The 51915-nt window shown below is 29.1% G+C and overlaps 6 protein-coding genes across 11 annotated transcripts; 3 read left to right on the top strand and 3 right to left on the bottom strand.

Annotated features, from left to right (window-relative positions):
• Nucleotides 1-7081: 7081 nt before the first annotated feature.
• On the top strand, nt 7082-10178 carry LOC113846124 (3-ketoacyl-CoA synthase 11). Its single transcript, XM_027474060.1, has 2 exons — nt 7082-7653; nt 8289-10178. Exon 2 carries the CDS (start codon nt 8294-8296, stop codon nt 9824-9826), a length of 1533 nt encoding a protein of 510 aa, XP_027329861.1. The 5' UTR covers nt 7082-7653; nt 8289-8293; the 3' UTR covers nt 9827-10178.
• Nucleotides 10179-12586: 2408 nt separating this feature from the next.
• On the bottom strand, nt 12587-13498 carry LOC113846125 (probable histone H2A variant 3). Of its 2 annotated transcripts, none has more exons than XM_027474062.1 (2): nt 13066-13498; nt 12587-13024 (listed from the first exon to the last, which is right to left on the bottom strand). In XM_027474062.1, the coding sequence occupies exons 1-2, from the start codon at nt 13099-13101 to the stop codon at nt 12689-12691; spliced, it is 372 nt and encodes a 123-aa protein (XP_027329863.1). In that variant the 5' UTR covers nt 13102-13498; the 3' UTR covers nt 12587-12688. The 2 variants fall into 2 exon arrangements, with proteins under 2 accessions (XP_027329863.1, XP_027329862.1); XM_027474061.1 differs by having other exon boundaries at nt 12587-12985; nt 13304-13498.
• Nucleotides 13499-14347: 849 nt separating this feature from the next.
• Nucleotides 14348-18963, bottom strand: LOC113846325 (serine-threonine kinase receptor-associated protein-like). The gene is made up of 7 exons (XM_027474436.1): nt 18437-18963; nt 17928-18063; nt 17425-17506; nt 15415-15590; nt 15131-15268; nt 14905-15044; nt 14348-14827 (listed from the first exon to the last, which is right to left on the bottom strand). Exons 1-7 carry the CDS (start codon nt 18552-18554, stop codon nt 14565-14567), a joined length of 1053 nt encoding a protein of 350 aa, XP_027330237.1. The 5' UTR covers nt 18555-18963; the 3' UTR covers nt 14348-14564.
• An 8616-nt stretch (nt 18964-27579) lies between these two features.
• LOC113848393 (putative EG45-like domain containing protein 1) lies at nt 27580-28044 on the top strand. Its single transcript, XM_027477879.1, has 2 exons — nt 27580-27915; nt 28032-28044. Exons 1-2 carry the CDS (start codon nt 27581-27583, stop codon nt 28036-28038), a joined length of 342 nt encoding a protein of 113 aa, XP_027333680.1. The 5' UTR covers nt 27580; the 3' UTR covers nt 28039-28044.
• A 6535-nt stretch (nt 28045-34579) lies between these two features.
• Nucleotides 34580-38683, top strand: LOC113847300. 5 transcript variants are annotated; one of them, XM_027476310.1, is made up of 7 exons: nt 34580-34742; nt 34859-35103; nt 36504-36589; nt 36683-36829; nt 37171-37294; nt 37926-38212; nt 38368-38683. In XM_027476310.1, exons 2-7 carry the CDS (start codon nt 34917-34919, stop codon nt 38458-38460), a joined length of 924 nt encoding a protein of 307 aa, XP_027332111.1. In that variant the 5' UTR covers nt 34580-34742; nt 34859-34916; the 3' UTR covers nt 38461-38683. The 5 variants fall into 5 exon arrangements, with proteins under 5 accessions (XP_027332111.1, XP_027332112.1, XP_027332114.1 ...); XM_027476311.1 differs by having other exon boundaries at nt 34908-35103; nt 38368-38584; XM_027476313.1 differs by having other exon boundaries at nt 34891-35103; nt 38368-38584.
• Nucleotides 38684-39210: 527 nt separating this feature from the next.
• LOC113847281 (potassium channel AKT1) lies at nt 39211-45612 on the bottom strand. The gene is made up of 11 exons (XM_027476279.1): nt 45280-45612; nt 43965-44330; nt 43817-43874; nt 43406-43723; nt 43076-43321; nt 42874-42972; nt 42716-42748; nt 42439-42624; nt 41768-41962; nt 41592-41667; nt 39211-40243 (listed from the first exon to the last, which is right to left on the bottom strand). Exons 1-11 carry the CDS (start codon nt 45441-45443, stop codon nt 39312-39314), a joined length of 2673 nt encoding a protein of 890 aa, XP_027332080.1. The 5' UTR covers nt 45444-45612; the 3' UTR covers nt 39211-39311.
• Nucleotides 45613-51915: the final 6303 nt, after the last annotated feature.

Here is a 51915-nt window from a genome sequence, read left to right as displayed (position 1 = left end):
ATATAAGTAGTTATAGATTTCATTTATTTTACATAACATATTAACAATTAATGAATCTTTAATATTCCTCTTGGAAAAATATACGAGTAAATGATTAATAATGCGATCAAATGAAAACAATATTAAAGTAATATAACTGATATAATTATACATAGTTAATTTTTTTATTTACAAAATATAATAGAAAAATACAAGAAATATTCTAATTAACTCATATATATATATATAAGAAATGAGGAACTAAAATTTGGATGCAAACAAGTAAATTCTGTGAATAGATCCTGTACAGCCAACGAAAAAAAATAACCATATTTACACCAATCTAAACAAACAGACAAAAAAACACTAATTTGCGAAAGCATTTATACAGTCCATCATATAATTAATTTATTAGCTTATATATCCACCCTGCATATGAGAAAATTAAAAATTAAAAGGTGAGAAACCTTATGTCCATAATGCATGCTAGGTATATTTTTGTTAGATCTATGAAAGCACGACACTGATCATTTCAGTTTAAAATATTTTTTATACGTATATTAACTATTTGATGAAAACATAAGCAGTTACACATACATGATGTGTACCAATTATTTGTAATTTTGCTCATATATGTACTAACTATAATGGTACAAGTTTAGTACAAGTAACACCAAAATGATCCACTAATAAATAAGCTAATAAAATTAGTTTCAATGTTGCATTCGGGCACACTAAATACTAAGAAAATAACTAGGAATATTAACCCGCTCTCAGAAAACGTCATCATATATGTTTCGTTTTCCTCTATCAGCTATATCCTTCTAAACAAGCTAGGGATTTTCCGCATATCGGCAACTTAGGTGATGACAACGTGCAAGCGTGATCACCAACATCTATTATCTTCTAAGCAGCAGGAGCATAATCGTAGCCACCATCATCGTCATCGTCATCGTCCCCATCTCCTTCGAACAAGGTCATTATGGGTTGGCAAGCCCACCATTCTTGATCATGGTAAGTGATACCTTCGTTTTGCCAAATTGAGTGAACCTGCAGCACCATTTTGCACTTCCTACAAAAAAAGAAAATAGAAGCAAAGGGATGGTTCTGGATAGGAATGATATTAATGTACCAGAAATATGAAATCAACTGCTTAGTTACTTGAGGAATGAAAGGGCTGAGGTTGAAGTAATATATAGAGTGGTCGAAAGCTTTTAAGGTTAAGGTTAATTGCTTTAAGAATTATTATATGGCCAAGATTCACTTACTTAAAAAAAATAGTGTTTACTTTATTTAATAATTTATTATAGAATGTAAATTTAACAATTTAACTATTTAATTGTATGATATTATTTAAATAATAATACATACAAAAGTCTAAATAATTTAAATATTATAAGTATATTTTCTTATAATTGATATTTATTTGAATTTAGAAAAAATAATTGAAAAGTATTCATAATTTTTTAAAATTATATAAAATTTATAAATTTAATTACTCAATCGTAAGATTTAATTTAACAGTTAAACCAATAAAAATAATGTATTAAAAAAATTTTAAATGCAAAACATTTATTAAAACTCACTTTGGAAATAAGTAGATATTTATTCCATCATTTTTAATATTTTATTTTTTACATTACTTATTTTAAGTTATCCTTTAGATAGAAATAGAGTTATAAAGGAGATGAATAAGAATAAGAATTGTCTTGGTTAAATGGTTTTGGATGGAAGTGATAGCCACGTGGAGAAATGTGCCCCAACGTTGATGAGTGCGAGTTAGACACGAGAGAATAAATCCTAGGTGGAGGCCTTGGTGGCAGCTTTTGAAACACTCACTAAATCTCACAAAGCTAACAAACATATCGAATCTATGAGAGCCAGTGGGAAAAGAAGCGTAGCATAAAGGATTAAGGTCCCTAACCCTAACGCAAAGAAGCTGACATTTTATTTAACCAATTAGTTGTGTATTTGGTCCCCTTCTACCATATTTTTTTGAGAGTCTAGTTATTGCTATATTTTTTCTTACTCTTAACTTTTTTATTCATATTTTTAATAGTAATCATTAATAGAACTGTTAATTAATGATCAATTATTAGTTTTTGTGTTAAAGTAACAAAACTACACTTAGACTTTGTTTTGTAAAACTTATGGATGATAAGTTAGCTGAAAGCTTGTAATTAGTCAATAAAATTAGTTGTACATTTAATGACTAAAAATGAAATGTTACTAATTTTATGTTAGACGATTAAGGATATAAATAGAAAATATATTAAAAAAGTATTTTTAATAAGGTGAGTATTATTTAAGATGATTTTTCATGAGCTATTTTAAAATAAAAGTTTAAACTTTCTTTTAAAAATTACAAGCTTCTTTTTTTTATTAAATAATTTTATCGGCTCATTGATTAAAAAAATCATCTAAATCAGTTATAAACTTATGTTACCAAATATATTTTTAATATAAATTTATACCCATTATACAAAAAATTTTATTTTTGAAGTATTACAAAAATCTTTCTCATATTTTATAAACACTCTATAATTAAACTCATGTTATAATAAAATATAACTATTCCTCCATTTCCTACAAACTTGAAACCTCGAGTGCTTCTTCTCTAAAAAACATAAGCCCCAAATCAACAAATTGTCTCCGTCTTAAACCTAAGATGGGTCGTTTCTTTTCAATCTACAATTATCCAAAGGTCCAACTTGGAGCATTTTTATGGTATGACACGATGCTAGAGTTCGTTCATTGATATCTAATATATATGCATGGTGATTATTCAACAATCAACAACAGCTCAATCCACAATCTATGTAGACTCGTGTGTGTTTTGGATGCTTGTTTGTTTTTTGTATAATGAATAATTATGCATTGACTCTATTATCTTGGATGCGAGGTGGGTGAAGAAAAGAGAGATAAAAACAAGGGAGAGATAAATAAGAAGAGATGTAACTAATGATGTGATTAAAAAATAATTTAAAAAATATAAAAGCAACAAAAAATATGTAAGAAAAAATGAGTGTAAGGTGCTGTGTTTTTATTATTATTATTATTAAGATAGTTGTATTTGTAGGGTGTTAATTTATTTAGAAAAAGATAAAATCAAACTTAAGAATTTTGTAAACACATACAAATTATAAACTTTACAAATTAGAATAAGTTTGTATAATTTGGACTAATAATTTTGATTGGACCAATATTAATACAACTAAAAAAATACCTACATGTTATACTATAATACATGTATATAGTTATCATCTCATGTGAGATATGAGTCATAAAATTATTTGAAGTAAAAATTGTGTCGATAATTTTTTTATATAATTTCTTTTTATTAGTATAAAATTTTATAGAAAGCATAAATTACATGGGATAAAGGATGTATCAAATAAAATAAAAACCTTTCATCTTATATATAAAACTAAAAAAATTTGGAGAACGTAACTATGCTTCAAGGATTATCAATCTTTCTAACTGTTAATTTATTGGGTGTAATGGTCATTCAGTATGCGTTAAAAAAATATAATGTGGGATTTGGAGTCTCCAACGTTTTTTTTTTTTCTTGAATTTAATATTTCATATTTTTCAAATGTTATGATTAATCTAGCACTTGAAAAAAAAATCAGTATAAAAAAATTATCTCACAAATTAAAAATATTTTTTATTTTTTTTAAATTGAAAAACTCTCTTATCTAATTTTTTAAAAATTTGAAGACAAATTATTTTTAATTCATGAAGGAAGTTTTATACATTTTTATATTATTTTTATAACAAAATTTCTATAAATTCATCCAGGGCTTTGTTCTCTTTTCAAAATCTGTGCAGACTAAATAAATTAAATTATTTTAATATTTCTTAATAAAAATTTACTTACTCAAAATTACCAATCAAAATGTCGCATTTTAGCTAAATATTTTTAAAAATATAAATTTTTCTCTTTTAAATTTTAATCTTATATCTTTATATATATATATATATATATATATATATATATATATATATATATATTACTTTTAAATCGTTCAAATCACTTCATAACCTAAATTTACCGTAAACTCTCAATTGTTTTAGTAAATATTAAAATTTTGAAAATTTTATGAAGAGAAATATACCGAAAAATACTGATAAATGAAATTATCGATAGATTAAATTTAAATAAAATAATATTAAAAGACTAAAAACCACACATAAATAACACCCTATATATTTTTTTTAATTTTAGTAATTAATTTTTTAGAATTTAATGTACTTTTTATCTCTAGTCGTTATATAGTTAATTAAAAAGGTGTTACATGTTAATTTTTTATACTATTAGTAAAAGAAATAAAAAATTTAAAATTTAAAAATAAATAAAGACTAAAACAATAATTATGAATGACTAAAATCAAAGTCTAACAAAAATATATAAAGTAAAAAATACTTAAGACACAAATTAATCAAACCAAAAAGTAATATTAGCTAACTTTTCAATAAAAAAAATTAATTTTTATATGTATTAATTATTAATTATTTATATATTTTAACAAGGCTTATTTGTATAAATTTTAATTTAAAATATTTTAAAACAAAATTATGACATTATATCTATATTTTATCGTTTGATTTATGTATTTTTTCCGTTCATGTTTCTACCAATATTTGTTTTTTCTTTTATTTTTACAAATACATATTATGGTAGATAATTCAGCTTGATACATAGCTATATTTCAAATATGAGTTTCTCTCTTAACGGGAAATTGAGATCCTAATCTATGGAGTCGTAGTGAAGAAAAAAACAAGAAGAAAATAATTAATAATTAATATTTAAATTTTTATAAAAAAATATTTCTTAAATTTTTATTATACCCCTTATCAACTACATTAACTAGCATGAGTCAGAAAAAAAATAGATACTTTAACAAACACACTTTCCAATCAAATAATTAATATTTTATTTTGAGTCCTACTGACAAGTGCCGTCGAGACAGTAGATAACAAATTAAAAATAATGGTAGAATATATTAAAAATTATAGATAAAAGTATATTAGAAATTAATTTCAATAAATTAATAAATAAATACCAATATCTGATAGTATTGAAGCCAACGATGTGCTTCTCTTCGATTGTTCGCTGTTCCCATCTTAATTAAACAGCGCTATGAAATCTTTCATTAAGAAAAATAATTCATTTTGTTTTTTTATGTCTATTTGTTTTCGCTATTCAATGTTATTTATATTTTAAAGATAAAAATATTTAATATTTATTTTATAAAATAAGAAGAAAATATTTTCATTATCTTAAGTATATAATAATTAAAGAAAAGAAAGATTAGAATTATCTTGATCTGTCTCGATCACATGGACGTGTAAAAGGGAGATCCATGTGAGGAGCCGTTAATGAATATGATTACGATAAATGTTTCTTCATCAAATGTCAATGTCACATGTGCACACTAATTCAGACTCACATTCATAGGGGGCCTTGCCACTCTACAACACGTGGACCAAAACCTTTAATGAGTTGTGTCTCTGTTTTTTTAAGAGTTAATGAGCTGTGTTTTTAGAGCTAAAAATGCTACACTTAATTAAAATATCTGCACTTACAATTATATAATAAAATAAGGTAATAATTAATATTTGTAAATCAAAATTATCTGATTAATTTTAGGAATAGGATCGCCACTGAGGCGTGAAAGTCATCACGACGTCGTTTTAGAACCGTATGTTTTGTCCTGAAATTAAATCAAACGACGACGCGAAACGGACCCCAAGAAAATCGGACGGTGGAGAATGGCGGCAGAAAAGAAGCAACAGTCCTCGTGACGCAAATGGTCAAAACGCGCCTTCGCCGCCTTCAACCCAAACAAATACAAATACAGTATCGGTCCAATGGGATATAAATTAGTAGAATGAAATGACGTAAAAACTATACGTATGAATTATAAAGCATTTATGATTAGTAAATAAATTAGTAGAAAGTTTTAACAATATTAAATTAAATAATATGTACTTAACTATACGAAATATTATTGTTTTTTCATGGAAAAATCTTCGTGCAAATAGACCAAGTGATTGCGTAATTCTATAATCCTACGGAACTAGACTACGAGTTTAAATTTCCCCTTTTTCTAAAGATTTTTTAAAAATAGTCACAAATCAATCAAATGTTTAAGTTTCTGTTTTCAAAAACAGTTTTTTTTTAAATAAAATACAATATAACATATGTTAAATTTTAGTCTCTTGTTGTTTTTAAATTTTGTTTTCGGTGAATATTTAAAAAATAGAAACGACCCCTTTTAATGTTACAGCATATCATAAATCGACAAATAATAAGCCAAGAGTATTTGTAAGTAAAAAATAATTTACTAATAACAAATTATAATTAGGATAAACATAGGTAAAGTTTGAGTAAAACAGGTAGAAACCATTTTTATACCTATGTTTTCTAAAAATATAATTTAAATTTTTATATAAGTTTTGTGACAAGTACTATATCAATTGAAATACCTTTTTTTTATATTTTTTATGAATAGTAAAATATAAATTTTAGTATAAAGTAAAATAAAATCAAGTATAAAATCGTAAAAAATATCTAAATTTAAATAAATACAATAAAATGAATTATTGATAAGATTTATTTCATATTAATTTATATAGTATATATAATTTTATTTAAAATTATAATGTTTTATAAAAAAATTTAATTTGTACAATATTTACATAATAAACATTTATGTATAATAAATTTTTTATTAAAAATTTAATGTCTTGATACTATAAATAATATAATTTTTAATAAAAAATATTATATAAATTTGTACTATATGTAATATTTAAAGGTTAGACAAATCGATTATAGATACAAGCAATTAATATTAATTAAATTTTATTTTAAAAATATTTATTACATCTTTTATGTTTAAAATTAAATTTAAACATTAAATGAATAAAACTGTCAATTTAATTACTTCACATAATTATTCTTTACATATAAAAATTAGTTACCTATTTTGTATGAGTATGAAGAATACAGGGAGAAGAAAAAAACTGAACTAACCTCGGAGTCTTCTGAATCTGTATTTATTTATTTTTATAGATCATGTTGGTCCTGAGAAGTAACCCATGTCTGCGACTCGGTTCATTCTCTCCCTTTTAATTTGGTTTTTGGTTGCATCTCTCAGCTCTCACGTTCCCACGCTTCTTATGTTACTGCTACTGTTAACAGTGAACATGTTCTCTCCATGCTTGTCGTGATTCCCTTCCCCTTTCGCCTCCATTATCACTCACAGTGTTCTTTTAAACCTCAGAATCTCTCTCCTTCGTTCAAATATTAAAATCTACAGTAGTTTTTTTTAAAATGGTAGGAATATTTTTTTTTTATTAGTTAAAATGTATTAAAATTATAAAAATAAAATAATAAAAAGACAGATAAATTTGATATTTTTAAATCAAATATAATTAATGATAAAAATATATTTAAAAAAAGTGATAAACAATGCATTGTTTATAGTTTTTTGCTTAAATTCTAATTCTTCCCTGTAATCTCTGTCTCTGTCTCTCTCTACATATGTATATTTAACAACTACAATTATTCCAGCTCCCTTACCTGTTTTTCCTTCTTCTCTCTACCATCAACATCTCTCTCCTTTCGTGCTACATTCCTGCGATCTGCTGGCTTTGGTTGTCAAGGTACGATTTTGGGAACTGGGTTTTGTTTCTTTACGAGATTGAGCTCTTCCCATCTTCGCAAATTTTCTTCTTTTACTCATAATGTTCATGCTTCGCTTTTTATGACTTCCTTTTTGCTCTATGTTTTTCTCACATCATACTGTTGGAGAAATTGAATGTTTGGTTTCAATGAGCGCCTTTTTACTTTTTTCAAATCGCATCTGATTATAATTTCCACGAGCATGAATGATGAAATGAATAGGTATGATTACAAATTCTTAACTGAGTTTGTTGTGCAGAAAGAATAATATAGAAGGATGTGTTTAATATAGCTGTTTTGCCTTCTGTTCATGCTGTGTGGCCTTCTGAATTTCACTAACCTGTTCTCTATGCACAGACTATTTTCACTTCCACCTGATTTGGGAGTTCAGTGATCACTTAGTGCATCGAAATTGGAGAGAAAGCATGCTTTATTTTGTATGTTATTATTTTTAATGTACATTAGTAGAAATTCTTACTAAAAAGGATATTTTGGAGGCACTTTGTTGCCATTCTAAGAAGACTGCCATAAAGATGTGTTTATGTTGAATGTCTTTTGTTATCATCTTTTGGTTAAAGCAAGTTATCTAACCAAAGTAGATTCAACTTTCGAACAGCCAAAATGGCAGATGCAAATCCGGATACACCCTTGATGGCATCATCATCGCGGAGTCTTCCCGATTTCAAGAAGTCTGTTAAATTGAAGTATGTTAAGCTTGGTTATCATTACCTCATCACCCATGGAATGTACCTCTTCCTTTCCCCCCTAGTGGTGCTGACTGCTGCACAGCTTTCCACCTTCTCCCTGCAGGATTTGTATGATCTTTGGGAGCATCTACAATACAACTTGATATCTGTTGTCATTTGCTCAACTCTCCTTGTTTTTCTATCCACCCTTTACTTTCTAACTCGTCCTCGACCGGTGTATCTTGTCAATTTCTCCTGTTACAAGCCTGAAGAATCCCGGAAATGCACGAAAAGGATTTTTATCGATCATTCCCGGTTGACCGGTTCTTTCACAGAGGAAAATCTTGAATTCCAGCGAAAGATCCTTGAGAGATCTGGCCTTGGGGACTCTACTTACCTTCCAGAGGCTGTCCTCAACATTCCTCCCAACCCTTCGATGAAAGAAGCAAGAAAAGAAGCCGAGACTGTGATGTTTGGTGCCATTGATGAGCTATTAGATAAGACCTCTGTAAAGCCTAAAGACATCGGAATTCTGATTGTAAATTGTAGCCTGTTCAACCCAACTCCATCGCTTTCTGCAATGATTGTTAATCATTACAAGCTTCGGGGGAATATAAAGAGCTACAACCTAGGTGGGATGGGTTGCAGTGCAGGGCTGATCTCAATTGATCTTGCTAAAGATCTTCTCCAGGCCAATCCCAACTCATATGCTTTGGTCATTAGCATGGAGAATATTACATTGAATTGGTATTTTGGAAATGATCGGTCAAAGCTTGTTTCCAATTGTTTATTTCGTATGGGAGGAGCTGCAGTTCTGCTTTCTAATAAAAGATCTGACAGAAGAAGATCCAAATACCGATTGGTCACCTCTGTGCGCACTAATAAGGCTGCTGATGACAAGTGCTTTAGCTGTGTTACCCAAGAAGAAGATGACAATGGCAAAATTGGTGTTACTTTGTCAAAAGATCTGATGGCAGTTGCAGGTGATGCTTTAAAAACCAATATCACTACACTGGGTCCTCTTGTACTTCCAACGTCCGAACAGCTGCTATTCTTCGTCACGTTAGTTGGGAAGAAACTTTTCAAGATGAAGATCAAACCTTATATTCCAGATTTCAAGCTAGCTTTTGAACATTTTTGCATTCATGCTGGAGGCAGAGCTGTTTTGGATGAACTAGAGAAAAACTTGCAGCTATCTCCTTGGCATATGGAGCCATCAAGGATGACACTTTATCGATTTGGAAACACCTCTAGCAGTTCGCTGTGGTATGAGCTGGCTTACACAGAAGCCAAAGGCAGGATCAAAAAGGGAGATAGAACATGGCAAATAGCGTTCGGTTCTGGATTCAAGTGTAACAGTGCAGTGTGGAAGGCTCTCAGGACCATCAATCCTGCTAAGGAGAAGAGTCCTTGGATGGAAGAGATTGACCAGTTTCCGGTGGATGTTCCTAGGGTATCTGCCATCTAAAACAATGACATTTATGTATTTGTGTATCACTATCAGCATTAGATGGTAGCTTTTGGACTAGTGAAATACTCTTACTAAGTTATCGTAATACATTACTGTTTTCAGAGTATTTTAGGAATTTTATTATGCTATGCTACGTACTAGTAGGTCTAACTTGGGGTAGATTTTGTTAAATCCAATTTAATCATGGACTGGTGCTTGAGCTTTTGGTTGCTATGAGATGTGTTTCTCAGGAATGTATTTATTGATTGCTCTGTGGATTGTGTGATAGTAAATGCTTAGGGCATCTGAAATGTAATTCCCAATCTCAACCGTGGCTTGTCCAGTGAAATCAAAATTAAACAATTCCATTTCAATTCTTTTGTGTGTTCATGCTGAAAACAAAATTCCATGGTAGTTTGTATCAGCATATATGCACACTATTCATGAGCCAGCTGAGGTGCTTGTGTTCTGCATGAGGTGCTTTTGTTCTCCTCTTCCTCTAGCAGTATGCTTTTATGTGTGAAAACAACGATAATGTCCATTCCTTTCTTTTTCCAACAGCTATTCTTTATTTCTCAAGCAGAGGAGCAATTCAATGATTTTTTCCTCTGCTTTGACTTGTTTGTTTGTTGTAATCCCAACTTGAGGGAACCTGTCTCTTACGAAGCACCAATTCAAGCAAAATAAAAATACATAAACTTAGAAAAAGAAGTACCCCTGTTTCTGAGGTGTCTGGTATTCCTGCTAAAATGTTGCTCGATATTTTAATCTGCATTTCAAAAGTTTAATTCATCTTCAATAATTATTTTTTTTAATTTTTAGGAGATAAGATTATGTCTTATTCCAATCTATTTTTTAGACAAATTAACATAATTTATTAGAGGTTTTACTTCATCAAAATTTCATCTACTACTATAATCCACTAGTCCCCCTTTTATACTCTCTATATACACTCCTTCCATCTTCCTCACACTGTATGTAACTGGGTTGACAAGTTTTATTTGTTAGTTCAGTCATTTGAGTTAAATTTGGATAATGTTCATTTTGCATTATTAAGATGTATTATTTTATAATAAATAAATCTTTAGGTAGTTTTATCACACGCCCATTTTATCAATTTTGTTTTTATTTTAATTATAATTATTATAACAGTTGTTTGGGTGAAAGCCGAAGAAACCCGGGTCCTCGATCACTAGAACAGATCCTTATCACGTTGAAATAGAAAAAAAAAAACAAAACAAAACAAAACACAGAACTAAATGAAAATTACTAACAGTGTTTTTATTTTTCAAAAGGTATCTTATTAAGGCTAAAAGAAAAAGCTTCATAATTTCACTTTCTTCTGATTTTTACAAAATTTAAAAGGAAAATGAAATTAAAAAATTTACATCCCTGTTATATTTGAACAATATAACAAAAATTAGTGAATACATATATATCTTTTAAAAAGAAAAATAACAGGCAATTTTTTGTGTTGTTTCTGAATTAAAACTATTATCTTGGTAAATATACAAACTTTAATAACGCAAAATAACAGAAAAAATTAAATTTGATTAGAAATCAGTAGAAAAAACAGTATTGCATCTGAATTTTGTAAAAATAATATTAAGTGTGAATGGCCTTCTTTGTTGGAGTGCAACACGCAATCAAGTCCTTATCCTTCGATCATCAACATGCCCACGGCAGTTTTAATAATACTATCATGACTATCATTTTCATTATCATTATGGGGTCAACGACGATGTTGGTATACATATCTATCAGTACTGTATGTCAAAGGAAAGGGATTGATTAATTTCTCGTTTTGAAATTTAGAACCATAAAAATACGGATTCGCATCCTAAGAATAATGATTAAAGAATCAAGAAAAAGTAATGAATGAAAAAGTATAATATTTAATATCCTAGAAACTTAAAAAACTTATCCGTTAATATCTTGAGCAAATATACCCCTCTACAAAGGCACTCGAAAACATTTGCCTAAAATTATTTATAAAACTGAACAAAAGAATATTAAGAAATTATATAACAAATCTCTTATTTAGAAAAAATAATCTCAAATAAGAAAATATTTATTTAAAATAAAAATATTTCTTATTTCCTTGAAACTCCTACATCCAAACCCTAAGGGCTAATAAATACTTTACAGTTCTTGTCCTCTTGAATAAGGGAGGGTGGGGAGGGGACGAGAAATGTTCATGTTAGACACGGAAAATATGGGGACATTAAATATAAGAATCCCCTTGCTTTCCCTTAGAGGAAGTGTTTTTTCATTCTGCAGCGTCTGTAATCAGTAATACCAAGTGGAACCCACAAAAGTTTAAAGTTGGTCATCTACATGAAGAAAAATCTTACACCAGATGCAAGATGTCTCCAATAAATAATCTCAACCACTGCCCACTTTTGATAAGTATCAACCCATAACAAGCACAAGCTTGAAGGGAAAGGAATTCCAGTCCAAGGCGAGATATGCTATGATTCTTTTCTTAACATCCAATTTTCCAACATATGAAAACGATGAAATAGCATTTCCAGTAGGACAAAATTTCAATACATTAGGTGCCTCGAGTGCTGTCTTCCAATTAAGATTGAAGTTTTACTTCAGAAATGTGTGTCGACCTTTATTAAACAGAATACTAAAATAAAACTCTAATTCTAATATGAGAACAGTATAAAAAGTTCCTAAATTACCGCACTTAAATTTTGTCCTTCTCAATATTGATGAAAACATTATGATCCCCAATTAAGATTAGTACCATATTAAGAACATGAATAGGAGGTCCTAGAGTTTTAAAAAGAGAATCTAATAAATTCACAATTAGTAGAGACAATAAATTTGCATGAAGCAGCGATAGTATAATCCATTAGTAAGTAATCTCATCTACTCCTTGGAAGACTTGTTGATGAGTGATTTGTGAATATGAGGAATTACACCTCCTCCAGCAATGGTTCCTTTGATGAGAGTATCAAGCTCTTCATCACCCCGAATTGCAAGTTGTAAATGCCTGGGAGTAATGCGTTTAACCTTGAGATCCTTACTAGCATTCCCAGCAAGCTCCAATACTTCAGCAGTCAGATACTCCAAGATCGCGGCGGAGTAGACAGCAGCGGTGGCCCCCACTCTGCCATTCGAGGTGGTTCTCGACTTCAAAAGCCGGTGGATCCGCCCAACTGGGAACTGCACATTACGTACATTTACAAGACGAGAAAATGCAGCTTGCAAACCAATTGCCTAAGGCTATCCATAGTTGATGCAGCATTCATAGAAAATTTGCCCAATTCAATTGACAACATTCACAAAAACGAGAAAATGGGGGAAAATAGACAATGTTACATATTGAGATTTTGAAATTTCAAAAAACTTTGATGATTAATAAAATAGCGATATGATTAATGGTACAACAGCAAGATGGAAAGTAGATTTGAACAAAAGTAAAAAATGAAAATGGAAATTAGAAATGTGGGGAATGAGATGATTATGAATACAGAATGGAACCTGAAGACCGGCACGAGAAGAGCGAGAAATGGGTTTTTTCTTGTCTTTGTCTTTGTTGATGTTGGCAGTGGCAGAGGTTATCAACCCCTTCGCTCCTTTCCCCGACATCTTCTCTATCAACTCAATCTGCATCTCATTCAATTCAATTCCTTATTTAATGCCTTTGCCACTCCACCACCCTTTTACTTCTTTAAATTACATACATACCCCTACGTATTCCATTCTCAACCCCACCCTATATTGCAGTTAACCCCTTCCCCACTCTCTTCTCTTCCCTTCTATTTCTTTTATCCATTTTTCTTGCAACTTTGCGTAAGATAATAAATTATAAATAATATTTTTATTCAATATTATAAAATTTATTGCAATTAAATATATTATTAAATTTTATAATTTTCAATACAAATTTATTTCATATATATTTTAATCCTGTACAGTATTAAATATGTTAAAAATTATTCCTTTTTTTTCCAACAATTTTGGTTATATCGTTTCAAAATATTACTTATTTTACTGTAATTTATAATTGCGTCAAGGATAATTTGTAAACACTGTCATCATGTTGCGAAAAAAAGACGCATTTGTTTTTCAAATACAAAAATGCTTCCAAATTCTTGACAGCAACTTATCCAAATAGTCTAACCCCCAAGTGGGGATCTATTCATACCCTTTTTAGGGGCTAAGCACTTGAAGCAGATAAGCCCTTCGATTACTTCGGTAAATATATCAATCGCTTATTTCTAATGTCAATCTATTCATAATGACGCAACATTTTCTCATTATTTTGGAGATTATTAGAAAATTGTTTAGTCAATGGGTATCTGTTTTCGAGTAATTGAACGTGTATAAACGTTAGATTTTAACATAAATTATGTTTGTAAACTTGTCATAAAAGCGTGAACATAATTAGAGGGAGATCAATGTTATCAGTGCATACAACACCACTCCCTGCACAGTCCAATTCTATGTTAATTAAATATTAGATAAGATATAACCCCAATAAAAAAAGAGCTGCTTCAATGGACGCGATTCTTGAACAAGTATACCAAGTCATTTCCTATATTCCATAAACTCCCATGTCAGAGTTGAAATGAAAGCAAACGCAGAACTTATTTCAGCTAGCTGTAACAAGCCCGTTCAATTCAGTAAATCTCCAACACAAACTAAAATTTACAAAATTTAGTTTACTAATCACGTACATAAGCAGGCACTTGATCTAGTTAATTCTAACACTGCCAGACAAAATGCACGACTATTAGCATTATTCCTCCCCTGCCTCATTCTTTTCTTTAGATTTCCCCTCATCTGCTATATGAAATCCCTCGATCTTGCGTGAAACCTCATCTGCAGTTACCTTCACCTTTTCAATTGATCCATTTGCAGACAAAGCCTCCGACTCCTCATTAGTCAATGGGCCAGTCTGCCATATTCTGATGGTTCCATCCTCAGATCCCGAGGCATATGATTCTCCTCCAGGAGAAAAACGGACACAGTGGACAGGACCATGGTGGCCCTTGTTGCATGCTGCAACACAGATAGATCATCAAAACATGTACACACACAACACAAGAAGATGAAAGAACTGGTGGTCAATAGCTCACCAATCTCATTGCCTGTATGGAAATCAAAAACATGAACCCACATATCTTCTCCCCCAGCAATGAACTTGTTCCCATACTTAGGCTCCAATGAAGCTGATTCCACAGTACAGGGCATATCATAGCTCTTCACCAATCCATAGCTGGAAAAGAAAAGGTAAACTAACATCATGATCCATATAAAAGCAGATTTGGGTGAAGAAATAGACCCACAAGTCTTGGTACTTACTAATTTGCATCCCAAAACTTTACAGTAGAACCATCAGCAGTTGTAATATAACGGCCATCCTGACTCACTTCAGCACTTGTCACAGATGACTTAGTTTCAAGTGTCTGAACTATTTTACCACTTCTTACATCCCACAACCTGTGAATTATCAACTAGACTCAGTGCAATATACAGTATCCAACGTTGATATATATATTTATAAATATAGAAACTAGAAAGCTAACAAACAAAATTTACAACCCCAGACAAGCTTTCAGCAACTAACAGCTGAATGGAGGATATACCTGACACCTCCCATATCAGTACAAGAACTCAATATTGTCTGGTCACTATGAAGCCATGCAACAGTTCTGACTGAACCAGGGGATTTATCCACTTCTCTGGGTGGGGCATCAGGCCGATTCATATCATAGATTCGGAGAATTTTCTCAACTCCCCCAGTGAGCAAAAGGTGAGTATCCTGCCCCCAGGTATAAAAAAATCAATGCATACGAAAACATAAGCATTTGTAGGCTAAATCCATATAAAGAACAAGCATCAATCACATCCCCAAATTTCAACATCCCCTACAATAAAGATGGGGTTAAGAAACAATATTTGCCAGACATGTATTAACATTTTCTACTGCATAGTATGATATTGTTTTTATTTTTTGAAGAAATGGTATTGCAGTAAAAGTAACATTTAAGTACTGAAATGCAATATAAAGTGAGAAGAAGAATAAATTTGGAGTTAGGAAAATTCTAAAATAAATAAACATAAAAACTTTTCTCAATGAATTAGACAAAAATTTTCCAAGTTAAAAAACTATAATATCCATCAAAAGTTTTAAAACAAAGCACATAGATGCTTAAAACAAAGGATAAAAGTCACGACACCAGGCCAGCTAATTGAAATATTGGCATTAGGATTTAAAAAATTCTAGGCAGGTGTCCGTGTTGATACTTCTAAAGTTCTTATTCCTCCACCATCACCACCACACCTCAATTGCCGGTCTCCCATATCTGTCCACCTGGACAGATCATGAAAGTTGTTACCTCTTTCAGAAGCCATCTTAATGGATCTCTCCGCCAATAAGAATCATGCCACACCCACCCATAACTGCCTCCCTCTTACATCAGTATTTTTCCAACTTGAAAATGAAACAAAATAGAAATTCCTAAAATCCTAGCACGATTGGGGTGATTCAGCATGCAATTCCAGCAACAAAACATATCTCCGCGCAATAGATTGAGTATTCGCACCAAATTGCAGGAATTGAATCACAATTCATGCGATTTCAAATTTCCAACTACCATGGTTCATTTATTTTGTGCCTCATACTAGGTTCTGAATAGAATGTGACAGGACTGCAATATCAGTGTCGCAGAACAGGAGAAAGTTAGCCGCTATTCTGAGTTCATCAAGTTGAATTTTAGTGTTGCAGCCTCAATAATTGAACGCACACAACTAGGTCGCTATTCATAAACCAAGCAAAAATCAAATATGCCCCACAGTTGAAATGTTGTAGAGAGGAAAATTTGGGGGGCATTGGGAGGGGGTCTGGTCAAAATAAACAGGTTTACAAAGGATCTGGGGGAAAACCCATCATGCCTCTTCTCATCTACAAGTGGTCTCTTCTCTCATATTGTTACTGTGACCCATCAACCCATTGCTCTCCAACAACTTTCCAGCCACAGCCGGGTGTCTTCTGGTGAGTCCACAATCTGTCCACCGACTCTGTCACCTAATTCCTGAAGGTTGTAGTCCTCTCATTATCCTCATCTTTTTTTTCTTCTCTATTTCTGTATTTTTTGTTGATTTCTAACTTTCTATTCCAATTATTTAAGTTTGTCTGAGTTCTCTTGCTGTTCTAATTTTTTCGTTCTCTCCGGTCTGAGTTTATATTGTGTCATCTAACTTTGTTCTTCTAATTGGTTTAACTTTTATTTGATCTTTAATATTTTGTCACTCTGTGTAAGAGTTAGAGACTTAAACTTGTTTGTTTCCTTCACTTTCGTTGCTATTTAGTGATTTGCTTTGCTTGGACCTGTAATTTTCTATTGTTAATTATGAATATGTAATGAATTTAAAGTATTGTTTTAAATTTCTAGCCTCTATAAGCATCTAGTATAAATTATGCAATCTGTATAAAAAATTTCAAAATATTAGCCGTCTTGCTATATTGCTACGCATTATAGCATTTAAGGTTGGTTGCTATGCACCGCTATCCACTATTTATTTCCCTTCTCCAAAACGGATATAAACAGGAATCATAAAAGCAATCAGTATGAAAATAACATTGCCAAATCTACCTCAGAAAAAGCACATGCTCGAACAATGTGCTTATGCTCAAAAGAGTGTAATTCATCTCCTGTTAAAGCATCCCACACTTTCCTGCACATTAAACCAAAGATGACCAGTAAACTTTTAATAAAAAAATTACAATCTCTAAAGTATAATTCATTGCATTGCTTGCAGGGTATAAATTGATCATGATACACAACAGAAATTTGAAAGAAAAAAAAAAACACATTACCAGGAAAATCCAGCTGCCAACACAACTGAATACTAATCAACATTTAACACATGAAAACTTCAAACCTATGATCATGTTCCTAACATAATACTAAACCGATAACATTATCTGATCACAAAGTATGTGTACGAGGACACAAGCAAGAAGGGAAACAAGTTTATAAGAGCACGCAGTACTATGAGCTCAAAGGAATGGTAAGATCCCCATGCACATTGAATCAACTTCACAGTGTTTCTGTTAAGGGCAGGCGATAGGTCGCTGAGAGCTAAAATAACATACGTCGAGAAATCAGCAGAAGCAGTTGCAGCACGCAAGGCATTAGTATCCAAGCAGCAACTCCACACAGCACCTTTGTGACCTTCAAATGTTCCAATCCAGTCTCCAGTTTCCCCATTTCTGAGCATAGGACTAGAATCTGAACACCAATCAAAATTCACACATCATCTTCCACTACACTCATGAATCAAATCAATGAAACAAACTCAGAATGCCGGCGCACAAATCCATGATATTAACCGCGTCTTACAGCATCTATAAAATTCTGAAATGCCTTTTTTATATATAGAGAGAGAGAGCTAAAATAATAACACGCAATCCAACAAGATACGTTATCCACTTATACGTTGATATGCATTTTGGAATCAAAATCCCACCAGGCACCAAAATAATTATAGATCCATAAAATTTAAAAAAAAGACGATGACTGTTCGCAATTCAGACATGAACACATTGAATAGCCCGAATTAAAATCTAAAAAAAGGTAAATATGATGATGAGAGAGAGCGTACCCTTGCTTGCACTGATGAGGAAGAAACCATCAGGCGTAACAGGACTGTAGAAGAGATCGACCACGGGCCGAGAGTGGCCGTGGCACACAAGAGGAACTGCCACCCTTTTCTTCTCCATTCTCCCAAACTATTATCAAAACCTAGTTTTATGGCTAAGATAAACCCAAAAAATTAAGGGAAATTAATGTGATTTTTTTTTAATCAAGTATGAAAATATTATATTAGAGAAACCCTAAATCTATTGTTTCAGAACGATCCCTATCGTGTTTGTGGTGTATTGATTAAAGAGATAAAATGAGTGTATCGTAAATGAGCGAAACTATAGAGTGAACAGAAAAATTGGACAGCAGAGAAGGCTCCTAAACCTAACCCTGTGTAGTGAGGAATATGGATCGAAAGAAAAGAAGGTAACGATGATAATAATTAATATAATATTATTAAATTGGAAAAGAAGAGGAAGAGGAAGAGAGAAGGAAATGAGGATAGGCACGAAGCATGGATACGTTGGCTTTGGATCTGCCCTTTTGTACTGTGTCTGTGATTTCTCGGATGGAGATGGAGATGGAGATGGTGGATTGTGGACCCCACCAAATACAATTTCTTTTTTCCCTTTCCTTTTATTTCTTATGTAGGTTTTGTTTGGGCCAAACTTTCTTATGCAGTTAAGGGATTTGGACATGAATTTACGGATGGGCCTCCACCCAAAATCACTGTTTTAGACTACGGCTTTGAAAAATTATTATTATTTATATAAAAAAATCACGAATACTTAATTGAATTTATTTTTTTACTCCTTTCTTTTTTTAATACCTTCTTAATAATTTTTGTAATTTTTTATTAAAATATATTTTATTATAACTTAAACCAATAAACTTTTTCATTTTCATTCCAAAACTTAAAAAATCCTTCCTCTCTCTGAAACTTTACTATTTCAACTATTGTAACTTTTTAATTATAATTTGTGTATTATTGAAAATTTAGTTTATAACAAAATATGTTCTTATCCATCTTTATTTTTTTATTTTTTATTCTTTCAAAAATTAAGTTTAAATTTAAGTTTTACATTTTTAAAAATAAATTTATATATTTAGAAAAATAATTTTAATAATTATTAATCATTTTCAAAAATAAGTTTATAAAATTAAGATTATATATTCTAGTAGCAGGTCTCCACATGTTAAAAAATTTAATTTTAGGAATGTAGAATTATAATTCAATAACTTAATTTTTAAAAGTGTAGAATTTTAATTTTAGAAATTTATGAAAATAGTAGATAATTCCAGAATTAATTCTTAGAGACATAAAAAAATATTTTTGAAATAATTTTTGAAAAATGTGTATAATTATATTTCATTATCATTTAAAACATTATTATGTTATACTTTCTTTTTATTTTGAAATGTGTTAAAGTTTAAACCAATAATTATAAGTCATTGCTTTGATTGAGTACATTACATTGTCCTGACTCGTGTGGTTTATATCTTTATCCCTTTTTCTTTTGTACTTCCATAGTTGCATGCTTTGACTGCCTACACATTATCAATACATTTTTAGTCCTCCATAACTCATGGCTTTAATTGAGTACAATACACATGTCTAAAATTGTTTAGAATCAGTTGGTAATGAACTAGAGAAAAATAGTTGTAAGATATGTCTGAATAACCAATTAAGCGATTCTCTTTTAGGTGATCGTTTGAGGAAGAGATTATGCTATTTAATCTGAAGTTTTAATTTACTTTGAAGCTGTATAACAGTTAACAATTATTCTATATATCACACGCCATAATTAAAAAACGAAAAATGAAATATAATAAAGGGCTAAAATGTAAGGTGAAAGCGGTAAAAAAATGTAAATAGTTAAAACATATAAATTATATTAGTAGGTTTTCTCTTGAACGTGTGCATAATTTTACTTGCTCTTGTTCATAATGTTACAGCTAAGGTGAAAATTACGTACAACAACTCCTAATGCATGCAAATATTGGCTAACAAAGGAAACTGCATCAGCAACGTGTTTCAGAGAGAGTTGCTCTAATTAAGGTAATTGCAGCTTGGACAATAACAGGTCAATGCCTAACAATTGACTTGCTTGCAGACTCAATACAAAATGGCCTTTTAAACCCAAAATTCAAAGGCACATTTGTGTGATTAATGGTGTAATCCTTTTGTGGACCAACAAAAATGCTGTAATCCTTTTTCTTTGTTATAGAAATGAAAAATTACTGAGACACACAATTCACATTTTTCTTAAACAATGATCAAAATTTAATGTAAAATTATATTTCAACTACATTTTGAGTTTAAAGTTAATGTAACCAAATTTTAAAATAAATCACCCATAATTAAGATTAAAAAATATACTATTAATATTATACTTCTGTTGTTTCCTTTTGATTGATCTTTGTAATAATTGTTTTTTCATTTGATTTTCATTGTAAATAGGAAAATAATAATTTAAAAAAAATCTTTAATAATTAATTTTTTTATCAATGTGAGATAAATCAATTAATATAAAAGATAAGAGGTGTAATAAAAAAGAATTAATAACTTTATGAATTTTTTTAAAATTATATCATAATTTTATATGACTAATAAAGGAAATAATAAAAATGGGTGTGGACGAGAGTAGAAGTGAAATTTTCTTCGAGATGCATTGATGCACCCTATTCTTAAAATGCAGCATAGAATCCACCCTAATGCAACACACGATGCGTCTTAACACTTCAAAAATGCCCATACATACAATACAAGTGATGAAAAATGATATATACTTTCTTCTATTTAACACTTTTTAAAAGTTATTTAAATACTTCACGATACTTAATCCACTTACTTCCTTTAATACTATTTCAGTATTTTTCTAGTTATACTTTATTTTTTATGTTGAAAGGGGTAAAAAGCCCAAAACTTAGGCAAAATGCTTAGAAAAACTCCAAGAACTAGTATCCATATTAAGAAAGGGCAAAAGGGAGAACCTTAAACTGAAATAGAGGAAATAGGAGTTCTAGGCTTAATTTGGCTTTAAAAAATCAGCACAAAACTTGGCTTTTCTACAAAAAAATAAAAAATAAATAAATAAAAAACAAAATTGACAAAGCAAATAAAAGAGAATAGCATATGAGAAGGGGAATGGACATTTAACATAAAAGTGATGAGTTCTTTGAAATCACTCTCAATCAAAATTACATGGAAGAAGAAATTGTCAACTATATTCCTTACAAAATGTCTCAAAGTTCAGTAAAAATTGAGAAATAAGAATTCAAATTGCTATAAAAATTAAGTTATAAATCTATTATAATTGTCACGAATTAATTCATCACAAGCAGTCATTTCATTAAATCTAAACACAACTTTATCCACATTTAATTTGATCTGATTAATAGGAAGAGTCCACTTAATCATCCTTGGATCATTAACTAAATCAGGGTAAAACATAGAATCATTCTTAACACAACAAGAGAAATAATCAGTATTATATAAAACTTTTTGAACTAAATAACTAGGCAAAATATAAATTTTTTAAGATATAAAATAATTTTTATCATTCTAAAAATGTCAAATAACAGTGTCAATAATAGTAGATTAGTTATAAAAGTATATAATACAAGATTTAGATAAACAAGATGACAACTAAAAAGATATACCAAAGCTGAAAAATAACACCCACTAATTAACTATGATAAAATTCTCCCAAATCCTCCTAGCATAAAAGCAATGTCTTAACACATGCATAATAATTTTAAGCTCATCCCCACGTCTAGAGCAAGTAGGAAAAATTATCATACTTCTATTGAATCTCTCCTCATTGATGAATAATCTCTTGTGAATAAATTTTTAGAGAAAAAAAATTAACTTTAGGAGGACCATTTCAATTCTAAATGGTTTTAAACATATCATTACTTACACTCTTAGTAAAAATAACATTATTTAATAAAAAAAATTAACTAATTTCAAAATAAATATATTATGATTAGACAAATTACATAAAATAAAATAGAGCCTCTAAATTTAACAGGAGGTCAATGAAGGCTATTAGTTTGCAATTTGATTAGAAAAAAAGGAAATAATTATATCTTAGTCCCAATTTGATAAATAGAAATATTAATTAAAAAATATAATTATAATTAATAAAATACTAAAAAAATCATATATAACAAAAAAGTTTACATTATAGTTAAAAAAATATATACTATAATTTTTTTTATAAATAAGAGATATAATTAATGAAAAAAATTATAAGGATCAACTAATTAAGTTTTAAGTCAAAACGATAAAAATTACATACTTATATTACTATAAAAAATTAAAAAAATACTCATATAATAAAATATATGTGTAAATTCATCTTTTAGAGTATAGGGTTTTGATGCTAATTTCGTATTCCAAAGTTTGATACAGTCGAGTATTTTGTTATTTAACTCATGCTCACTTTGAAATTATTAAATTCTTTCTTCTGAGATAACTTAAGTTTTTGTATTGTCTCTTAAAATTCAATTATTATTATTTTAATGAATTATAATGATAAATAATAAATTATTATATTAAATTATAAGTTATTATGTAAATAAATTTTAAAAGTGAAAAAAACTCTTATGTAGCATAAAATATACAATAAAAAGAAATCGTTTGATTTGTTGATAAACAAACATCACGTTAACTAAATCACTTTAAAGTTTGTGTATTTTTTTTCCCAGTCGAAACACTTTGTCGTTATCATATCCTTAATGCAATGATGCGGCACTTGTTGAGGATTATTACATTACGGCGTGGATTGCGGATAGAATTTATCGGTGCGTGCCTGCATGGTGTCCTACAGGTTACACATAATTCAAAAATAGTTTTTCAGTACCACATTCAAAAAGAGTTTAGTGATACATTATTTTTTCCTGTTTCAAATAAGTGTTTTATTATTCTATAAAAATATAATAAACAATAATATGATATCAATGTTTTAAATTTTATTTCGTGATTTTGTAAGAATGATTAAGCATAATTGTGCTGCATTCCATTTTTAGTCGATTAATCGTCATATATATAAGAATATCTTTTTACATTACGTATATTGTTTTGAAATTTTATTCTTATATTAAAATATTTTTAATTAATAATTATTTTTACAATTCAGTACTTTAAACTTTAAAAATTATCTAAATCAATCATTAATTATATATTTTAATTATTATAAATTTGACTTCATTAAATTTTTAGTCTCTATTTATTTATTTAATTATTTATTTTAAACTTTTTAAAATGAATCTTCCATAATAGTTTTACTAGATAGTGCATTTATAAATTTTAAAAACATTTTAAATAAATTTTTTATAATTAAAATTGTTAAATCTATTAAATATTTATTTTTTTAATGTATATTTTTCATCTTCTTTTTAATAATGTAATTATGAGTTTTTCTCTCTTACCATTTTTCCTTCTCTTTTTTTTGAATATAAAATTTTTCTCGTTGTGATAGCAACTAGACATATAATTTTATTTTTGTTTAAGTAAAAATGATAAAAAAAATTTTCTATGCAAAATTCACTTGCACGTTTCTTATAAAAAAGAGAAGAGACTAGGTGTGGGGGAAAAAGAAGATGGAGTGTGTGGGTAATATTCGAGCAGGGGTGAAGGATTTAGATATCCAGAAAAGATGAGAGACAAGTAAGGGATAAAGTGAAAATGAAAAGAAAAAAAATGATAATTAAGTATGAAGGTAGAGTGAAAAGAAGAAAGAGTTAGGAGGAAAAAAAAAATTAAATATAGGAAGAAGAGGAGAGTCGAATATATAAGTTAAAAAAGTATGTTAAATATGAAGGAAAAGAAAAATAAAAAATTAAAAAAGTAAATAAACGCAAAATTTGCATTAAAAATCATTTTTAAATAAAATTTATGTAAAAATAAAATTGAATTTTCAGTTTCTAAAATAGCTAAAGAGAATTTGGATTCTTTCTTATTCTTATGCTAATAAATAATATTTTCAATAATAAATATCTAGTTAACTGATAATGTTCCTATTTTTTTTTATATTTTCAATACTTGTAAAGATGTAAGATGATGAACATATATTTCTTTTTTTTTTTAAATTTAACAACACATAGTTGATTGTAAAAGACACTATCAAATTGATTATTTTATGAGAACATATGACATATTGGACCCATAGTTATTCCTTGAATTTAGATTAAAAATAAAATAAAATAAGTTTAACGTTACGAAAAAAGAAGAAAAGAAGATGAAAGAAGAAATAAAGAAAAATGATTGAAGTTGCAAATTTAAAAAATAAGATCAATGGTATAAATAGTTACAAATTTAAGAAATAAGATCAACAGTATAAATGATAAAAATATAATTTTTTATCATAATTAACATGTTTCATGAAAAAATATCTATTTAAAAAGCTTTTACAAGTTATAGAATAAAAAAATTGAAAGAAAATTAAAATTTCTTTTAAAAATGAAGAATAAAAAGACTAATTTTACTTATTTAAAAATATTTAAATTTAACATTTTTTATTAGTTTGAATGATTTAGTTGAGAATAAACTTTAATTAATTATTATAACTATTTTTAAGCTTAACTTCAATAATTTGTGCTAACTTTTAATGTGATTTTTTTATTGCATGAATTAATAAAAAATAATATTAATTAAACAATAAAAATAAAATCAATAATAAATTCAATCAATCTATAAATGTCAGGCACAATTGTAGTTAAAGTGAATTGAATTACACGACACTCCAAGTCAACGTGGTGGTTAACAGTGGGTCACTGGATGGTGATGACGAGAAACTTAATACAAAACTTAATTTTCTTCACCGGTGAACATATCTGACTCCCAACGCGTCGGACCTTTCTAAATTGATAATTAAACATTGACTTCGACCGGAACTCTGAACGCAAAAAATCAACGGCGACAAAAATTAACAAAAGTTTTTACCCAGTGATTGGCTCACCGGAAAGACGAGGGCAAAGTTTTTTTTTAGGGATAGAAGAGAATGTTTAAAATTTAATTTTAATTCATTTTTAAAAGTTAATTTTTAAAAAATTACTAAAATTTTATAAAGAGTATATTTGAGGTTCTTTATAAAAATAATAAAAAATCTCACATTTATTTTCTTTTTGAAAAATTTTGAAATATGTAATTATTTCTAACACAGTCATGTTTAAATTATTGTGGGGACGTGCCTACTTAAAAATGAAATATAAATTATCTGAACGAAATTCACATTAATTTAAAAAGGATATTTTACAACAACTTTAAACATTATATAATTTTAAATAATAATAAAATGCATTAAATAAATCTTAAATAATATGATAATTATAATTATTTGATAAAATTATTTATATAATTAATTGAAACATGTTAGTGACAAAAAATAACACATATATTGATATAATATTAAGATTCAATATCTTTTTATTTATTATGAACCTTTTAAATAGTAATATTTTTTATTTAATATCAACCAATTGTTTAAATGGGAAGCGAGAAAAAATTGAACAAGGTGACAGTGTTATGTAAGAAATAAAGTGAGTAAGAATTATTTTATATAACTGTAAATTATTTAAAAAATATCACAAAAAATTAGTAACTACCTTCCAATAAGCTAAATGTTACATACAGTAACTCTTTATAAATTCACTTCTAATTTTTTTTTTATGAAACAATTTTATTAATTTATTAATACTAAAAAAGTTACAAACTCTTAAATAATCATAAATTTTATCATCAAATACATTTTTAATAAAAAAAAATTAAAATTTTTATATGATATATATATATATATATATATATCAAAATATGATTTTTGTGTGGTAATTTTTAATAAAATACGAAAAATTGTTGGTGATTTTTTAATAAAATAAGTTAATTTTATGAAATTCAAGTAATCTTTAAGTTTCATATTTTTGTAATTTTCTTCAAAATTTAATATTTAAAATAATTTCTCAAATTTGGACTATCGTATATTCCCTCCTCTTTTAGTTGTTTTGAAACCAAACAATAAAGTTTAAAAAGTTTTTCCTTCCATACCTTTTTCTTTATTTCCTTTTAGCTAAATTCATCGTTATTCTCCCATCAAGTTTTTTTTATACGTTAATTTTATCTTTGTCATTTATTTATTTATCTCATTCTATCACATGTGAACACATCTTTTAATTTTTTCACCTTTTTTCATATTTTACACTAAATACTTGTATAATTATAGCACAACTACTTTTTAATTTATACATCATATCAGATAAAATAACATTTTTCACTCAAGGTAGCAAATATATATGATCTAAATTTTTTTTATTCATAATGGGAATTGAACAGATCATCTAGTTTCATTTTAACTTAAGTCAAAATAGATTAATTTAAATAAAAATGCAAAAAAATAATTTTTAATACAAAATTAGCTTAAGAAAATTATGTTGACTTAAAAGAATTTTGTATATTTGAGCATATAGAGGTTAGATATAAAGAAAAGAGAAAACTAAAAATAAATAAAGATAATAAGAGCTTAGTGATATAAGAATGATAGTGGAAGAAGAGAAAAACTAAGAAATGAATATAAAAGAAAGACAAGGAGAGATAGATGAGATAAGGTAAGAAAGGAGTTTAGCATAGAATGGAGAGAAGAGAAAGTTGAGAAAAAAAGAGATAAATTAAATATAAAATAAGGAAAAAAGTTAAATATAGAAATTAAAGAGGATTAAATATAAAAGTTCAATGAGTGTTAAGAATAAAGAAAGAAAAAAAAGAAGATTAAAAAAGAAAATGTAAATTTGTTTTTAAGTAAAAAATAAATAAATAGGTTGATCTAATTTTATATTTTTTATATTTTTTTTATTTTAATTTAAATAAAAATGTAACTGGATTGAGTAGGGAAAAATTAGATACAAATATATATATGCCAAGTTCACTATATCTGTATCATTGCATCTTAATTATCTTATCCACGACCATCCACAAGCCATCGATAATGTCAGCAGCAGTTAACCTATCTTTCTTCATTCTTTCCATAGTTTTGCTGCCCCCCTCCAACGCCGACGTTGGCACCGCTTCTCATTACTCTCCTCCATATTTACGTAAGTGCGCGCATATACTTATCATCAAATATCCAATGTATAATAATTAATTAGCTATTAAGTAAATGTTAATTAAATGGGTGCATGCTGTATATTAATATGTATGATAGCATCGGGGTGTTACGGCAGCGAAGCGTCGCAGTTTCCGTCAAGTAATCTGTTTGCGGCGGCGGGGGATGGAATATGGGATAACGGAGCGGCGTGTGGGAGGCAGTATATGGTGAGATGCATAAGTGCAGAGCAACCCAAAACTTGCGTTCCTGACCAAAGCATTCAGATCAAGATCGTTGATTACGCCGACACTGCGGTGTCGCCATCCTCAGCTGGCGGCACCACCATCGTTCTCTCCGACAAGGCTTTCGGGACTATTGCCAATACTTCTGCCACCTTGATCAATATTGAGTTCCAGCAGTAAAGTCTATTCTAAATTCCTCTTTTTTTAAAAAAAAATTATTTGGGCAAGAATTAATTACATTTTACAACAATCGAACATAAATGTTTGTTTGTTGTTGTATCTTTGCGTGCAGGGTGTGATATACAGCGTATGTATGTGGTTAATTGGTACATGCTATATTGGGAGATTCATTAAAGAGAAGAATGTTCTTCTGGAAGTTACCTTCAATTTTTTTAAGTTATGATTCTAAATCCACTCACAGACGTAACGAAATTTTTATTTTTGAGTTTGGAGTGCGGAATTCAATTATTTTTGTTGTTCTAAGAAAGTGGGTGTGCAGATTCCTGGTTTTGCTTTACTTTATTGGGGGATTTTCTTTCAGGCTGCAGTATTTTGGCTGTTTGTAATGGAATCGATGGGCGTGTTTGGGGATAAGCAAGCTACGTGCGAAATTTCCGCGATACTTTCTGGCTTTGAATGGTTCTTTGGCCATTTTTTTGAATGAGTTATAATGTTATTATTTTTCTATTTTTCTCATCATGAATATAAAGAGATTATACAATCTTATTATAAAGAGCAAATTCTCTTCGATAATGCCCTGACTACAGGCTAATGTCGCGTTAGTTGCAGGGCAATTGTAATAATTGCAGGAAAAGCACTTCCCTCCCTTTCATTTTTCTCCGAATTTGAAATAAATAAGACAAAATACTTGATTTGACCTGAGAGCTTTTGTTCAACTTGTTTTGTTTTTTCAAAATCAACGAGTCTTTATTCTCATAAGAAACACTTGTAATTTAAGTCTCGTCATCTTTTCCCTCTCTCCAGATTAAAAAAGTATGCTAACTCAGTAACTGGCTAGCAACCCCCATCCAATATCTTCTCCTACATTAAAAGGCTTTGGATTTTGCTCCTTTTACTTGAGTCTTAGACGGCAACAAATTAGACAACTTTTACTTAGGTTTTCCTCGTTCGGCCCTTTTTAATCATAGAGCTTTCAAGTGTTAGGTTACTAGTCTTTCATTTGATCAATAATGCCGTGAGGTCATATGGACTCTAATACCATATTTAATCACAGTCTTGCCATGTAAGGAAGGTTAGTTTGTTACTCTCTCAAAAAAAAAAAAAAAAACTTAAAATATTTGAACTTATGCTCCTCCTATTTTATTCTTTTTACTTCTCTAAAGAGTGTAACTCATATTTTTTTCCAACATTGAGATGAGGTAAGTTTAGTTATTGTTGTATTTTCATGTAAGTTAAGTTGTGTTTGCAAGGAAGAAAAGTGTTAGAAACACATTTTTTAGTAAATTCTTTTTAATACACTTATTGTTATTAATTTATTAAAAACTATGAAAGAATGAGAAAGAAATATTAAATTAGAAATAAGAATATTAAATCAAGAATGAACTTCTATATTTTTGTGATTTTTAATATGCCACTATCTAAGAGTGTGTTAAAAAGAATGTGTTAGAGAGTATTTTGTTAACCTTTTTTCTATGACAAATGTTGACTTGGGCATTAGGTTTCACTAGCTTGATTGTAATGAGTATTTAATTTATTATGGATTTTATCAACCTTAGTTCTAAAAATTGAGTTTAAATATTTAAAAATAAAAATATTTTATGAATTTTTTATTATATTAAAATTACAAAAATATACTAAATACTTTTTAAAAATAAAATTTATTATCATTAATTGTTCACCTACACTTTTAAAAGCTAAGATTAACATTTTCATTTTTTTTAATTACATAAGTTTGTTGCAACATTCAAGTAATCTTGTTTCTTAAGAGGAAAAAAAAAAGTTGATAATGAGTAGAACTAACAAAATAGGTTGACCTGATGGATTGAGCTAAAAAAAAAAACCCATTAATGAGTAAGCTTGCGCTCTACAAATAAAATTTGAAATTACTTCGAGCCATTTTGGCCTAGTCTAGATAAGCACATTATTCAGTAGGACTTTAATCAGGTTAACTCATATGAGTTTGGACAGTTCGCATATATATATATATAATATACAATTGAATACTATTTTGTAAAAAAATTGATGAGGTATCAGCACCTTATGAAAAGCTTCTCCAACACTCTTTTTTATCCCTTTTTATTTTTAGAAACTTTATTCTACTTCATATTTTAAATTTCAAATTTCAAATTATAAAAAAATAATAATTACATCCTGATAATGTCATTATTACTTGTCATTCTCTATATTGGCATGTTATCTTGATAAGATGTATTGAAACTCATTTCAATAACTTATAGAGGAAAGAAAACCCAATGTAACACCCAAAAAAATAAATAAAACTTACCACCAAATAGTCTATTGAAAATTTGAAATAAGTTTTATGTGCTATGTGGTATTGAAGCTTTTTCTGCCTATCACTATAAACTTTTGCAAGTGAATAGAAGAAGAGGTAACCAATGAGTTTTATTTCTTCTATCATCATGTTTGGTTATCCTTTATTTTATTACTTCTTCATATTTGGTTTACCCTTCTTCATATTGTTTTTACATATTAGGTTCTATTAAAGGATTTTATTATGTACTTTCCTTTCAACATTTTCTTACCTTTTGCTTTCGTAAAGAATCTTTCAAATAAAATCACAAGGTAACATTATGTATGATTCTTATATTCTTTTCCTAAAGTATAAATTTGAAATCAATTTTATGTACTTTGCAGTCTTAAAGCACTTCTGCCTACTATTACAAACATTTGCAGGTGAATAAAAGAAAAGTTAAACAATAAAGTAATGTATCATTTGCATTTTGCTTTATATGTCTTTATATTTTATTTTTCCTTCTTCATATTGTTTAAAATCAGTTTGATGTGTCTGATTTCATTGCTTTTTCTTTCACATTTACAAACTTTGCAGATAAATAGAAGAAATATTAACCAATATAAGTTAGGTGTAATTTATATTTTATTTTATTTTATGTATTCATTATGTATAAGAATCATACATAATGTTTAACATTATGTATGATTCTTATATTCTTTTCCTAAAGTATAAATTTGAAATCAATTTTATGTACTTTGCAATCTTAAAGCACTTCTGCCTACTATTACAAACATTTGCAGGTGAATAAAAGAAAAGTTAAACAATAAAGTAATGTATCATTTGCATTTTGCTTTATGTGTCTTTATATTTTATTTTTCCTTCTTCATATTGTTTAAAATCATTTTGGTGTGTCTGACTTCATTGCTTTTTCTTTCACATTTACAAAGCTTACAGATAAATAGAAGAAATATTAACCAATATAAGTTAGGTGTAATATATATATATATATATATTTTTTTATTTTATGTATTCATGTTTAGTTTATTCTTATTCACATTGTAAATGTATAAACACCATAAAAAATAAATTCTCTCAGCACTAGCAGTAACCTCTCTCGACTCTCTTTTTTATTAGTTTTGTATACTTTGTGACTCCGCTATTCTGCATCATTGACGATAAATCTTGCATTTGAATAGAAGAAAAACTTAATAAAGCAAACTCATGTATCATCTCCATTTTTTTTCTTACACCTTCACGTATAGTTCATACTTCTTATTCCTCTTTCAATTTTTATTACTTTTTTTTTTATATTATTTATAGAGCATTATCATTCTTTTCTATTTTGATTGCTTACACACTATTTTTATGCATTTTTTCATTGCTTGGCAAGAATAAGCTTAAGTATCATCTCCACTTTGGTTCACCCTTCTTTCTTTTTATTATTATACTTTTTTATATTTTGATTGCTTACACACCTTTAATATGTTTTCTTTTTCTTTTTTGTCTATGTTCTTCACTTTCTGCCTATAATAGTATGTTGTTATAAAAACAAAGTTATTTTATTGTTGTTGAGTAGTGTAAATTTAAATTCAAGATTTATCATTATTTCTTTAGATTTTTATTTTTTTAAATGATTTTATAATGGATATTTTGTTCAACGCTTTCTTGCCATTGTATTTTACAAAGGATCCTTCGGATGCATTCAAACTATTAAATAAAATTATAATGTTTTGTGTATTTAACGAGTTTGACAAGGTAATATTGAAAATGGAATTAATTATTTCTTTGTTATAGCATATGTTTTATATACTAATATATGAAGTGATTACTATACATGTTTTTGAAATATTAATTAAAAAAATTATTTTATATTATTTAAATAGAAATCAGTAAATGATTGATAAAGTTAAAATAGAAATTAAGACTTTTTATTCTGAGAACGTTTCCATTCAATTGCATTAACTCATTATCATACTACTATAAGTCAATTGGTATTTTTAGATTGTTAGACATCTATGTTTTTGTTTGAATATGCAGTTATATTTTTTTGATGTTATAGAATATATCAAAAGAGATGATTGCAACGTTTGTAAATGGTGAGAACGGAGTTTAGAAGTTACGCAATCCGAATCAAATAGCAGTTGTGTACAAATTTCTAATTTACTGTAAATCTAATATCAAATTTGGAAGTGGATAGAAATAATTTTGCATGTTGAACAAATTTAAAAAAAGAGATAAATATATTTTTGTATTTGATGATTCAAACATGCAACTTTAGATGTTTCTTTTCAAAATCTTAGTTTACAACTCATGTAAATATTATGATGATTGTAATTTTTTTGTTCGATATTGTTCTTAAATAAATTCTATATACATTTAATTTGTATCAATATTAACTAGAATGAATTTTTTTATATATAGTTTAATGAATATTATTATTGTTAATAATCTCTTTTATACAAAATAAGATCTTAATAAATTTATTATAAAAATTTACATTACTCAAACAAACAAATGCACATATGAAGAAATATAGCGAAAAAAAATTATATTAATATAAATATTTATTTGATAAAATTAACATAATATATATAATATATATATTTTAATAAAGTTGATGACAAAAAGTGAATATTTTTATTTTAATCAAAGTTTTATTTATTATTTTTATATTGTTGAATTAGGCTAATAAAAAAATATTAACAATATTAAATTTAATTATAAACTATAACTTACTACACACTAAAACAAAAGTATTTAATAAACATCAATTAATTTTTAATTATATTTAATTTTATATTTTTTATTCATTTATTTTAAATTTTTATCTAATGATTAAATTAAAAATTAATATTTATAAAAAATATTAAACAAAGTAACTTTCGCAGTTAATTCCACTCTGCATGTGTTTGCATGCATGCTCGTAAGGAGCTGTGTGAATTTTAATAAGAATCAACAAACTTGAAAGATTAATAATATATATAATACACAATTTCCACAACATACAATGCTCGATTATCACTAATAAAGTGGTTATACTTACCTTTTTTTTCCTGTTTTGCCCTGGATAGAGGGAATTGCTTAAATACAAAATTTGATGTTGTTATAATTGCTTAAATCCGACGAAAATACTAGAGGTATTTTTTGAAGAACCACTCTAACAATTAAGTTAAACATGTTTTGAGAAATGAAGTTCTAAGTATAGTTCAAAGGGTGTAATCTACTTGAGGTCTTGATGCCTTTTTCCTTATATAGGCATTGATTTTCTCGAGTCTTAATTTTTTTTTTTTTATCATTGCATAAATATTAAGTGGTTAAACTCTTTGATAATTAGAGGTTATGAAAAAACTTGCTTATAGAGTATCATCTAAGATAAGTTTCAGTAATTTGTGGCATTAACAAAGTAGTCTTAATATAGTTGCGGTTGTTTGTGACCTTGACAAAATAATATTGAGAGTTTATGTTAGTTTAGTTTTTTTTAAGGTATATTTGAGAGGAGTTTAGAAGAGAATAGTAAAGAAGACATATTTTTTATTCTTAAATTAAAATAATCATATATCACTTATGATTATATATATATGTGTGATCAATACATAAAATTTATATCAATTTATATTTTTTATTTTAAAAACATATGAATTTAAAATATATTTATTTAAAATATAAAATTTATTTTTTCCTTTTCTTCCCTCTAAAAAAAAATTTGGGATGTGAGAAAAGAAATGGAGCTTCAAGTTCAAACTTTAGAGGCCATTATTCTGCCTTCATTCATCGTTGGGGCTAGCTTGTGCCTCATTGGGTGTTGCTCCTTTTACTTGAGTCTTAGAGGCCAACAAATTAGATAACTTTTTGCTTAGGTCTCTTTTTACCTTTTTCCCAATTAAAATTTTACTTGTCTTCTTTTTTATCGTTGAACTTTCAAGTGTTGGGCTATTAATCTTTCCTTGGATCAATAATGGGCCATGAGGTCATATGGGCTCTGATAGCATGTTTAATTTTATGAATGAGCTTAATCATAATCATGCCCTGTAAGGAAGGTTGTTGATTTTCTAATTGTAAGATTACGTTTAAGTTTGTTACTCTCTAGAAAAATTAAAATTATTTGAACTTATGCACCTATTATTTATATTATTTTTACTTCTCTAATTTACTTTTTGGACTAATTTTAGTTTGAGTTTGACAAAAAAGAGTTAAACATAACTGTTTTAATTGATTATCTTTTCCATTAAAATCTGATCAGACCCACCTAAAAGCATTCCTAATACTGCTTAAAATATTTTAAAGTAATATTTCTAATTTGATTTGGGTCCAATCCAAATAATATATCTTAAATAAAAAGACAACAAAGTCAAACGTCAAGACAAGAAGTAGGTCTGCGATTACCATCGTCTGGTTTCTATTTACAACGTAAAATTAAAGAATGAAACGGCAAAAAAAATCCAAAACAGTACTTTGAAACCCTTCCATTTATTATCACAGAGAACAGCATATTGTTGTTATCGATATTCTTAAGAAATCAAAGTATAGCTGATTCACCAAGGACCCCTCTGAATTTCGTTGTAACCTCAGGTACATTATTTCAAATTAATTCCATTGACCCTTTTAATTATCAATGTCTGATTCGACTTTCAAGGATTAAAATTGAATTAAAAGCCAAAATCTTATGATACCCTTGTTGGGTTCAGTAATATTGTGTTAGGGTTTTCAATTCTCAAAGCTTCCTCGATCGAACAGTGGCAATCAATGAAAGGGGAAGTACAGCTTCAGCCTCCACAGGTTCTGCAAAACCCTAGTGATTCCGATCCTTTACTTCATCACCAGGAGGAGGACGAGTCGCCGGGAAGCTCTGGTGAGATTAAGGATGAGGAAGACGTTGAGGCTGGTTCACTCCCTTGTTGTCGAATTTGCCTCGAAAGCGATTCCGACCCTGGTGAAATTTCCTGCAAAAGCTTTCAAATTTATGCCAATTTTTCTCATTTTCGGTTCTTATTGTCAACTTGTCAATCATTGGTATTTCACTCGTAGAAAGAGTTAGTCTCCCCATGTGAAATTTTATTTCCCTGTATAATGGAGTAAGAACTTAATTAGACAGAGTTTGGTTTGAAGCATGGGTTTTGGAGAGTGCAAATAGAGTACTTAAGATTTTAACCAGTGTATCACTTTAGTATCAAAGTTGGTGACATTTTGATCAAATATTGTAGTTTTTATCTTTTTTTTTTTTTTTTTCTTTCACAGATTGTATAGAAGAAAGTAAGAGTGACAGAAATGAGAATGCTAAGGTGGGTGAGTAAACACATGAGAAAAGACAGTCTATAAAATGATAGTATACGAGAAAATAATGATAGTATACGAAAAAATATTGGAATAACACCAATAGTGAAAAAATGACTGAAACTCATTTAAAGTGGTTTGGTTATGTGCAAAAAAAATCTTTGGAGGTATCAGTAAGGAGAGTAGATTGCATGACACTTAGTTTGGTAAAGAGGGATTGAAGGAGGCCCAAAATAACCTTAGACAAAATTATTAAAAGAGACCTTTTGATTAACTAGATTTCTGAATATTTAGTTTTTGATCGAGTTAAATGGTGTTGTGTGATTCATGTAGACAACCTAACTTAGTGAGATAAGGTTTGATTGTTGTTGTACCGATTGTATTTGTGGATCCCTGTCGTGCATTTTGTAAGGGTGGTTTTGAAGTTGTAGAGCAATCAATCCCATAGCATGTAGTTTTGAAGTTACATTAAGTTGATCCTTCCTACATGCTATGGTTTTGATTGTTCTCTAAAATAGAGAATCAATGTAATGTAACTTCACCTTCGATTTTATTTTGCTAATGGAAACTGAAATTGGAAAATTTAGCTCTTCTAGTATGCTAAGGGTGTACTTTTGATAATGCAATGGTTGAAAATATTTTTGATTTAATTATTGTTGGTTAAGGAAATGGAACTCTCGGTATTTAATGTCATTTAATAATTTAAAAATTGTGCAGTTGAATGCATGCATTTATCTACCATTCCCCCATATACTGAATGTTTTAAACTTTTCATTGCATAAATTTAATATAGAACACAACATTTTCTACGCTGAAATTTCTCATTTCAGCACTAAAATTATCATCAGTTGTATTCAGTAAAAGCAATGGTAATAGATAAATTAATGATTAAGTTTTTTTCTCATTTGGGACCTGGGCAAATCCTGTACTATGATGCTGAGCCTGTTCAATTCATCAGATAAATGCCACATGACACATGATGTTAGCTAACAACAATATGGATGTTAATATTTGGGTGATGGCAGTTTTCCTAAAGCTAATTGTTTTTTGATTTTGTAGAGGATGAATTGATATCTCCATGCATGTGCAAAGGGACCCAGCAGTTTGTCCATCGTTCATGCCTTGATCACTGGCGCTCAGTAAAGGTATAAATTTTAATTCTGGTATTGATGTATAATATTTACTGCAAGTATTAACTGGTTGAGATAAAATAATTTGGTGAACTGTGTGCTTTGTAGGAAGGGTTTGCCTTCTCACACTGCACCACCTGCAAAGCGCAATTTCATCTTAGAGTTGAATTGTTTGAGGACAACTCTTGGCGAAAAGTAAAGTTCAGACTTTTTGTGGCAAGGGATGTTTTCCTTGTTTTTCTGGCTGTACAAACTGTGAGCATTCTTAACTCTCTTCCTTATCCTTTCATATTGAATGATTATGCTTTCATTGCTTTTATAAAGGTATTGCAAAGAGGATGTTATTTGTTATAGAAGCTTTTCATTTTCAATTCATTCATATGAGTGGTATATAGTCTATTCATTCAATCCTACATCTGTTATCATGATGAAATGTTGTATCAAATAATCTTCTGTCAGAAAGAATATTTTTAATAGCACTTTTAGTTTCATTTTATTTAAAAAAAGTGTTCTGAAAATTGATTCTGGGATGGATCTGTCTATTCATTTGGCATATATTTATGAAGTGATCTAAGCTATGTTCTGTTACTTGCCAGCTGATTGCTGCTATTGGTGGCTTTGCTTACATCATGGACAAAGATGGGAGCTTCAGGAACTCCTTCGATGATGGTTGGGATAGGATACTGTCAAAACATCCTATACCATTTTATTATTGTATTGGTAAGCTTTCATGTTTACAGTAGTTATTTTCTTTTTAGCAATAAATAGCTGAAATTCCTGTGTGTTTGTCCTTTCTTTTGTCTTTGCCATGAAATTTTCCGGATGTAGGGTATTGTATTTCTCCATATCATCTAAGACATTTGTAATATGCTTTGATATTTGCCTCATCCTTAATGTTTTATTGTTAATCCTCAAAAATATCACAAAGAGATTATTATTGTTCATCATATATCTGAGTGGAGTCTAGGTCCTCTCATGTTACATTATGGCCTTGTTGGAGAAAGAAAGACACATAACCAAACATCTAAGTTTGATTCTAATTAGAGTTAAGGACAAGAAAAATCAATAACATGAGAGAATTTAAATCTCTTAGAAAAAATCATTAATATGAGAATATAAAAATCCATTAGTGTTTTATAGTTTTTAGGAGGGGAAAAAGGAATTACTTATTCTCTTAATCTTTTTTTTTTGGCATTGTTTCTTAAACAGTTAACCTTGTAATATCTAATCAAATTTCATTCATTGGATCCATTTTGACACTTAATTAATCATTGGTGGTAATAATTGTATGAAAGCTGAAGCTTTTACTTCCTGTTCATCAGTCCTTTGATGGTTTATATTTTTATATCAGGAGTGCTGGCCTTCTTTGTACTTATTGGATTTTTTGGTCTCATACTGCATTGCTCCTCCCTCAATACCAATGACCCCAGAATGGCTGGTTGTCAGAACTGTTGTTATGGATGGGGCATCTTGGATTGCTTTCCTGCATCAATGGAGGCATGCTTTGCCCTCGTGGTTGTTTTTGTTGTCATCTTTGCAATTCTTGGTATCGCTTATGGTTTTCTTGCCGCCACCATGGCCATTCAAAGAATTTGGCAGAGGCACTACCATATCCTCACCAAGAGGGAGCTTACAAAGGTAGTACTACCCTTGTGCTATATTGAATGCTCATGTTGCTTTATCTTCCACAAAATAAAATCAATCGTCAGTAAGGATTTTCATGTTTCATATATTTGATACTTTATTTCTATCCCGCACATTCATGTTGCTTTATGGATCATAAATATTTACAGGAATACATAGTAGAGGATCTTCGTGGCTGCTATTTTCCACCAAAGTTGGACCCAGAACATGAAAGTCGCTTGAAAATGCTCAAGCTTTTGTGATTCACAGACCACGTATCTGTAAAAATATGTAATTTAATGAATTAAATATTGAGTTGTCGCCTTATTTAACACTTACAATCTCAGCAACCTTGTTGCTTTATATCGTCGCCTTCTTTTCTTTAAATCAAAAATCTGGACTTACCAGATTCTGTATACTGCAAATCTGACTCTTAAAAAACTAGTGAAAATATATGCAGTCAGTTGTCCATGCACAGATTTACCTTTATTTTATCCGTTGCAATTATGAGAGTGCCTAGGCCCAAAATTTTAAATCTATTAGTCTTTTGTTACCTGCTAATGAATGGATAAGAGAAATATCTAGCTGTGTGCACTATTTCCCTTTAGTTTGTGATTGAGGAGGAGATGGCTAAAAGTGTACTGAATTACAATGTACTTCTCTTCCTGTTCTACCCCCTTTAACGATTAACAGAAGTGGGCCTTGTTGCGAGACGAGTATGAGTACACAATCTCGAACCTGCATGATCTTATTACAGCATTGCTAAATAGGACGAAATTTTCAGCACGAAAAAATACACAAATTACGTGGAACAATTTTATTAGATAAACAGTAAGTTATAGAATGGACAAAAAGAGGAGGAATTGGTGGAAGTTATTGTTGGATTCTTCGCATAACTCATTCGTCCGAATTCGTTTTTAATTATTTATGATTTTTTATTTGATTATTCCATGTGACAAAGAACAGCCCCTTTAATGCAATGCGAGTAAAAAGTGAAAACTATTTTCATTTTGCATTCAAACAAAAGTAACCAGCACAAGATTTACAATTGAGAACAGATGAGATGGGTAAACGAAAAATAATGACCAAGACGTTTGTTATGTGCATGCTATTGCTATAGAGGCACACCACTGGTGGGTTCTGCTGGAGAACCGGAGTCCGGCATCCCACTAAGACTAACAAAAACAAGATGGTCACCATCTCTAATTACCTCTATATCTTCAATTTCAGCTCCATCTTTGGTAACGACCTTAGCAGGACTAATACCAAATTTCTTGGCTCCAATATCAAGTAACTCTTTAAAGCTTGCAGGTAGCAAAACAAGCTTTCCAGCAACCTCACCCTTTTCAGGGCAACTAATTGCAACTCTACTAAAGGGGCAAACTGTACTCTTCATACCATTCCTAGCATTGTTATTATTGTCAACAGAGAAAAGCATGTCCTTTTCCCCTTTGGATTTTGTTGACATTATCCCAAAGAGTGAGTTATGGAAGTTGTTGCCCCTACGCCTTGGACGGTTTTGGCTCCAAGATCCATCAGTGCCATGAAATGAAGGCATTGTTGGCTCACTTGTGAATCTACCAAGGTACCTTAACTTATTCTGAGAATGTTTCTCAGGAATGGAAACAAGATGCTGAGGCTGAGGCTGAGACTGAGACCGAGGCTTAGGCTCCCCAATGGACTCAAAAAGGGCTTTGATTTCTACATGTCCTTGTTGATCTGCTAAATCTCTTGGGGTCCAACCATGCATGTCTGGTTTGTCAATACTAGCCCCGTGATCCAACAGCAATTTCACAATTTCAACGTTGTCTTCCGACACTGCCACGTGCAACGCTGTGGTCCCGTTGGTGCTGTTTGGGAGGGTGATGTCTCCTCCGTAGCGCGTTATTTCTTTGAGCAAGTTGATACTGTTCTGCTCTGCCGCACTGCATGCATATTGACCCACGTCACCGATTTGCAACTTTGCGCCATTCTCTACCAACACATTGCAGACTGATTCATGTCCACCTGCTATTGCTTCCCATAGTGCTACATTGCCATCCGAATCTGCAGCCACATTAACGGTATGCAATTTTGGTCTTTTCTTTTTCCATATCGTTTGAAGCAAATTGTTCGTTTATGTTTTATATAATAATAAATGAAAAAATTAAATTTTTATCACTTTTTTTTATAATAAATGTATTTTTTAATAAAAATTTGCTATTTTTAAGTGTTTACTCTCAATCCTAACAATTAAAATGAACAAAATTCATAGATGAAATATTAAAAACTAAATGTCAAACTATATATTACTAACATTACTTATAATCAGAAGGATATCTTGACGAATTTAGCATGTTATCATATTCAGAACCAGATCTACTTAGACGGTGACTTCTATAATCTTTTGTTGACAAGGAAAGAAAACCATGTACAAACGTACACCGCCCACAAACACAATAACTACATTATTAATTCATTTTTTTATTAAAGAAAAGAGGCACGGATAGGTCTGGATTAGGTAAACAATATGGTTATTATAACATGTTGATCTACAATTAGTAGGTTGCTCACTACGAGAGATTTTATGCCTATAATAGGAAGGAGGAGACTCACGGAAAATGGAGACTAGACTCTACCCTACTATTAAGAAACGAATAACATCATTTTCTATTATTACATTTCAACTACTTTCTTATATTTATTTTTAATTCCACTTGTCTTGCTAAGGGCCACTGTTGAAGGGCAATCAACACACACACACACACACACACAAAAAGCACAGTGGGAATGTCAGAGTAAGGATCATTACTTTAATTAAATAATATAATAATGTCATTAATTCATAATATTTTGGATTGAAACCCATAACACACTATGTCTATAGAAAAGTCAACGATATATAAACTTAGACCCTTGAGTCCTCATCAGCGACAGCATGATTTGTTTAATTAAATAAGAAGATTTGTTGATATCCTAATTGAGAAAAATTAAGTTAGCGTTTATTAAAAAATGGATCACAGATATAGTTGACCACGTAAGCCTATAGCACAAACAAAAAAGATAGGCAAATAAGTCATTGCTCTTTCATTATTATTATTTAAGTAACGACTTAAGTCTCGAGCCCTGGGATTAACGTCCTAATCTGGTAGACTTCAAAATAATTGAGAAGAACACAGATGCTTACTAATAATTATGAAATCCTGTGTTAACAGTAATTGTTATGCCTAAGTCTTCATCTTCCACAGTTCTTCAAATTGGTATTGCCCTGTATACATTATTTTCTAAAACTATCTTTTATCGGTTGATTTTATAATATTATATAATAGCGTAACCAAAAGAATTTTGAGGAAATAAAAGAAGAAAAGCATGGATTAAAAGATAAAGAACTAGCTAAGAGGCAAGATATATATACCTCTGATATTAGGATGTGCCCCATATTCTAACAGAAGTAAAACACAGTTTTCTCTTCCTTTACATGCTGCTATATGCTGATTTTGCAAGAAGAAAAAATCAGCTCCAAAGATTAGGAAAAAAAATAGATTGCTAAAAACAAGAACAAAACTTACAAAAGTATAATTATTCACCCACCAAAGCTGTCCTTCCATTGTTGTCGGATTCATTTGGATCCAAGCCCTGTTTCAGCAATTGATGTAACAACAAATCATCTCCTCTTACTGCCGCAAAGCATAGACTTACAGGTAGATCCATCCTACCACGAGCTATCATGTTCTCAGTTTCAACCAAAACTCCCTCCATGATTGGATTGTTGAGATCTTTCAAATGCTGCTCATCATAACAAGTCCACATAGATAAATCACTGTGTGCTGGAAATGTGAATGATCTTTTTCTGATACGTTTTCCAAAATGTACTTTTATTATTTTATTTTCTTGTGTTTGAGTAAACATCTAAAACAAAAAGCTGAAACAATTGGCCAAGTTGTTGTCCTTGTGAACAAAGGTCTTTTTCATAACATGGTGTTGTTCAATGAAAGAAATATCTCATTTCAAAAGAATCACATAAGAACTAATTGTTAACATGCAATGAATGGTCATACTATTGCTCTTTTTTTAACCTTAACCTTTAAAATTGAGTCTAAGCATTCAAACTTAGTAAACTTTATTGGAAAAGAAAATGTTTATTACATAAGGCATACAAAAATATAAGAAGTACTTCTTTCTCCAATAACATATTACTCTTTGATATATCTAAACTTATCTCTAGAAAATGAGATTAACTGAATCGATAATATTATGCATACCTGGAGGAGATTATTCATGATTATGGTTCCATCTCCTACATTGGCCTGAACAATATTCAAGAACGTAGTACGGTTCAGCCTCAGCAACTGACTTAATCGCTTTGTTCGAACTGTGAAAAGTTGTGGCTTATAACAAAGCACACCAATCTCACCACAAAGATCGCCAGTTTTTGCCTCTCCAACAACCTGGATCAGTTATCAACATTCAGATTCAGTTTCATATTTTATATTCCAGAACTTATTCTTATCATGCATTAATAAAAAAAAAGAAGCTTGCCTGCTCAACTCCATTTTTACGAACTAGTAGTTCCTGTAAGGGCATTAGAAACCACATTTTGTAAGATTGCCTCAAGGGAAAAAAGCTCATCTTCACAATCACGTGATGTGAATTTGAAAACCAGATTTAGAATTCACATAAATAAGTCAGATAATTACCACAGCACCAGTAACTAGTATATAGAAGTCAGTGGGGGCTTCATTTTGCAATATGACATCTTCTTTGGGTGGAAAATACTCCGCTTTCATCTCTGACACCTTTTATAGTTGGGTCAAACAAAATATAAGCCCTCGATGCAAATTAAAGATTAAAATAAACATGTAACTATCAATTACAATTTTATACAAAATTTGCAATTACCAATTGAAATAGCAAGTCATTAGAAACCCCATGAAACAAGTAGACCCTATCCATTAGAGAGTAAAAAAGATAATGTGAAATGCTTGATCTGATGGCTTTAGGAAGAGAATCAAGTGTCTCCTGCTGTTGCAACCCTTCTGAGTCTGTTCTATACTTCAAACACAAATGGGCAAGCATTTGATCTTGCAAACGAGGAGGCAACAGGTTCCTTTGGGCAAAATTTGAGGCAGCTTGTATGGTATCCCTCTGAGAATTAAGTAAAATCATATATAAGTTTTACATCTTCATGAATTAAAAGATCACTAACTCGAACTGTGACCAAATACTTACAAATTTTCTTGTTCTACTTGTGCCATGGACAACTAAGTTGGTCATATTACCAATCAGATATGCTGTTAACCCGAGATTAAAGAGCATATAAAAGATGTCAAAGATCATCTCCCTTGAATTCACTGGATGCAAATCTCCATAACCAACTGTTGTTAAAGTAGTAATAGACCAGTACATTGATGTCACATATCTTGTCCACAAGCTTTGTTCAAGGAAATTATCCATTGTTGCCCCAATCCAAGTCCTTTTGGGATCATGATAACGTGCAGCAAGAAGATAATAAAAACATCCAGCACAATGAACAGCGAAGAGGGTAACCTATAGAAATCACTCGAACAATCAGTCTATTGAACTTAACAAATTCATCTCCCTCATTAGAACATTATAAATTCAACAAGTTTGGAAACTTACACATATAAGCTTAGCACACCGAACCCAGAAATAGTTATAGTTTCTGTCCTTCTCAAGCCTACTCAAAAACATAGCATTTACTGTTATAGGCTACACAGCCCAGAGACAAAATATCCATAGCATTTCATTAAAAAGTTCTCAATATTACCGAGAAAACAAAGCACTGACTCTCCTAAGACGCCAAAGCCGAAGCATGTTGAATAGCCCATAAGTTTGGAGAGGAGCTGGTGATATCTTTTCAATAAACTCTGAGGGAATGATAGAGATGACATCAAAGGTCAACCAAGTTCTTGCATATTTCCAAACAATTTGTTTTGGGTTATCCACGAACAAATAGGTAGTTTTGTCAATGTAAGCCACAAAGAAGGTGAGAACAATATCCACAGCAAAGAATCCATTGACAACATTATCAGTAATGGAAAGTGGTGCTTGTGGTTTCTTAAGAAATCCGAATTCAAAGGGAGATACCCAAGCAGTGTAAACTACCAGAGTAACAAGGAAAGTTTGCCATATCCTGCAAAACCCAACAAATATTAATTACTCACTAGTACTAATCTTAGTTAATTAGCAAGCTGTAAACATAAGAATATTTCGGTTATTTATTCATAAGGGGGGAAAAACACAGGAAAAAAAGACAATTATTTTACACGAAACTTTCAATTAAAGTCAAAAACAAAACATGCGTTTGGAATTGAACTCTTCCATTGCATGCACAGCCACCACCAACCCCTGGTAGATTCTAATCTAAGGAAACAAAGTCAAACATCATATGCTGACTAGTGCCAGGTAGATGTTCCTTTGAAAACTCTAATTGAACAAAAACAAACCAAATCAAATCATACATATAACTTTTTTGAAAAGCGGGCTTTAAAGTTTTGGATCCCAATGGAAGAACATTTCAGAAAGACAAAATAACAAAACTGCGAATTTTTTTTTCTTTAAATAATGCGTAAAAGAAAATGAAATGGAACAGATTTACTCCTTTAGTAATCATGAGGGACCATAAACGAAGAGATCCAATGTTGTCCATTTCTGGTTTGTGAACAGTAAAACAGAAAATCCAACATCCAACACAATAATAAAAACAAAATAAAAACTCATCAAAGACTGTATTTGTATTAGCATTTAGCCCAAAAAAAATGAGAGAAGAACACAAAATTGAAAAAAGAAAAGAAAATAAAATGATTATTCAACATTCAGCAACCAAGAAGTAATGGCTATAGTAGCCTCAAAAAGTATGATACAAGAAAAGAATAAAATAATATATCATGAAAAGAAAAAAGAAGTGTAACAACTAACAAGCTTCCGTCAGAAACAAAGAAAAAGAATAGCCATGATAGCCTCCTTGTCTTCCCTTCTTTCTCTCAACGAGAAAGACAAAGAAAAGCATTTGTTAAAAAAAGGAAACGTAATCGAACCTTGGAACTCACAGAAGAACTAAAGAGGAAGAAACAAGAGAAAACCTGTAACGACGGTCATAGGGAGCTATAATGAGGGGTCTGAGTTTAATTCTTCGGTTACTTCTGGCTCCAAGAGAAGGTAATATCCCAGTAGAGAGACTGTAATGGCTTCCATCCCTTGACAATTCAAGCTCTTCTTGACCGCACATGGACATGGGCACCACCATTTTTCTTTCTTTATTATTTTCTTCTTCTATGTCTGATACAACACCAATTTATATATGTCTTGTAACAAGTTACTAGGAACTACACGGTCTTACTCGGCATGTTAATTATGTTGACGCGGTTCTGAAGCTTTATCTCATGCGAGTCTCGGTGGATGAGCGAGTGATGGTAGCAAGAAACCAAAGTGTCTCGTGTCCTTTATATATACACTACACACCACCCCCAACACAAATCAGTAGGCGCCCGCTTCTGCACACGAATCAGTTTCTCGCTTCCTTCCTTTGACATTAAGATTCATTTTAGACTCATCTTGTTAAAAATTTACTTTTTTAATATTTTATATTTACATTGTATTATTCAATTATAATATTGTATACCTTGTAATCAAGTATTGGTAGTATTATGATCGAGGTTGAGTAAATGGAGGTACGTTGAATACACGAAAAAGTATTGTTTTTATATAATAATGAATAATTTTCGTTGATATAATAATATTTGATCAGGATGTTTAAATTAAATTCTTTATATTTATAATATAATAAATATTTTTAATGGACAGTTAAAGTTAAAATAAATTTCATCATAAAAAGTCAAAATCAATATTAAAATTTAATGTTTTCCTTTTCTCCCTTATTACGGGATTTTCTATCTTTTGTGGGGAGGAGGGGTAGTGCCAGATAATGGACACATTTTAAAAATACATATTATGTTTTTCCAAAGTCTCGCAAAAAATAAAAAATGACTTTTTGACCGATACGGAAAGTAAAAATCTCATTCATACTTGGTTTTCTTGTGAGATTTTTCATGTGTGCATTCATTGTTGAACAGATATTGTTTTCCTTTCACTTTTATCTATATATTTTAGATTTTTTCCGATATTATTCTCTCATTTAAAGAAATAATGAATTATTAATTACTTTTTAAGCACTATATTTTAGAGATAATTAGATATTAAAAAAATTAAATATGAAAATGTTAAGAAATCAGATTTTTACTGTTACGTATTCTTATAAATAATTTATTTTAAATAACATTTTTAATATAAAATATTAAATATAGTTTCAAGTTCAAATCTTAATAAACGCAGTAATATTAATATTAAATACTCAACCAAATAATTTTATTGCTTTCGGTAACCATGTATGTTTCAAACAAAATTGCTTTCGTAAAAAATATCTGTAATTTAAAAATAATAATAATTTTTCAAAAATTTATAAAATTATATTATTGTGTTTTCATGAATATTTTATTGTAAAATATAATTTAAATATTTGTCATCACGTGTAATTCTTAAAAAAAAGTTAAAATACACATTTGAATCTCTATAATTAATTTTTATTTATAAATTATATTTAAATGTTTATATAAGTTTTTTATCACACTTTACTAAAATAAAAATTTATATACAAATAAAAAATTTTAATCTTTTAAATATAAAAATAATTCAAAAATAAATACTAATTATAAGAACTAATATTTTAATTTAATAAAAAATTACAACATTTTTAATGATTTCCTCCTAATAATAACATACATATTTAATTGTACATGATGATAAAACGCGTAATGTTATCAGGTTCTTTTTAGTATTCTTTAATGTTATCAGTTACTTTTTAGTATTGTTTGAATTTTTATACTATTTTATTTATTCTTCAATTATTTTAATGATATGCTTATTAATGATAATAAAAATGAATTATTGTTGAAAATTTATAAATGTGTATTATATAATCAATTTATTTGGTTAATACGTCTTTTGCTTAAGTAGGAATTGACTTAACATTCTTACCTACGTTAGAATATTCTTTCTCTTTTAATTATCATTGTTTTTTTTCTATCACTAACATGTAGAAGTCATCTATTAAAATTGTACATTGAATAATTTTTTTCAACCAAATAAATTCATTACTTACGATATTGTTTAGATAACTATAGTCAGAAGTATATTTTCCCTTTGTTTGAAACTAACGATTCTTTGAAGGGCCTATAAGAGGTTTCTAAGTTAATCTTTTTATTAACCAAGCAAGTTTAATCTATTATTAATATTGTGTATAAAAGTAAACAAAAATGTACATGTCATTTTAATTTAAAATATATTTTTCTTTTAAATTTTAATTTTTTACTAATTTTTCACAAACAAACTTAAAACTTAATTCATAATGTTACACCGCTTAAATTTTACGTGTATTATAATTTTCAATACAACATGTAAGATTTATAAATTAAGCTTTTTCCAATCTTGTAATTTTATTTATTATATATAAATAATATATCTTTTTTAAATCTTGTAAGCTTTTTTCAAGTTTTTTTAATAATATGTCCAAATACACACAATAAAAAATTAATAAATAGTATTTTTTTTAAATATAGCATTTAATATTATCAATACATTAAATCCAATAAATTTTAATAATAACTCACTGAGTATAGCTTTTCATTTTACATTCTTACACACATATTAAAAGATTCACATATAAAAAATATCTTATAATTAAGTTGTATAATATATATGATTTTTTTTATTTTAACCATCTGTAGTAAATAAATTCCAATTCCATACAAATAAACACGTAAAATAAATTTAACTGAACAAATAATATTTAGATCAAATTAATAACATATAAAATTTTAAAAAATTATATCGCCATCATTTTTCATATTGTTACCGTTTTAATAAATAATAATGATTAAAAATAAAATATTTTAAAGTCAATAAATATTTCAATTTAATCAATCCATAATAATTTATTCAAAATAATAATTAGACTTAAAATTTTAAAAAATTAGTATGCATATCTATAATGTTTTCTACTATACAATTGTATATTAAATTTTTTATTTTAACACATGTTTATATATTAATTCCTTTCTAAATAATATCAAAGGTAATTATGCATTTAGTTCTTCTAGTTTGTCCTGTGTAAATTTGAACTCCCACGTGTTTTAAAATTAATTAAGTCTCTCTAATTTTTAAAACTTAACAAATTTTATTACTATTTAATTTTCTTCTACATAAAATTTTTAAATTATATTTTTTCACTCAGTTATTTTCTATTCAAATAACCAACCATACTCTCCAATTTTACCCGTAATAAAATAATAAAATATTTTATTTTTAAATCCTTATATTGCTTCTTATAAAATAATTTTTATAAATCTGTTTATTCTGACGATTTAATATTATTTTATATTCTAATGTCATTACAAATCTTCCAACAAATAAAAAATGAAAATTTTGAAGTTTTAGGTAAAAAAAAAATAAGACTAGAAATTGTTAAATTTTAAAAGTATAATAACTTAATAAACTAAAAAAATATTTAGGAATAGCATATAATTCAAATTAGAGAGCCAATAAAAAAAAGTACATATTTTAGTATTTTATATATTAATTTTTAAAATATTTACTCTTTTAATAATAACTTTTTCATACTATAAAATTAATTCATTCAACAAATATAAATATTTATCATTTTATAGTTATTATATTAATATGTTTATTTTAATTATAATTATAAATTTAATTTAGTCTAATGATAATAAAAATATATATAAACACTCTTAGTACATATTTTTTTAATATAAAAAGACACGTATGTAATAATTGTGTTATAACTGATGAATATAGTATTAAATATATTATTAATATCCAATATAACAATTTTTATTAAATAAATTGAGTGATATATTTAATGAATATAGCTGTAACTATTAGTGTGCTTTTTATTTTACTTATGCATGGGTGAGAAATAAAGTTAATTGTAATAGTCCGAATTTGGTAATATCATTTGATTATTAATATAAGGGTGTATAGGAATTTTTATGTGTTGTGTACTTGATATATATATATATATATATATATATATGCGTTGTAATGAGAATATACATATATGTGATGATGTAGGCTGGTATGAGTGTGTGTGCTAATTATGCTGGAACTAGAATTGTTGTAGATGATTGGAATTTGACTGAAATTTTAGCTAAGTGTTTGGTGCAGGGTGCTGTAGCGAGAGGACCCTAGGAGGAAAGCGTGAAACTGTCGTCTTCTCACTGTAGCGAGAGAGTGACAGTTTAGGGTGCAATTTTGGGCACAGTCTCGCTGTAGCGAGATTTTGCAGAAACTAAAGTGCAGTTTCCTCTGAGATTTTTATTATAGCGAGAGAGGGTGTTGCTGCAATGAGGGAGAATATCTCGTTGTAGCGAAAGTGTCGTGACCAAAGGGGTATTTGAGGGGTTAGGGTTTGGAAAAAATCATTTCTCATTTCTCACTTCTCCCTTCGAACTCTCTCTCTCATTTCACTTGATTCACAAGTCATTCTTACTGATTAAATTGCCTCCAAAGCTGTTCGTGAGCTAGATTGAAGGTTGGATTCGTATTGAAAACGCTTAGAGATGAGTTTTAATGGTTAGTGTTTCAATTTTTGTCCCTTTTCTCTATTTTATGGGTTCTCTTTAAGTTCTTATGGAGTTTTTCATGTGTTTTAGGGACGAAATTTGTGTGAAAAACATTTTCTATCATTGTTTGTGCGTGGGTCTTTAATTTGAGATAAAGGAAGACTTTACCCTATCTCATTGTATTTTATTTGTCGTTTATCTTGCTAAATATTGTAATGTGGTTGAGATAGAGCAAAGAAAATGTGTGATTGATGGAAATTATTGTGTGTTTGAATACAATGTGGTTTGATTGTGAGGTTGACATACCCTTTATTGAGAATGAGAGTGAATATGTGTGAGCATGCCAATGATTGATGATTAAATAATGTAAATAGTTAGAAATGAGTGTAGATGACATGTTGAATGTAAACGTGAATTTTGTTGAAAATGATGTGTGATGGAATAAAGGCATATGTGCCGAGCATTGTAAATGAATGTGAGCATTGTGCCGTGTAATGTGAATAAATGATGTATGCAATGAAAATGCGTGTGAGTGAGACATGTTGAATGTCGTTGTAATGATGTTATAAATGGTTCAGTGATACACTAAAGGTGTAGAAGATAGGGACGATAGAAATACCTTGGGAAAAAGAGAGTGGTGGTGACAACGACAGTGAACGTGGGTGCACAACAAGCCACATACTCTCCTTCTGACTAGACCTTTAACCACTACTTTTGTCGAGCGACTCGTGACTGCCCACGTGGTATCCATAAGGTGGGGGTAACCGGCGACCATCCATAGTGTGAATCTGTAATTACAGTGTCACAGTGAGCGTAGCTGCATGCGATGAGTGCACGCAAGTAAAATATTTTGGTGCCGTGAGTGCATCGGTCGTGAATTGAAATAAAATGCTTAAAAATGTTGCTTGTGATTGACTATATTTGTGTGACTGTGTTAGAAACTACGTGAAAGGTGACCGATGTGAGTCTCTATGTTTGTGTGTATTAGATAGTGTAAAATACTTACTCCTACATTTATTTTTCAGGTGACCAAGACGATCAGTACCGAATTCAGTGAAGGACAAATGAAACTGCTATAGGATTAAAAATTTATTTGAACAATGATTTTATGCAAGTTATAACCCATTCTTATTTTGAATATTTTGATGAACTAAGTAAGGAAAAAAATCTTTTTGAATGAAACTTTATTTTCTCCCATTTTCTGAATTTTGATATTTGAGATTAAATTTAAGATGTTACATTAATAAAATAAAAGTGTTTTAAATTTATAATAAAAATATTTTTCTAATCTTCTTATAAATATATTTTAATTTTTCTTATTTAATTTTATTAACATTCTTCATTTTAAATTAATTATTAATTAAAAATTTATTTTACTTTTCTTAATTTCTTTAATTCATATTGAGATATTTTCTTAACAATAATCAACATGAAAAATTTCCCATGTCATTAATAAAACAGTTTTGATAACTTCAGTTTTATCCTGAGTTTAAACAACCAAATATAATATTTTTTATTATAAATAAAATATTTATTACATTAAAATTTTAAAATATAAAATTATAATAAATATTTTATTTTTCAATAAAAATATACTACTTTAAAATGGTTAAACTCAGTCTCAAAAGATAAAATTAACATTTTTCATAATAAAATTATATTTTAAAACTTTTATTGTCAGAAAAGTATTATTATTGAATAAATCTTTTAAAAAATATGTGTATATGTAAATTTATTTAAAAAACACACATATAATGCATAGAACATTTTTTACTATTTGTTTTAAAAAATAGAACTCTTTTAAATTGAAAAAAAAAATCCACAAGTAAATATCATCTATCTTTAGATATATAACAGCCATCTTGCTTATAAATTTTTGAAGATTAAAGATATTAATTTTAAGAGTAAAGTACACCATAATGGTATAAGAATAAAAATTGATTTTTTTTAATTGAAAAATCTTTTTACATTTCCTTAAGCCATCATATTTTATACTTTCTTTCTTTTTGAAGCAAAATAAGATCATCAATATTTTTTTAAAAATGCATAATGATTTAAAAAATAAATAAAATTCAACTTTTG

This window comes from Abrus precatorius, unplaced genomic scaffold (genome assembly GCF_003935025.1).
Source record: "Abrus precatorius isolate BTA unplaced genomic scaffold, Abrus_2018 Scaffold8, whole genome shotgun sequence".
NCBI classification, from domain to species: Eukaryota; Viridiplantae; Streptophyta; class Magnoliopsida; order Fabales; family Fabaceae; genus Abrus; species Abrus precatorius.
The sequence above is the reverse complement of the archived record's forward strand: the minus strand, read 5'-3'. Positions and strand labels throughout refer to the sequence as shown.

Bases quoted from the DNA above. Each gene is read 5' to 3' on its own strand.
- LOC113846124 (XM_027474060.1), top strand. From the start codon at position 8,294: ATGGCAGATGCAAATCCGGATACACCCTTGATGGCATCATCATCGCGG.
- LOC113846125 (XM_027474061.1), bottom strand. From the start codon at position 13,435: ATGCAGATTGAGTTGATAGAGAAGATGTCGGGGAAAGGAGCGAAGGGG. The intron at 12,986-13,303 runs GTTCCATTCTGT...CGTAATGTGCAG, and splicing joins CTTCTCGTGCCGGTCTTCAG to TTCCCAGTTGGGCGGATCCA.
- LOC113846325 (XM_027474436.1), bottom strand. From the start codon at position 18,554: ATGGAGAAGAAAAGGGTGGCAGTTCCTCTTGTGTGCCACGGCCACTCT. The intron at 15,269-15,414 runs GTATATCCTCCA...GATAATTCACAG, and splicing joins ACTGATATGGGAGGTGTCAG to GTTGTGGGATGTAAGAAGTG. The intron at 14,828-14,904 runs GTGAGCTATTGA...TCTGTGTTGCAG, and splicing joins CCATACAGGCAATGAGATTG to CATGCAACAAGGGCCACCAT.
- LOC113848393 (XM_027477879.1), top strand. From the start codon at position 27,581: ATGGGTGCATGCTGTATATTAATATGTATGATAGCATCGGGGTGTTAC.
- LOC113847300 (XM_027476310.1), top strand. From the start codon at position 34,917: ATGAAAGGGGAAGTACAGCTTCAGCCTCCACAGGTTCTGCAAAACCCT. The intron at 35,104-36,503 runs GTGAAATTTCCT...TTGATTTTGTAG, and splicing joins CGAAAGCGATTCCGACCCTG to AGGATGAATTGATATCTCCA. The intron at 37,295-37,925 runs GTAAGCTTTCAT...TTTTTATATCAG, and splicing joins ACCATTTTATTATTGTATTG to GAGTGCTGGCCTTCTTTGTA.
- LOC113847281 (XM_027476279.1), bottom strand. From the start codon at position 45,443: ATGGTGGTGCCCATGTCCATGTGCGGTCAAGAAGAGCTTGAATTGTCA. The intron at 42,749-42,873 runs GTAATTATCTGA...ATGCCCTTACAG, and splicing joins TACTAGTTACTGGTGCTGTG to GAACTACTAGTTCGTAAAAA. The intron at 40,244-41,591 runs GTATATATATCT...ATGTGGCTGCAG, and splicing joins GGCACATCCTAATATCAGAG to ATTCGGATGGCAATGTAGCA.